Here is a 61,455-nt window from a genome sequence, read left to right as displayed (position 1 = left end):
AGAATTCGCAAGACTTGGAGACAAGCGGTAACACAAAAAGACTTCATCTATTAAATCTGCTTTTTGTAAAATAGAAAGCTCGGCTGTACATATAAGAGGTGCAGATGGTATTTTTTTCTCACCGAGCAAAAGCACATGTTTACCATTGGCCATAAAGGATAAGGAGTTGTGTTCATAACTAGTGTGCAATGTGTTTCCTAAACCACGCAGCCACTCCCGTCCTAAAACTACATCAGCACGGTCCATGTTCATAACTTGGAAGTCAAGGGTCATCATATGATCTTGAACAATAAGCTCAACCCCTTGAACTACCGTATCCCATACTTCTTTATCATTTCAAGACATCTGCTCCACCACATACTTGTGAGAGCAGGGAGTCTGTGTAAGCTTCAATGTCTTGACGAGCTTGTAGTTCAAGAAGTTATGAGTTGCACAATCATCCATTAAAATACGAACACATTGTCCGTTAGTAGTGCTATGCATGCGAATCAAACCATGGGGGCCAACAGTGGACTGCCAAATTGAAGCAGGCACACAACACTTGTGCTTTTCTTCCATATGAAGAACCTCTACAACACAATATTTAGGAGATGAATCTAATGTGAGGCGTTGCACCGTGTGCATGGCCTTTTCTTTGCCTTGCAAAAGAGGACAATCTTTCTTGTTATGTTGGTCCGAAAGACATTCAAAACACAAATTGTGTTTCTTCGTACGCTCAAAATCGGCAATGCTGAGAGACCTACGTGGAGTATCTCGTGATTGCTTAGGCTTCTTAGCCTCTTGCAAGCGTGGAGAGGTAGATTGTCTCTTATTTCTCTTGGAACGTGTGGGAGATCTACCTCGCCATTGGCTCTTAGCCACATTGCTCTTATCAAAATTATTCTTAGAGTAGGGAACGATTCCTTTCCTCTCTTGGTCATTATCATATGTTTGGGCATGATTGATGGCTTCTTCCAAAGTTTTTGATTGTTGGGTCTTCACATGAAGGCGATAGTCTTTGTCAAGATCCCTATTAAAACGTCGTATCTTTTGGAATTCATCTTGACCTTCTAATTTTAATATAATTTCTCGATACTTTGAAAGGTACCGTGTGAGAGAGAGTCCAGACATGTGGCATGCATCCCATGCTAACCAATCCTTATCTTCTTCATTGGAGTCCAAAAACTCTTTGGAGAAAGAAGCTTGAAACGCAGCCCAAGACGGAGGACGAGCATCTATTGGAAATGTCATCCACCACTTATAGGCCTTGCCTTTAAGAGAAAGACTTGTTTCCACAACCATCTTTATATCCGGGGTGTGTCTCAATCTATGAATATCACTCCATTTGTGTAAGAACGTATTGATCAATATTGAGCGGGGAGACGTCGCTGTCTGCGACACGTGGGAGAGAAGAAGCGTGCTGCATGCACATGCAACCCACTTTTCCCCTTCTCCCAAAAATAGCTTGGATACCAGTGAAAGAGCGGTGGTAATGCGTGTGCTAGTCTCCACCCAACTGTGCTATCTTATAACCTCCCCCTAGCGTACACACTGCCCGGCCGTGCCTGTGACCTTGCTCGTAAGACCCATGTCCTTACATCTTGGATGTGAGGGATTACCCCAATTATGATGCTAATTGATCTAGACTCTCGTATAAATACGAAGGTGTTGAAGAGGAGCCTGAAATCGAGCTCAATAACGATGAACCAATCTTCTTAAGAGGTCAAACAAGGTACTCCATTGATTTGCCACCTATCAAAATCGTAAGAAATCCAGATGATTCACTTCAAAGAGGTAAGTTTAATGGTCAAAGCAGCTGACGTGGAGTTATTTCACTCGCTCGTTTCGAGCTCAACTCTGGTCCATGACGATGCTTAAGAGTGGGTTAAGACGGAGGCCAAACAAGGTACTCCATTGATGCGTCACCTATCAAAATCTAGATGATTCACTTCACTTCACTTCACTTCAGAGAGGTAAGTTTAATGGTCAAAGCGGCTTACGTGGAGTTATTTCACTCGCTGGTTTCGAGCTCAACTCTGGTCCGTGACGATGCTTAAGAGTGGGTTAAGACGGAGGCACCGACAACCATCTCTCTGTGAACTACCTCGACCCTCCCGATTCACAAGAGGTGGCATAACTATGCAGAGAAGAGCTCACAAGACCTACAATAAACAACTGATAATCAGACACTGAAGAGGTAGGTGTTAGCTTGGAGGGGATTGCCCAATCCTAAGGTGGGTCCGGAAGCTCAGATTTGAGGGCACACCAATCTCTCCACGCCGACTTCGAACGCCTATCGCGTTTTGTCTGTGCATGCACCAGTGACCACGACAGGTGATTTTTATGTTACAGATCCCAACCATTTACAGGCATCTGTGATTCTGTAGCGCTCTGCTCGCATGCTCAAGATCCACCGTCGCGAGCTTTAAGGTTTACCCTGCTCTCTCACTCTATGCTGGAGAGTGTGTACCCAAGAGAGCAAGATACGCTCTCTCTCGCTCGTGCGAAGCCGAAGAGCTCTCTCTCGCTGTCCTCTTGAAGCTACGGGGCTGAAAACACAGCTCTTGTGTGGGTGTGTTGGCTGCTCAACCGACGGAACAGGCCTTATGAAATGGCGAGGAAAGGAGGAGGAGGCGATATCGCAAACTCGCAGCTGTCTAGCTTGATTGATTCCGCCACCACTTCGCCTGCCGACGCGCTGGAATTGGGCCTTCTAGCCTCCATCAAGCGCCTTGTTCGCGCCTCTGATGACAATGTTCGCCTTGCCTTCTGCTTGCTCATCGCAAAGCTCAGAAACAAGCACGCTCAGGTATTTTCTTCATCATTCACAATGCCTATGTGCGTAATCCAATGTGTGTGTGTGTGTGAGAGAGAGAGAGAGAGAGAGAGAGAGAGAGAGAGAGAGAGAGAGAGAGAGAGATTGACCTGGCCTCTTGAGATTTGGGGAGTGTCTCGTCGTTGTTATAGGTGACACAAAATAGGTGCCCCGATGCAAATTTTGTTAGGGAGTATAATGCGATCTTCAAGAGAAGGCCACTACAGAGATTGAGGATGTTATACTAGTTTTTGGTGCTAGTTGGGTGAGAGACACAGTTGGGCTAGAGGACTCATATTGATTGGGCCTCTTGAGAGTAGGGGAGTGCCTGCTCGCTGTTGTAGGTGACACGAAACTGATGCTTGGATGTGAATTTTGTTAGGTAGTATCTTTAAGAGATGGCCCTTGAAGAGATTGAGGATACTAGCTATAGGTGCTAATGTTAAAGTTATAGCCATCTCTAGTGAAGAGGGCACCGACATCTTATCATAATTTTTTGAAGTAGGAATCCACCATGATCCTTTGATTTGCAAGTGAAGGATTGGGACCAATACTCTTTGGGGTGGAATTTCGCCACTCCGTGTCGCGTTTCGTCTCTCTCTTTTAGTTCAGTTGTTATTGAGGTGCTCAAAGTTTGTTGTTTTCCATTGGCACGTGGTGCCCGTCTTGTGACAGTGGTATCAGAGCATCAGGCGTGTGTTTTTCTGAAAGCATACCGGTCCCACAAAAGAGCAGATAGAGCAAACCAGAGACTTTTGGAATTTAATCGAGGTGTCTTCGGCCTCTGACCCCGGACTTATTAGCCACTTCTACCCTTACTTCATCGCGCATCGGGCGCGCTCCCGTCTTCACCGCTCATGTCTTGCAAGGCATAAGCCAAAAAGATCACTTGCAAAGAAGGGTCCAAGATTTGTTTCGAGTTGCTGCTTTTTCTCAGAAGCAGTGCCATGCAGATATTGATGTCTATAGCTACCTAGCCGCACACTTCCAAGGACTTGGCAAACTTTTAAGAAAATTTTTGCCCGAAGTTGTATCGTTTCTGACATCTTCTTTCGGAGTGCAACTTCAGGCAGAGTGGGGTATCTTGAAATGCTTGTCATGGAAAGTCTAGCAGATTATAACTTGAAATTTCTCAACATCTCCCAGTAGATGTCTCTTCACGAGCAGATGACCTTGGAGATCCAATACGATTGCTATCTTAGGACTACCTCATGGAAGGAACCTAACCCTAATTTTTGGTGCGTGGGGAGCGTTTGGTTGTATGCTTGAACCTTGAAGCGACGTAGACTGCGGTCTGGGGAGCGTTTGGTTGTACAGTCCTTTGAGCTCATGGCTCGGACCTTTTTAGGTTATTTGCGGGGGGAGTGACGAGGTAGTCATTGAGTAGCTTCATATCGCATACTGTTTGTCTCGGGGGAGTGCTCCACGACGCTGTTTGTTGTGTCTTGTAACATGCATATGTAAGCATTTGTGCTGCATTGTGATGTGCCAACTACTGAATATTCCTAATTGGATGAGATTGGCTGGGTATGTAATTTTAGTGCATCAAGACACCCGTGGAAGATTGGTACGGTCTGGGTATGATGGCTAATTTTACTACGCCGGAATATCAAGAGTTTTGATCTGGACGAAAGGAGAAGCTAACTCCTTGATCAAAAGAGCCGAAAGGAGAAGCTAACTCTCTAACAGAAAAGCAAACTGATTGTCCCTTGGAATGTCCCTCGGAAATTTTTGAGCTAACTTGGTTGTTTTGCAGATATGCTGTAATCAAGGACGATTACTCTCTTTCAAGAAGGCGAGATGTCACAAACTGCTGACGTGTCAAAGCCCTGAAGAAGGGAGCCAACTTGTAGATGTGGGCCGAGGGGCCTAAACCCTAAGAAAAACAAGTAACATAAGAAGAAGTCCTACCAACTTATGGGGACCTTGTCCAATGGGGCCCCAAGTGCCAAAAGGAAATAAAGCAGGACCCACACACACATAAATTTCGTAGCTGTTGATGACGTGGCAGATTTTCAAAAAATACACTAGCTGTTGACGTGGCAGATTGTACGGAATCTGGATTTCTGCGTTTTGCACTGACTGCTGACGTGGCAGCTGTACGGATTTCCGTAAATTACGTTGGCAGCTTTTTGGCATTGCTTTTGGACCAGGAGCTTTTGAGTTTGAAGGCTTTTCATGTAAACTGCTTTTCATAGGCCAAGGTCCTTTATATATGTGCTAAGGGCTCATTCTCTGCCATGCTTCCTGGAGAAGGTGCAGCGTCTGGAGTACCAGCTTGTACTGTGTTGATGCAATATAAACAAATATTGAAAGGGGCGCCAAGGTTGGGCCAATACTCTCTGGGGTGAATTCCACAACTCCGTGTCGCGTGTCGTCTTTCTCTTTCAGTTCAGTTGTTATTGAAGTGTTGAAAGTCTGTTCAGTTTGTTCTTTTCTATTGGCACGTGGTGCCCGTCTTGTGACACCTCTCTTGCTCAATCGTGGGAAAAGAGAATGTGTTAGGTGCAGCGGAATGATTTTTATGTTACAGATCCCAACCATTTACAGGCATCTGTGATTCTGTAGCGCTTTGCTCGCATGCTCAAGATCCACCGTTGCGAGCTTTAAGGTTTACCCTGCTCTCTCACTCTATGCTGGAGAGTGTGTACCCAAGAGAGCAAGATACGCTCTCTCTCGCTCGTGCGAAGCCGAAGAGCTCTCTCTCGCTGTCCTCTTGATGCACTAAAATTACATACCCAGCCAATCTCATCCAATTAGGAATATTCAGTAGTTGGCACATCACAATGCAGCACAAATGCTTACATATGCATGTTACAAGACACAACAAACAGCGTCGTGGAGCACTCCCCCGAGACAAACAGTATGCGATATGAAGCTACTCAATGACTACCTCGTCACTCCCCCCGCAAATAACCTAAAAAGGTCCGAGCCATGAGCTCAAAGGACTGTACAACCAAACGCTCCCCAGACCGCAGTCTACGTCGCTTCAAGGTTCAAGCATACAACCAAACGCTCCCCACGCACCAAAAATTAGGGTTAGGTTCCTTCCATGAGGTAGTCCTAAGATAGCAATCGTATTGGATCTCCAAGGTCATCTGCTCGTGAAGAGATATCTACTGGGAGATGTTGAGAAATTTCAAGTTATAATCTGCTAGACTTTCCATGACAAGCATTTCAAGATACCCCACTCTGCCAGAAGTTGCACTCCGAAAGAAGATGTCAGAAACGATACAACTTCGGGCAAAAATTTTCTTAAAAGTTTGCCAAGTCCTTGGAAGTGTGCGGCTAGGTAGCTATAGACATCAATATCTGCATGGCACTGCTTCTGAGAAAAGCAGCAGCTCGAAACAAATCTTGGACCCTTCTTTGCAAGTGATCTTTTTGGCTTATGCCTTGCAAGACATGAGCGGTGAAGACGGGAGCGCGCCCGATGCGCGATGAAGTAAGGGTAGAAGTGGCTAATAAGTCCGGGGTCAGAGGCCGAAGACACCTCGATTAAATTCCAAAAGTCTCTGGTTTGCTCTATCTGCTCTTTTGTGGGACCGGTATGCTTTCAGAAAAACACACGCCTGATGCTCTGATACCACTGTCACAAGACGGGCACCACGTGCCAATGGAAAACAACAAACTTTGAGCACCTCAATAACAACTGAACTAAAAGAGAGAGACGAAATGCGACACGGAGTGGCGAAATTCCACCCCAAAGAGTATTGGTCCCAATCCTTCACTTGCAAATCAAAGGATCATGGTAGATTCCTACTTCAAAAAATTATGATAAGATGTCGGTGCCCTCTTCACTAGAGATGGCTATAACTTTAACATTAGCACCTATAGCTAGTATCCTCAATCTCTTCAAGGGCCATCTCTTAAAGATACTACCTAACAAAATTCACATCCAAGCATCAGTTTCGTGTCACCTACAACAGCGAGCAGGCACTCCCCTACTCTCAAGAGGCCCAATCAATATGAGTCCTCTAGCCCAACTGTGTCTCTCACCCAACTAGCACCAAAAACTAGTATAACATCCTCAATCTCTGTAGTGGCCTTCTCTTGAAGATCGCATTATACTCCCTAACAAAATTTGCATCGGGGCACCTATTTTGTGTCACCTATAACAACGACGAGACACTCCCCAAATCTCAAGAGGCCAGGTCAATCTCTCTCTCTCTCTCTCTCTCTCTCTCTCTCTCTCTATGGTACCGAACTGGTACCGAACTGTATGGCGTCGAGGGAGATCGCCAACAGCATCCGGAATCTTGGAAGAGACTCTTCGTCGGCCCACTCTGCTATGTGGGTCGAGCGGTACTTGAACTTCATAAAGGTCTGCAACGCTTGCTTCTTTGGGCCGCGCCGAAAGCGACAGTCTTCTGTGGCTCCTTCGATGCTTTAACTTCGTCTAGAGTCGTGCTTCTTTCGTCTTCACGAATCTCCATGGCTGAAAATTCCTGAAACCATCTCCAACACAAAACCATGAACATACCTATTCCATGTAAAGTGAAGGAAAAAAAATCTTGTCTTCTCTAAAGACTGTGTATGCAATATAGATGAACATAGAAACGGAGTTACAATCTGTTCATCAAATACATGCAAACAATGCGGTCGAATCTTTTCTGTTTGATCGAAATCAATCAACTGTGGCAAATCACAATGGAAATGCCCATGCTTGGTGCTCATACTATCATGTGCTCTTTTGGAAACTGTGTCATGCCAAGGAAGAGACATGGAATGCGACTTCCTTACATACAAACTTTTCAGCTTTTCATGAATAATCCGCATACATTCGTGCTCATCCATGAGAGAAACGTGCTCAACATACAATATGTCATGCCTAGGAAAAGGGATCACAGAACGATGATGACTAAAATACAGGAAACCATCACGAATGAAACACTCGAACAATGCGTGAGTATCAATCATGCGAACACATAATACTTCCTGTGAGGGTTCTTTGGACCAAGGCTCGAGAGCCAAGATCGGTCCGTCCTGAATGATCGAATCGTCCTGTGGGGGTTCTTTGGACCTCGACTCGAAAGCCAAGATCGGATCTTCGTGATTGATTGAATCTACAACGAGGTTAGCTTCGCTAGGAAAAGCATCCACTAACACATCATCCTTGTGAACAATCACATCATCTTCATGCAGCTCATCATGCTTGTGAGAAATCACATCTTGATCATGCAAATCATCATGCTGGTGAGAAATCACATCTTGATCATGCAATTCATCATGCTTGTCATTGTCATCCAAATCATTGTGCAAATCATTGGCATCCAAATCATCATGCTTATCATTGTCATTCAAATCATCATGCTTAGCAATATCATTCAAATCATCATCATGCTTCAAACAATCATGCAAATCCTGTGTATCCTGCTTTGGAGAAGAAGAGACTGAGAGAGTCTCTTTTTTCCGATTCTGTTGCATCTGTGCCTTAGCTTGAGAAAAGAGTCGCAATAACTCTTGCATTTGTGCTTTGTTCTCGCGATAAAATTCTGCTTCTATGGCTGTCCTTCTTTCTTGGTACTTACGCTCGATGGCTGCCATATCTTCTTTGTAGGCTTTTCTTTCTGCTTCTCTTTCTTGGTCCAACTCCTCTATAGGAGTTAGTGCAATCTTTGTCGTAGATTGGGAAGGGTCGGAAAAACCTCTTGGTGGGGAAAATTCTTCTTCGCCTCTCTCATGCTCATCACTTCCAAGCGAAGTATCCAATCCGCTTCGAGTGATGATCATTCTGCAATCATGGGTTCTTCTGGGTTCTTGGGGTCTTGGGTTCTTAAGTCCACGAGGAACTTGGGTTCTTGCGGGTCTTGGGTTCTTAAGTTCTTTGATTCGTGAAAATCTTGGCTTCTTGAGGTTCTTGAGTCTTGAGGGTCTTGGGTTCTTGGGGTTCTTGAGGTTTTCTTTCGCTTGCAAATCGCGTTGGAGAAGGATCTTCTCTTCACCCGAGTTCTACTCTTTTCTGCGGGCGCACCCCTTCGCGGCCTTGCGCTCACACCAAGGTTGCTTTTTCCCACCTCACGTCGATTGGCCGGCCGCTAAGTGCACGGTCCGCTCTCAATGAGTGAAAAGAGACACAAGGGGAGGTTGGACAAGCCCTTCTTTCTTGGGATTCCTGTCACTCTTCAACAAAACACGATTAGGAATCGCCACGCCCAAGTAAACTTGGGTTCGTGCGATCGCAACAAGCATAAAAATTCTTGTGGTTCTTTCCTTGAGTAATGTAGAACACTTCCAAAGCTCTGATACCAATGTTAGGTGCAGCGGAATGAATGTTGTATTTTCTCAAGATTAGTGATCTTTATTGCTCAAGGTTCCTTTTAGTCCTTAGGGAAAGAGAGAGCTTTCCGTCTTGTAGAGTGCTGTGGTCACGAACAAAGTGAGTGGATTGTGCGTGCAAGTGAATGAGACCGAGAGGAGAGAGAAGAGATACGACACCGAGAGGTTGTAAAACCCTCCTCCGAAGGCCCCACCACTCTACTTAATTGCACAAAGGTGTACAATGCATATGCAATGGACTATGCAACTTGGTCTATGCCGATGACGACGACCGTGACAACGGCGACGATGGCTGAAATCTGAGATCTTCTAATCGCTGAATTTCGAGACTGTTTCGGTGGTTGAAAATGACTGTTTTGGCTGCATTTTCTTGGCTGAAAAATGAGGTTTCTTAGGGCTGAAAACTGATGGTCTTTACGGGCTGAATCTGCTACACTTTAGGTGAATAATGCCGGTCTTAATTTGCTGCTGAAATCCAAAAACGCCAGGGGCTGAAATTGGTCCTTTTGTCGCCGGGTTTCTGCAAATGCAAAAACGCTAGGCTGATCTGCTGTGTCGTGATGACGTTGGGGCTATTCTGCTGTGCACAAATTGCCAAGGCTGATCTGATGCAAAATCGCTAGGTCTTCTGTGGAGAAAACGCTAGAGTAGTCGCGAGGGTTGGTCTTGCTGAGAAGTTGCCTGTTGAGCAAGGTGCTCCTGCTGCTTCTTCTGCCATTTAGTGCTAACTTGGGTTGGCTTATATAGAAACTTAGCAAAATTGCCCTACCTACTTTTGTAGGAAAGTCACTTAAAAATAATAAGTGAAAATTCCAATAAATAGGAAAATACGCTAAATGCACTGGAAAATTCCCTTAACTGATGCTAATGGATTCTGATGGGAATTCCGATGATCATGCTGTGTGCAACCGGAGGATATGCATCTATGCTAAGTGACTGGGCATGCACAATCTACGAATAGAATCACAAAGTGCCAGATCACTGCTAATCTAACTTGATCGGATTGACTGAACCCTGCTGTGGTGTAGCTTGTCCACGGACACATAGGGTTGGGATGTGTCACATGAGAGAGAGAGAGAGAGAGAGAGAGAGAGAGAGAGAGAGAAGAGAGATACGACACCAGAGACGCTGTAAAACCCTCCTCCGAAGGCCCCACTCTCGTCGGCGAGAGTGGTCTACTTATGATTGCACAAAGTGGTACAATGACGATGCAATCGGGACTATGCCGGTGACGACGACGACGACTTTAGGGCTGAAATCCGAGGTCTTCTAACTGCTGAAAATTTGCAAATCTTGGGCTGTTTTGGGGGGTTGAAAATGGGGTCCTGTGCTGGTACTTAGGGCTGAAACTGTTGCCGATCAAGCATGCTGAAAACGCTGCCTATTCTGCTGCATTTTGGCTAAAAATAAAAAACGCTGGACTGTTGGTTGAGCGTTAGTAAAAACGCAGGCAAATGGGGAAGCTTGGCTGAAAACAGGAAACGCTAGGGTTGCCTGTTGTTTTCAGCTTTTTCAGCTTTTCATGAACAATCCGCATACATTCGTGCTCATTCATGAGTGAAACGTGCTCAACGTACAATATGTCATGCCTAGGAAAAGGGATCACATAAAGACGCTGACTAAAATACAGGAAACGATCACGAATGAAACACTCGAACAATGCGTGCGTATCAATCATGTGAACACATAATACTTCCTGTGAGGGTTCTTTGGACCTAGGTTTGAGAGCCAAGATCGGTTCTTCCTGAATGATCAAATCGTCCTGTGGGGGTTCTTTGGACCTCGACTCGAAAGCCAAGATCGGTTCTTCGTGATTGATCGAATCTATAACGAGGTTAGCTTCGCTAGAAAAAGCATCAACTAACTCATCATCCTTGTGAACAATCACATCATCTTCATGCAAATCATCATGTTTGTGAGAAATCACATCTTGATCATGCAAATCATCATGCTTGTCATTGGCATCCAAATCATCATGCTTAGCAATATCATTCAAATCATCATGCAAATCATTGTCATTCAAATCATCATGTTTATCATTGTCATTCAAATCATCATCATGCTTCACACAATCATGCAAATCCTGTGTATCATGCTTTGGAGAAGAAGAGACTGAGAGAGTCTCCTTTTCTCGATTCTCTTGCATCTGTGCCTGAACTTGAGAAAAGAGTCGCAAGAACTCTTGCATTCTTGCTTTGTTCTCGCGATCAAATCTTGCTAGTCTTTCTTTGTTCTCGCGATCAAATTTTGCTTCTCTTGCTTTGGCTTCCAAGCGTGCGTGCTCGCTCTCACGCGCTATGGCTGCCATTCTTTCTTGGTATTTGCGCTCTATGGCTGCTATTCTTTCTTCGCTTTCTAACTTCCTGTCCATTATCCTCTTGTCGAAAGCCTCCATAGGAGTTAGTGCAATCCTTGTCGTAGATGGGAAAGGGGGAGGGTCGGAAAAACCTCCTGGTGGGGAAAATTCTTCTTCGCCTCTCTTATACTCATCACCTCCAAGCGAAGTATCCATTCCGCTTCGAGTGATGCCCATTCTGAAGTCGTTGGTTCTTGTGGGTTCTTGTTGTCTTGGGTTCTTAAGTTCACGAGGAACTTGGGTTCTTGCGGGTCATGAGTTCTTGAGGTTCTTGAGGTTTTCTGTCGCTTGCAAACCGTGTTTGAGAAGGATCTTCTCTTCACCCGAGTTCTACTCCTTTCTGCAGGCGCACCCCTTGGCGGCCTTGCGCTCACACCAAGGTTGCTTTTTCCCACCTCACGTCGATTGGCCGGCCGCTAAGTGCACGGTCCGCTCTCAATGAGTGAAAAGAGACAAGGGGAGGCTGGACAAGCCCTTCTTTCTTGGGATTCCTGTCACTCTTCAAAAAACACGATTAGGAATCGACACGCCCAAGCGAACTTGGATTCGTGCGACCGCAACAAGCAAAAAAAATTCTTGTGATTCTTGTGGTTCTTTCCTTGAGTGATACAGAACACTGCCAAAGCTCTGATACCAATGTTAGGTGCAACGGAATGATTGCTTGCGCTTTGCTCAAGATGAGTGCTCCGAACTGTGCTCAAGGTTCCTTTTAGTTCTCATGGAAGGGAGAGCCTTCCGTTCTTAATGGAAAATGCTATGATCACAAACAAAGTGAATGGACAATGTGCGTGCAAGTGTATGAGACTGAGAGATAGAGAGAGAAGAGAGATACGACACCAGAGACGTTGTAAAACCCTCCTCCGAAGACCCCACTCTCGTCGGCAAGAGTGGTCTACTTATGATTTGCACAAAGTGGTACAATGACGATGCAATGGACTGATGCAATCGGGACTATGCCGGTGACGACGACGGTGATGACGACGGCGACTTTAGGGCTGAAATCCGAGGTCTTCTAACTGCTGAAAATTTGCAAATCTTTGGGCTGTTTTGGGTGGCTGAAAATGACTGTTTTGGCTGCGTTTTCGAGGGCTGAAAATGGGGGTCCTCTGCGGGTACTTAGGGCTGAATCTGCTGCTGATCAAGCATGCTGAAAACGCTGCCTATTCTGCTGCATTTTGGCTGAAAATAAAAGACGCTGGACTGTTGGCTGAGCGTTAGTAAAAACGTTGGCAAACGGGGAAGCTTGGCTGAAAACAGGAAACGCTAGGGCTGCCTGCTGATGGCGATGATGCAAGGGATGCAAAACGCTGGGAATCTGGAGTTGTTGATGATGCGGGAACTGCTAGAAACAGAAAACGCTAGGGTTGCTTGAAGGTGTCGCGAGGATGGGGGAATCTGCACAGTGCAAATGCCAAGGGTTCTTGCGGGGTTCTGCTGAGAAGGTGCCTGTTGAGCATGTGCTCCTGCTGCCTCTTCTGCCATTTAGTGCTAACTTGGGTTTGCTTATATATTAACTTAGCAAAATTGCCCTACCTACTTTTGTTGGAAAGTCACTTACAAATAATAAGTGAAAATTACCAAAAATAGGGAAAATAGGCTAAATGCACTGGAAAATTCCCTTGACTGAATCTGATGGATTCTGAAGGGAATACTGATGATCATGCTGTGTGCAACCAGAGGATATGCACCTATGCTAAGTGACTGGGCATGCACGGTCTACGAATAGACTCACAAAAGTGCCAGATCACTTCTAATCTAGACTGACTGGACTGACTGAACCCTGATCATGCTGTAGCTTGTCCACGGACACATAGCTTGTCCACGGACACATAGGGTTGGATGTGTCACATGACAGAATGAGTACAACCACAAAGAAATCTAAGACAACCTGGAGTAAAACTGCTTTCTCTGTAACTGAATAGCAAAACTTGAATCTCATGAAACTCCAGACTCAAAGAGAATCACACCATCGGTAAACTCGGACTGCTAAGCATAGGAAGACCTGAAGGGTCGTCACCTGACGATCATCTTTGCCGAAGAATCCATCGAGGTCCAACAAAGAACCTAGCTACTCAAGCGAAACTCCCTGAGATCAAACCAAATGTCCATCACTTCTCTACATCTACAAAGATCAAACCTGTAGGTACAATCCAATACAATATGCCAAACTGCATACAGACTCAGAAAAGCACATAACTGGCTTCTTTAAAATCTTCACCAAAATTGTCCTTTGTACTTGTGCTGAAGAGAACATACCCACAACTGAACTGTGCAATCAATATCCAATACACTACATAACTCCAATACTTAAAGGGAGAGTAAAGGAACCGGCGTGGGGAACGAGCCCGTGAAGAATGTTGTCGCTGATCTGTAACCTGCCAGAAAGCTGGGCAAAAAAGTGCAAGAGAAGAACCTGCTACCATAGTTACCCGGAACGGGAAATCGAATCGGGGAACGGGGAACGACAACATGCATGAAATGCCATTCCCTGTTTCGGATACTCACGTTTGAAACACGGAACGGGGAGCCGAAACGGGAAATTGGGATGGGAACGGGGAACGGGGACTTGAAGGCTGAAAATGGCCATTTCTTGTAACTATGCCTGCTACACTAGCCATGCAACCCTCACTCCCTAGCACTTGTCCCTGGGAGAAATTGGGACAAGTGGACGAATCCAGAGAGATGCCTGCTAACCCCCATTGTATTATTATCCAATTCATTGCCCAATTGGTATACTTAATGCTAAGCTAGCTACAACACTTACGGGTTGATACGGGTAGCAATCTGGGGTATCTAATGCCATTCGCTACCTGCTTTCATCTCTTAGTGCCATTGTTGGCCCAGTAGAGTGTCTTTGCCAAATGTGTTTTTTTAGTTTTCTATGCATGAAAAGGGCAACATTGGTTCAGCAGTCTCTCTCTCTCTCTCTCTCTCTCTCTCTCTCTCCTGGCTGTACTCTTCTAGCATCGTCGACTTTGACAGCTAACTGTGCTAAAGAGGCCTTTAGAATCTAGATTCCTGATCACAAGGGTTTATGGGCCTTTTTGAGGCTGGTGACAGTCTCGACGTTGCTCGCTGTGGTTGTCACCATTGTCGATTGCACTTTAATGCCATTAGACGAGTTTGAGAGTATTAAGGGTCTAAGTGGACAAGTTATTTTTTTCAGTGGAATTCATGTTATCATTTTTTCTAAAAGCACGGATATATTTGTAGTCAGAAATGCTATTGCAAATTTTACATGTTAATGAAGAGTGGGCTGAGTTATTGCTGCTCTGTAATCAGGTCCGCTATCTTGCTTTATTGATTGTGGATGAGCTTTTCACCAGATCTAAGCTATTTCGAACACTCATAGTGGATGACTTTGAGACTTTTATGCTCTTCTCAGTTGGATATCGTACAGATTGTCCTCTACCCCCTCCTGTGAGCCGTGCGACTGTCTTGAGAGCTAAAAGCATGGAGGTTTTGGAAAAGTGGAACGATAGCTATGGGCCTCATTATAAGCCTCTAAGGTTGGGATATGAATACTTGAAAAACACTTTGCATTTACAGTTCCCTAACTTGCGGCAGGCTGCTGCTCAGGCAGAGCAACAAAGGAAGGAAAGGGAGGAAAGATCAAGAGCTTTAGCGCTAGAGAAGTTTGAGAATTTGAAGCATGAGTTTCCAGCTCTTTATTCAGACATTGAGCAGACTTTGAAGCAGTTAGATGAATGTTTTGAGATTCTCAATGCAGAAAATAAGAAAGAGGAGGTCTCTGCACAACTGAGCAATGAAAACCATGTTCAAGAGGATGACATTGAAGATTATAATACAAATTCTCTTCGACATGCTTTGGCTCAAGCAACATGCCAAGCTGCAGTCGCATGTGAGACACAAGACAACAGGCCTGTTTTTGATACGGTGCGCGATCTTTGCAGGCTCATTGCCAGCCAACATTTTCCTGCTGTTCAGAATTGGATGTCCATTTTGATGAGGGTCGACACCCGAGACAGAGAGTCACACGATTTTTTGTTCAAGCGTGTTATTGATATTCGAAATCAATTGTCATCAGCAAAAGCTAAGTGTATTGAGCTTGGGATAGATATCCAAGAACACAGCGAAGTCGATGAAGGAGACGATGGTATCATTTGGGAGGAAGGAGGGGTTGACATTGGCAAAGCTTTTGAATCACAAACTGTCGAGGTGTTGGAGGTGGAAAAGGAGGAGGCAGCTTTGGATTCTGAAGGAGAAGGAAAGCCTTCAGCGCCTCCACAATCTACTAGCGTTGATGAAAGCAGCAAACTTCCTAGGTCAACGCTCCTTGAGGAAGCCCCTGTGTTACCATGGGGATCATATTTAGATAGATGGGGATCAGAGCATGTTGTGCCCGTGAACCAAAGGGGCTTGCTTTTGGAAAGTCATTGGGGAAGAGTTGACTTTGATGCTCTACTACCGGCAGACAAGGTTGTTGAAATGAATATGAGGGCTTCTTATTACACATCTGCAAAAACAGAGATCCCACCCTGTCTCGCACCGCTTAAGAAAGGGGGTTTGTGTCAAAGACGAGATCTGCGAGTTTGTCCATTACATGGTCCAGTCGTACCACGTGATAGCACTGGCAATCCCTTGGCTTCCACTACTGCTGACCAAACTTCAATCTCACAGGTGCAGAGTAGCGCTCATGTTGGAAGCTCTGTTTCTTTACCTGTAGAAAGAGTGGGTTTTGTCAAGGAAATTGCAGCCAAGGCTGTGGCAAATGTCAGAGCTCAGGATGCCCTTGAGTTGAGCAAAAAGAAAGAAAAAAAGTTGCAGGCAAAGAGAAATAGAGAGCATAATGCTGCAGTTCTGCGAGAGGCATCTCTTGCAAACACGTTCCAGGGGCTTGGTGAAGCGATAGGGGAAGATTTGGAAAAATATGGAGAATTAAGCACAGGAAACTTCAAACAACAAAATAAACGGGCAAAGGCATCTTTAAAGGCCATGCTTCAACCAAAACCTACCGCCAAGGATCGCATTGCAGAGCGATTACTAAACAGCCGAGCTAACGAGTCAACTGTTCGGGAGCTTACTCGAGGTGAGGATGCTGCATATAAAGAAGCTTTTGCAAACCAGTGGTGAGAAATGCTGCATCAGTAATTGCAAAATCATGTGCGGTTCTTAGGAAAAGTGTATATAGTCATCTTGTAACATTCGGCTCTTGAGCATCAATTGTTGTTTGGCATCAGCAAAATGTCCCTACTTTCTATTCACTTTGTGATGGTCTATCAACGCATTGTGCTGTCCCAAACTTTTTTAAGTGGTCTTGAGCCCTTGTATACAGTCTAAATTTTGCATGTTAATTTTGACCAATTATGGTAAGAGTTTTTCAAATAAAGGATGGATACAAAGTGGCGGTTATAGAGCTCTTATATCATTCTAAAGCCTAACAGTCAAAAAAGATTTTTAAATAGGAAAACCCATAATTCATAGTCTGCATTTAAAATCAGGCAGCATGAAAACTAGATCCTTACCTGCTTACTAATAAAGTCATATGAGTATTAAAAGGTACTGGTATTGCACATGCCAAGAACCTGTGCAATTATTACAATGAGTAAAGAAGAGAGGTGTAGTTCCCCTCCAGAGAGTGTTGGACCCCAAGTTGAGCACTCCTGGAGTATTGATGAGACATAAAGGTGTATACCAATCACATAAGCCTACTGGCGATCCCATAAGCAATGCCATAGTGAATTAAGACCCCTACATTGGGTAGCAGAATTAGCACTAGCAGCCCAAGTTGTCACTAATAGCCCAAATATGAATACCCTTCACATTAGATTGGTATGTGTCGACTCACCTGAAGGCCCGAAAGGCATGACCAAAACTGGGAGAGGAGAGCATGGGAGAGCCCTCTATGAAACCAAAAGCTCACGAGTGAGTGGGCTGATGGGACTGCATGGCAAAGAAGAATCTGCCAGCCAATCTGAAAAAGACGAGGGAATCAAACATTTCGTGAGAGTTCCAACGTGTCTCCCTTGGGTCTCAATCCTTAGACAAGCAAAGTCTCGATGTTCATGAGGTGCTAAGTTAATTGCTCAGTTTAATTTCTGTGAAGACTAAAGTATGAAACACTATCAAATTATCAATCAATGTAGAAATTGGAATATGCCAACCAACAATACCAACAGCTAGTATGTAGAGGGTAGCACCTCCAACAATGCATTTGTCAAGAAATCCCTTCATAAAGTACTGAAGTCCCAATTCATTTGGTTATGTGCCTTCTCAAATCGAGGATGATGACGGCAAGAGGCTGTCTGGAATGTGTGGCCCACTCGGCTACATCATAGAAAAGAAAATGTTGTCCAAAATAAATTAATCCTGAACAGAACCTGTTTGTGAGGGATGGATTATATATGGCAGAAACGACATGAGCTTGACACCAATTATCTGTGTGAAAATCTTTTACATCCAAGACAATAGTGACATGCCTTCATTGTCTTAGCACAATATCCCTTTCATTTAACTAATATCAACTTGAAAACATGCAATCATGCATCTCCCTTGTGCAAGAAGTATGCTTTTCTTACATGTCCTCCAATCTTCTCGTTAATATGGAAAAGTCCAACATATCTCAACTTCAATTTTCCAAGTTTAGATTATACAAGAGCACTAAATCACCTTCATTACCTTGTCTTTGACATTTCTATTTATCTAGGCATGTTTCTTGTTTTGAATAATTTCCAATAAGCAGATAAATATTTTGTCTTGTTCTCAACTGCAACAAAGATTCTAATGTAGAATTCACAGATTCTTTGTGGAAAGTTTACTTTTCCACTACCACTCTTAAACTTGGGATAACAACCACTACCTCCATCCCATATCCTATCTTATAAGGTGTATACCTCATGGATACTTTTAAATTATCGTGAAAACCCACAAAGCTGGGTCTAACTTCGGAATCCAATCTATCCTATATTCATAGACAATCTTCTTTAGTATCCTCAACAAGACCGTGTTTGATTTTCAGCCTACCCATTAGCTTGAGGATAGTACACAATTGAATTCTTTTGTACTATCATATGCATAGTGGTCAACTGCTTTATCACCTTGTTGAGTAAATGCCCTCCTTGATTTAACAACTAATTAGATCAAATACCACATATGTGAACCTATAGCAATTGACATGCATGCATTGGACAACATGATTATAGGTACACTCTGCACTAAAAGCCCATTCTGCATCAACATTAGCATCGCAATCTCCTTTCATAGAAGACCCAACAATAGCTGCATTTATAGTGGAACCAGCATTTGCAGTGGAACCATCCTCTTTCTTCTTAGCCTCTTTGGCCTTTAACTTAGGACACTGCTCTTTTTTTTGCCATTATCACCAAAATTCTCAGACGAATTGCTGCCAGCAAAAGCTTTAGGAACATGTGATTTTCCACTTGCAAAAGAACCATGAGAAGTGGCTACATTGTTGTTACCGCATTTTCTTTGAGCACCAATAACGGCATGTTCTACTGCACACTGCCTAGTCCTGTTTTTTCTGGAAAGTGACTCTTGCAACAACAATGCGCATAATGCATCAAACTTGACAACTTCTGGATTTCCTTGGGTCATGGGTCTCTAAGTACTAGCAAAAGTATGGTAAGAATCTAGCAAAGCATCAAGGATAGTCTGCACAAGGGAATTGTAGAAATGACTTCGCCTGTATAAATAAGTTGCTCATTGATGTCCTTGACACTAGTAAGGAAAGTGTCCATGTCATCTTCCTCATGCATAATCTTCGACTCCAACTCTTTACGTTGTAATGCAATTTTTGCCTCATTGCGACTTTCATAAAGACCAGCCAGAATATCCCAAGCCCGTTTTGCAGATTTCGCTGAACGAATGTGAGGAATAATAGTGCACTTCACAAACAACGCAATCAATGCATGAGCTTGCGCATCTTTTACATCCCAACGAGCTTGCTCAATCGTAGGCAAAATAGCTTTGACAGCAACAATTTTGCCACCAAAACTTGCAACTTCCTCAACATCGTCTACATCCTCAAAACCAGGACGGACATCAATGTCCTGCACAATGTTCCAAACGCTCTTTGACACAAGGATATGTTGCATCATGTAAGCCCACATAGTGTAATTGTTTCCATCCAATCTGTCCTCAGTAGCAAACATCTTGAAGACATCTGTGTTGTTGTCGGCCATGGCGAATACCTGCACCTAATGTGAAAACTGTCCTAAAAGAGGAGAAACAAAGCGGGAACAATATGTGCGGTATAGCACAAACCGTAGAAGATTGTAAGGGACCTCTTATGCAGAAAACGACACTGACAAAAATTTTACACAAAATGACGAAATAGCTTGTGCAGTACTGCTTGTAGTGAAAACGGAGGCCGAAAAGAGCCCGAACCATAAATATGAGCAGATCATGCTCAACAAGCATGCCCAAAATAATTTTCGACCCGCTGACGCTCGCCAAAGCTCATGGAAATCGGAGAACAGTGAGCAAGCATGTGTTGGGAGTTGTTGGCGGCTAAGCCCAACAGGCCGCAACCTGCTATGATACCAATTGTTGGAATTAGGGTTGCAAGAAAACACACACAGCTTGGAGAAGACGAAGGAAGCTCAAGACACACATCAAAGAGTGTATTACTTAGTGTGCAATGGAAAGATAAGATAGCCCTAGAGTGATGGGCGTAGATACAATGCACGGGGAAAAAAACCTCCTAGTGAGGGAAAAAATGCCCCAGAGGTCCTAAGTGTGTTCACACACATCACTACCACATGTATATGGTAATTGTCTTCTCTAAACAACTCTAATTGCAATGTGTGAAGCATCCACACAATTAGGAAGGACAAGTTGCAAACTGGTGGTTGAAGGAATTTTGCGACAACTGACATTTTCTTCAGCAATTGAAAGGCATTCGATCCCCATATACAACATATATTTTTGCTTGTCAAATGTGAGAAAGTTGAACACACATGAGACAAACATCTCAAAAACCTAATTTTGAACTTTACCTAACCATCAGATCTTCTCAATTGGGTAAAAGTCTTTAGAGGTAAAGATTGTTCGATTGTTGCAACTTTCCTATCATCAATTTCAATCCCATCCTTTGAAACGACAAAGTAGAGTAAAAGCCCTCTAGTTACAACAAATGCATGCTTAGAGGGATTTAAGGATGACCCTAGCATTCTGCACTTATTAAAAGAAACTCTGAAATGATGTAGATGATCAACTACTTTTCCAAACACACTGAAAACATCTAAAAACACTATGAATAAAGTTTTTTGGTATGGTGCAAAACTTCCTGTACCAAATTTTTGAAGGGAAGGTCAAGCCAAAGGTCATCACATTGCTTTCAAACGAGTGACTAGAGTAGCCTTTGTGGCATGGCTTGTGTGACTAGAGTAGCGTGTGTGGCAGTGGTCTCTATGCAAATGGTCATTAGTCCAAATCCCATGACATAGCCATGATGTCACCCTCTTTGAAGCCCATGAAAGAGGCTTGTAGTTTCCCTTTTCAATATGCATAATTTAGAGTTCATTTTGAGTCTACAATGAATCTCTCTCTCTCTCTCTCTCTCTCTCTCTCTCTCTCTCTCTCTTTGAGTATACATACTCACACACATCGTGTGCTACAGTCACTAATCCACCCTCATCCCTATAAGACATATGCACATACACTAATTAATATATGCAATAACAAGTCCTTTGACTTTTAATTATTACCCTTCACTTTTGCATTCATTTTGTTTTGAAAAGGTTTTTTATTTTTTAGAAGTTGTGGGGACCTACTAGCAGAAGTTGAAAAAAACCTAGCAAAAGAAGTGAGCTTAATACCAAACCCTATCAAAATGCTGCATCCCCTTCCAAGGGTGCCAACATCTACAACAAAAAACACAAACCATAAGTGGAAAAAATTAGAAAAAACCAATTCCACAAGACCGCTTATAAGAAAAGGTAAGTATATAGATGGTAACTTAATTATATAACATATTAACAAAGAAGCCGCCACTAGTTCCTGTTGCAAGTGCATACACTTGATACAATCAACAATGATATGTTACATTAAAAAATCTCCTTTATAGGCTATATATTAGATGTAATAATTAATCATCTAATGATAAAAAATCCATAGTAAAAAATGTCAAAAGATACCTTAGATTATATCCTTTGGTTAGGGAACAAATCAAAAGGCATACCCAAAGGGTAAACTAGTAACATTCCAAGTAGCTAGAGGTTCAATGTCACAAACAAAATGCTGCAAAAGTACACATAGACAAGGTACATGTAATATTTTATTGAATTTGAAGCACAATACTAAGCAAGTATGTTAGATAGTTTGTTACCGATGATTACTCTTGAAACAGGCTGGCATGAATGCTAGAAAAAACAAAAAAAGCAACGAGAATGGATAAAAACAAGTGTTTTGTCATGGCAGCAATCGCTTGATGCGTTTTGGTGCAGACACGACAATGACCTCATGATGCTCAAAAGTCAAGCTACTACAACGACTTCCTATACACATTAGCAAACAATACAATATACCTCCAGGGAGGCACATTAATGGGAGGAGGCACCAACCAATTATTGAAAAAAATAAAAGTAAATATATAATCCTAACCTATCAATCTTCAGCACACTCTAAAATCAAGGTAAGAAGGTATAGATTGGTTGGTAGTCCTAAGCATCTATCCTCATCCATCAAGATAAACAAATTCATCCTAAAAAACAGTAACAGTAAAGTTGTGACTCTTGCCGATACAAGTAAGGTGCGCTCGCTGTTGTTGTTTCTCCTTGCTCGCCATCACCTCCCTCACTTGGCCGCCAGCCCCCCCTCCCCTCCTTGTGCTGCTTTCAGTAGCACGCCACCCCACCTCTCTTGCCTTGCGCTGCCCTCTGCAGCCCGCTAGCCCCTTTCCCGCCTTGCGCTCCCTCGACTTGCTCATTCGTCTCCTTTGTTGTGGACCGATTTGCAGTCTGTTGGCGACGAAGTCAAAAAATTTGCCCCCTCCTCGATAGAAGTAGACACAGAATGGAACCCTTGCTCCACCACAGAGGGACTCCTCGAAAGCCCCCTCGCTCAACCCCATGGAGACGACCCTTTGACTTGCTCTTTCTCGAGAAGAGCAAGCGAGCTTGATGGCAGACTTACAACCCTCCTCAATTATCTGCAAGATTATTGGCACTCGAACTAGCCGAGGCGAGGTTCCGGATTTACTTTAGGCCCGACTCCTCTCTGATGTGGGTTGGATCATCGATGTCCAAATCCTCAAGAGAGGGTATTACTAGATAGAGTTTGAGTCTCCAGAGATGACGGCCAAGGTGATATTGATGAGCCTTCTCGGTATCCAAGCACCTCAAGCTTACTTCAGATGCTGGCATCATGGTTTTGACCCTACTACAGATGTTCTTGAGGAGGAGTCCGACTTGCCTTTCTCGATACGCTTCCCAAGCATGAGAAGAGAGTACCTCCCTCTTCTTCCAATGATTGGTTCCATGTTTGATACAATTCTGGAGTCACCGCACACTATAGCTTTAGTTGTGTCCAAGGCCGTAGGTTGACCTACTGTGCGGGCTCTTGTTCAAGACACACACTCCCTCCCAAAGGTGATACTGTTGCCTCCTGTGAGTGGGGGTTGGATTAGACAGAGTGTGGAGTATTTGAGTCTTCTAAATCACTGCTTCATTTGCAGGTAGATGGGCCACTTAGCAAAGGCCTATCCTTATAGGAGATCCCAACCCACAGCGCATGCGCAACGTCCCAAGGCTGACCATGCCCAATAGACAGATACCTAGGACACACAGGCTGGTACCTTGATAGAGGCCAACGATCAGATAGTTGACGATTGGTAGCAGGTGCTTGATAGCTGCTGACAGGGATGGGCTTGCCACCTTTCTCCCCATGGTGGCTGACCTCCTATAACTTAGTAGCATTGGGTTCCTACAAGGAACCGTTTTGACCCCCTTCAGTAGGACCCCCTAAGAAGGCTCCTTCCACCTTAGCTCCGTCGCCTCCACCACCTCCCCCCCCTCCACCCTCAGACACCTCCGTTTTGCCTCCTCCGCCCCCCCTCCTTCACATTCACCCCCACCTCCCGCTCCTCCTCTCTCCTCGGTGGGGCCCTGAGCCTCATCTCCCGACCCATCCCACACTCCTCAAACACAGAGGATTTGACATACATCTGTAGCAAGATGATCGGTTGGTGGTTCTTTTGCTATGAGTCGCATGGCTCGGGAGGGACATTCCCATCTGAGGCTGCCTCTTCTAGTTTAGACCTCTCCTTTTGCAGCAGTCCCTTGGGGTTTGACCAACTTTGACATTCTCAGACGATGGGGATTCTTTGATTATAGCTTCACTTGCTTCCTAGGTGATTCTTCTCCCGACTTGGAGGAGGCTTGCTTTCGAGTCCACGTCCTCTTTCTAGTAGCCCAAGGCACTCTAGATACAACATTAGGTTTCTTCTTCTTCTGTACGGCAGGGATCCTACAGAGTGGACCCTGCACACAGTTCTTGAATGGCTCTAGGTCCAAGCCAGTGAGTTCTCACACCACAGAGGGGACCTAGGGGTGACATACCTAGTACAGACACTTTGGCCTTTAGCCAAGATCAGTGCAATGCCGTTGGATGCAGCAAGTTGCAGGAACATTGTGGTGCATTTTTTTGCTGATACTTAGAGCCCCCCTTGCTATGTATTTGTACAGGAGGATTCTTGGACAGAGGATGTAGCCTTACGGGTTGCACTCTCGACCTGGTCTTGGGTGGTACATTCACTTCAGACGCGCTTGTCTAGAGGTCGGTTGGATGCAAATTACTACCCATACAAATCGGCCTCAAAGATAGCAAGGTTGGTTGCTATTGCAGCATCTATTTTTTCTCACTGACTCCATGAGGATTGTCCCATGGAATGTGCAAGGATTAGGAGGGTGTTGTCGAGCAGATACACTGCTCACAGTTGCTAGTAAAGTGAGAAACAAGCTAGCAAACAAAATGTCAACCAAGGACGGAGCTTGACCCATAGGCGCATGGAAACAAATAGATGGATGTCAATCACCTACTCGACCTTCTAGAGGCAATCACTACCAAGGGAAATCAACTCAAAGCACACTATGTGTACACAACCGCTACCCTACCTACAATGCTTATGCTCATTGGAACACAACCTAATGTTGTCGAATCATCACAAAACTCAAGGGGTAACCTCTACACACCTAGAGGACACTACTTAAAGTCTCTAACCCAATCCACTACCAACAAACACTTGGTGTAGAAATTGCGTATGAAGATAGACATGGAATTACAGGTCACCGATTCTTAGCATACTTAGGCCTAAAGTGTAGTTAAGCTCGATGTAAACGCAAAAACATAAAGAAATCACAAAACAGATACAAGGGTAGAGAGAAAACTCACTCCAAATCTTGTAGGAGAGCTCTTCATGAGGAGACCAGAATTGTGCAAGCTTGGTGTCAAAGCGTAGCTCTCACTGTTGCTAACACAATGGTGTAGTCATCTCTAGAATGTAGCTTCCGTAGTACGCGTAGAAAGGAGAAGAAGACCTCGCTCACTCTCTCACACAGCATGCAATCACGGTACACTTAGCAGAGCTCCAAAAGATGATTCATAAAATGTCCCCATTTAGCGTTACAAAAGTTGGCTTATATACCTCAACCTTAAAGGTATTAACTCATAAAAAATAACTCCTACTTTCTACCATGGGTTCTGCTTATCCGCATATTTAATGTTACAATCTGGAAACTCAATTGAGTCTCGAAAAATAATCACAATTGATCTATCACATTAAATAATACAAGAATGGGCTTTTCAATTATGGGCTTTTTAGTTGTGGAGTGTCTTCCGTTTAACACTCCCCCCTCCAAGTTCATGTCGTCCTTGACATGATCTTTCCATGTGTTGAAGCCTTGTCTTTGTAGTGCTTCTGGCCCTTGTCTTCTGAGTTTGTAGCAGTCTCTTGTTGTCTCCTTCAATGGAAACCTACTTTATCAGCTTTAGATAAGACTCATATCTGATGTTGCCCATGGGGACTGTACAACCAAAGATTCTGTTGTCGTATGTAAAAAAGCCGGTGTAGAAGGCTTCCTTGAACGCTTGCATGTGGTAGCTTGGAAATAACATTAATCTTTGATAACAAATAAAAAAAGTTCAGCACGTCCGAGGATGGCTGCTTTGACAGATCATAGGTCATTTTGGTGTCAGTGTCGCCTGTTGATAATAATGTTGACTACATTGCTTTGGACTGCACAAACACCTTGATGCAAGCCAGAAGAGTCTTTCATATCTTCCTGATCATCACACACCTCAGGTCAGGAAAGCTAGTGAAAACCTTAATGGTGACCTTTAGGGTTTTCACCATATAAGAGACATTCTCTCTCTCTCCCTCTTTAGGTGGTGGCATTGATGGGTAATTCAACCAGGTCGGATGCCTCTTCAAGAGCTTGGCGTGGTTTTCCCATGAGCATACACGAGGTATTGGATAAGATAAACTGTCGTCCCTTATGTGTTTGGGGGCATCCACTAAACATTTCAAAAATCCTGGATACTTGATGAGCCACCCTTTTCTCCATTTTGACTGGGAATCCACTATCCTTCTTGTAGCTTCTGGATCTTGGATATCACCTTCATACACATGCACCATTCGTTCAACTTCAATTCTCTTCTTTATTGAAAAGACTTCATACTTCAAAAGAGGGTAAGGGAGTGATGGCTACATCCACTCTTCCCTGAGCACATTTGTGGGCCAGCCCTTGGACTCCAATTGAGTGTATCATCCACTTTTCCCATTCCAAGGCTGCCTTGTGGTCTTGCACCATGGTCTGTTCAATTAATTCTTGGAGGCATGCCTCCTCTTCCACCATCAGGGATTGTTCCTTCTCTTCTTGGGTTTGTGATGGCTCCTCTAGGTGTTGTGGATCTTCGTACCTTCAGGAATTTCCATGGGCTCAGTCTGTGCACTGATGCCAAGGTCACTAGGCTCTGGCTCTGTTTCTTGTGACCTAGCTTCCTTCACTTTTGCTCTGAGAGCTACTAGTTGCTGCTATACAAGCACATCTCCTTTTGTGGCTTCCTCTACCTGATTGCTCTTGCAGCTTTTCTAATTGGAGCTTTAGCTGGTCATTCTCTTTTTGAAGATCTTGCTACTGTGCCATTAATCTTTCTTAAGCTGCTAAGGATCCTTCTGCCATATGTACTCTCTATCTTTGTTCTAGCCTCAATTCTTTTTGCAATGCCGTGATCTAGGATTGCAAGGCTTGTACATCATGGTTGTTTGCTCCTGCACTTGCTCTTGGAGCCCTTGGGGTTGCTTTGAGCCTTTGTATGGTCTCTATCTCTTTCTCCCCATGGATATCTCTATTTCTCTCTCTCTCTCTCTCTCTCTCTCTCTCTCTCTCTCTCTCTCTATCTCTATCTCTCTCCCTCCCCCCCCCCTCTCTCTCTCTCTATCTCTCTCCCTCCCTCTTTATCTCTCTCTCTCTCTCTCTCTCTCCCCCCCTCTCTCTCTCTCTCTCTCTCTCTCTCTCTCTCTCTCTCTCTCTCTCTCTCTCTCTCTCTCTCTCTCTCTCTCTCTCTCTGTGCATCATCCGACGTGACTCCCTGTGGGTGTAGCAAAAATAGTAGCCTGGCGCCCTGCGGGTACAATAGTTACACAGCAGCCCTGCGTTTTCTCTGCTTCATCTACTCATTGCCAGTAGCACCTACGTTTGCTTCTGCTTTGTCAGCTCATCGCCAGTCACTTCTCGTCGCCAGCCATCAAATGTTTACCTTATTTACCTTAAACCTTCAAAGTAATTTTTCACTAAGCTTAATAACCTGTTCACGCCCCGACGCAATGTCCTCCTTTGGTACTCCGACTTCCAACACCCGCAAGAGTTTTCTTGCGGTGGCAGCTGCGCCAAGGAAAGACCCCAGCACTCGATAAGAAGCAAGGATTATAGATTTGGAGGCCAAAGTTCAAGAGCTCATTGAGGAGAATGAAAAACTAAAGGAGTGCCTGCGCAAACTTGAAGATGGGAAGGAATGGGAGAGTCGGGCTATGCTCGGTGAAGTAGACAAAGCCAAGTTCTCCCTCACTGAGACTGTCATGGCCATTGAGAAAGGATCCCATGAGGTAGCACATCAAAAGATTAACACTGAGATACAAGCATCCACACAATAATGCCGACTTCAAGAGTCTTTTGGGCTCAAAGTCAGGATTGGGGGGCTTGACCCACCATGGTGCACTGAGGAGGACAGTTTAGAAGAAGCAATAATCAAGCTTAATGACATTCTTCAACCAATTAACATTAAGCCCAAAACTATGTCCTAGATGAAACAACAAACACAAGCAGGTGCCACCCAAGCAATGTATCCTCACTTTCAAGGATAAAGAAGAACAGACGAAGTTGCTACGCCAATCCCAACTCTTGAAGAGCACACAACTTTGGATTGCCGAGGAATTGACCATGGCTCAACTCAAGATCAAATCAAGCGAACTGAAGAAGATGCATGAAGCTCGCAAGCAAGGGAAATGGGCAGTCTATCGCAGCAGGAAAGCCATCATCCAAGAATTTTGAAATCCCAAACTAGCCCTCTCTGCACTTGATCCCCCTTAGGTTTTCTTTTCTCTTTGTTTACCTTCTCCATGGACTCTCAGTCCTAAACTGATATGTATCTGATGCATTCACGTAGAAGAAGCCATTGTAATGTTTTGTTTTTGGTCCCATGGGTCATATCTGAACTTCGTGGATGATAATTCAATCTATCTCTCTCTCTCTCTCTCTCTCTATCCCTCTCTATATCTATCTCTTACTCTATCTATCTCCCTCTTTATCTTATAATCCATTGCCTAACAAATCTACCATGCACATTCATTTTCAAACAAAGCTTACATATTACAAGAACAAGCAAAAAGATTGCTTCAACGTCACTAAAAAACCTACAACAAATGAATGAGGTATCTCTCTCTCTCTCTCTCTCTCTCTCTCTCTCTCTCTCTCTCTCTCGCTCTATTTCTTCATTTATGCATGTAAATGTGTGTGTGTGTGCGCGCGCACGCAACAAAGTAGAAGCCATTAGGGAAAGGGGGGGGGGGGGATGTGTGGTCGATTAGTGATTAACTTGGGTTGTAGAAAGGTTGCCCGCTAGGTTGAGCTTCCAAATGTGTGTGTGTGTGTGTGTGTGAGAGAGAGAGAGAGAGAGAGAGAGAGAGAGGTGTAGGAGGGGGGGGGGGGGGGGGGGGGGGGGGGGGGGGGGGGGGGAGAGAGAGAGAGAGAGAGAGAGAGAGAGAGTGAGCGAGGGTGTGGGAGGTGTAGGAGGGGGAAAGGAGCTTGAATTAGGTGCAATGTGGTGGAGAGGAAAAAGGCAGGGTATGCCGCATTTTTGCAGAATACTCTACCCTTCTTCTTTTTCTAGACACCAGACAGAGGACAGATTGATGGTAAGTGCCCAAACACCTCTTTACAACGGTGCACAGTACTTGGTGCTCCGGGCATCATTGGAAGTCCTCAACTTGCAAGCAAAATTTGGTTGGAGCAATGCAAGTGTCGATGCACTCCTTGGGTAAGTTTGAAATATGACTTTTTATACATCTCTTTTGCTTTATGGTATTGCCTTCTTGCAATTGTATTAATTCTCCTGTTTGTTGTAGTTTGATGGGAAAAATGTTGCCAAAAGATCACCATATGCCTTCAGATCGGCGATGAGCTAGATTGTATGTCATTGCACTTGGAATGGAGTATGAGCGCATCCATGCGTGCATCAATGATTGCATGCTATACCACAATGAGCATGCACATGCTACCTCATGTCCCGTGTGCAAGGAAGCACGATACAAGACTGGAGTGAGGGGGTGCACCTATCCTGCAAGGTATTGAGACATTTTCCTTTAATTCCTCGCATTCAACACATGTTTAAAAGCAGGTCTATTGTGGAGCTTCTCACATGGCACGCCAACCACCGCTCAAATGATGTAATGATGCGTGTCCCTTCCAATTCACCTGTATGGAGGCACATTGAAACTCAATGGCCAGAGTTTGGGTTGGAGCCTCGAAACTTGAGGCTTAGGTTAGCAAGTGATGGTGTCAACCCCTTCGGCACTAAGTCTACTTCATGGAGCACTTGGCCTGTGGTGATCGTCAACTACAATATTCCACCATGGCAGACAACCAAGAAGGGCAATATACTTCTCTCTTTGCTTGTGCCACGTAAGTACAAAGTGTCAAATATTGACGTCTATCTCGAACTCCTCATTGAGGAGTTGGAGGAGTTATGGAGAGGCATTCCTGTTGTAGATGTCTCACTTGCAAAGGGGGGGAAAGACCCGAGGGGTTCACCTTACATAGTATGTAACCTATCACGTGAGTTCAATAGAAGGGTATTTAAATCCCTTAAAACGTACAGAAATAAATTTACATAAGGATATGTTTTTTATAAATTTCAAAAAAATTACAGAATTTAAAAGAAAAGGGCTCATTATATTTCCTAGAAAATTCACAGAATAGGGATTTTAGAAAAAGAGCCTAAACACACGTGATACAGTAGTCTTAAATATAGTGAACCCCCCGGGGGGAAAGAAACCATTGTGGGGAGAATCTTTATGTGAACTATGCACGACTATCCTGGGATTGGAGAGATTTTTGGTATATCCTTTTTGTCTCTCCCTCTATCTCTATCTCTCTCCCCCTCTAGCCCTCTATCTCTCTAACACTATGATATGTATGCAGGGTTGTCCACATCGGGTCACAATGCATGTCCTACTTGCGGGCCATCGTTGGTGACAAAGAGGCCCGATGCCTTGATCAAGGTAACCTATCCAAACAACCATCATTTCTTACCCCAAGGTCATAGCAAGCACAAGGCTCCAACAAATGGGAAGAAACCTCTGAAGCTCACGATGGAAAATTGGGCAACCATTTGGGAAGAGCACTACAACAACAATCCGGCTCCGCGTACTCCACTAAAAGGTATGTCAAGGTATTCCATATTTTTAAGGCTTCCATATTGGAAGGACTTAAAAATACAACTCTTGGATCCATGTACATAATCAAGAATGTAGCCCAAACACTATGGGACCACATTATTGGCAAGAAGAACTCATTGGATGCGAGGGAGGATTTGAGGCTTTTGAAACGTCTCCCACCTCTACTACTCCATGCCATGCCCCCAATAGAAAGATTGTGCTTCCTAAAGCACCATGGATGTTAGCCAAAGAATAATTAGACAAAGTGAAGGGTACCATTGCTTCTATTTGAACACCAACAAGATACATGAGGTCGCTAAAGGGAGATTTCAGAAAAGCGAAGAAGGGTGGAAGCGTTCAATTGTATGGGTTGAAGTCCCATGATTGGCACAGGATGATTCAAGTAATGTCCCTCTCCCTATTCTATCTATGGTTTGTGTGTATGAATTTTCCTTCCCCTAATTTACATTGTAGTTCATTTTGCTGGTGAGTATGTGTATATATCGAGACAAGAAAGTCAGGGATGTTATTTTCAAACTTGGAGAGCTAGTAAGGTACACCACAAGACTCCACTCAACTACACTTTTTTTAATGTATACAATAATCTCAACTAGCATTTAGTGTATCCTTGTGTGTTTTCTTGCAGATTTGTGAGCTCTAAGGAACTTGAAATAGATGATATCCCTGCTGCTCAAACACTTGCAACAGAAACTCTGTTTTGCCATTGAGGATGTATTTCCTTGATCGGTTCTTCTTAGTCAAATCCATCTCTTGGTTCACGTGGTGTAAAGACTCTCAAAGATTTTGTGCGGCTATGGTCTCAACCAGAGGCATGTATGGCCAAAGGGTGGGAATCTGCAAGAGGCATTTTTTTACATCTCATACATGCAAGGATGACTTCACACTTGCCGAGTGGAAAGGGAAAACTACTTAACATGGATATGAATCTATCCCAAGTGGTCAATAACTTTTGTATTCTCAATGCAAAGGTTATGACCAAGTGGGTGGACTTGTGGACAGTGGCAAAGGCAAGGCGTTTGCAAGAGAGAGAAGTATGGAAACAAGCACATGGAGGAAGGAGGGCACCCCCAATGCCTAGACACCTTGCATGTTTCACAGATCTCATTAGTACGGAGTGGATTCATGAGAGAATGATCAAAGCAAAAGCGCGCAGAGAAGACATCACCAGCAAAGAATGGTAGTATGCACGAGGCTACGTATTAAAGGTAGAGTACTCATATACCTAAACCATATTGTAATTTTTTTTCTTGATTTTATCTTTGTATTTGATAAAGATATTTTCCTATTTTGTAGTGCCTTTCCTTTAACTCTATGTGGTCAAAGGGTCGTCACTTTCATACACGCCACATTGATGAGAGTAGAACCACCATAGATTGTGTCACCATGGGAAAATTTGACACAGACGATGATGGAGCCAGGTACTGTGGAACTATTGAAAGGATACTAAAGGTTAATTTTAGAACCTCTCATACCTTCATCTTTGAGTTCAAGTGGTTTGTCAATGTCTCTAGACATGAAACTGGCCTCTACATGGTGGAATCTAGTGTGCATCACACAGGGAGGTATGCCAATTTACTTTTACCACGTAATGATTAGCAGGTGAGTGACTACCTTTTTTATTCTTATTTGCTTGTAGCATTAATTATACCAATGTTACTCACTTTGAGCTTCTCTTCTATAGGTCATCTATATCCCAGCAATCCACCAACCAAAACCCTTGTTCGTAATTCCCGTAACACCTCGGGGGAGAATCATTTTTTCCACTAATGAAGTGGAGACCATCTTTGACCCTCTTCCACCTCCTGCTTTGGATGAGGTGGAGACAGAGGAGAGGGAGGTCGATGAATCAAGTCCGGCGGCGGCAAGTCTTAGCGAGGATGATTGTCATGATGATGAAGATGATGGGATGGAGGATGACAAATTCAAAGATGATGAAGCCAACGCATCCATAAACGACAATTTTGTTTCTCTCTTTATTGTTTTAGGAGCCATGGGCTTAGAATTGGATGATGCTTCATGTAGGGATCTTTTGGAAGATGGTCCATAAACATTTTGCATACTTTAAGTTATGAAGATTTTTGGTCGTGTAATCCATTCATCTCTCTCTCCCTCCTCTTCGTCTCTCTAATTTTGTGAACATGCTCAATTATGTTAATTAAGTGAATTGATTAGTTTAGTTGTAACCAAGTGTAATCTTAAATAGCTAACTATTGTTACATGTTTTCATATCGTTTATTTTTTAAATCTGAAAATTTCATATAAGATTCTTTAATTTTTATTGAGAGGAGGGAAACACCAAAGTTTGGGAGGGGGGGGGGGGATGTTTAAGCCAGAATTTCAAAGTCTAGGTGCTAAAACTCCTCTCGAAAATAAACTGGTAATAATAGCTGTAATAATTGAGCTGATAAACACGATAATAATAGCAAAAATAATCGTGATAATAGTTTAAATACAAAATTTGGACCTTCTCTCTACAAAACACGGTAAAAGACCGTGGTAAACAATTAGAGATTTTCATAGTGGCTAGTTCTAACAACCTCACATTCTCTAGCCATGCCCAATTCCCGCACACCTCAGTCTAGAGATGCACGAAGATCAAAACCACTAGGTAATCGTCTTTATTGGTCAATGCCTATATATTAAGGTTTGACATATGTCTTTTTTGAAATTTGTTTGCATTTTTGAAGTTTGTGTGCCCTAAGTGACTAAATAACAAAACTAGCCGAGCCGCGTGTAGGACTAAGTGGGCTCGGTTAAATGATTCAATATGTAAGCAGCTAGGCGCTCTAATTAAGCAACTAACCTTCAACGATCTAAATGTGGACCAGTCTAAGCGATGAAACCACTTATTACTTAAATGGTTAGTGTTAAAGGACTAAACCTAATTAAGCAAATAGCCTACGATAAAACACAATTATAAAACTAATAATTAATTTTTTAATTTCTAAATTTATTTACAAATTAAACAAAAAAACTAATTATAGAATAACATAAATCAAAATAAATCTTTCTTTTAATGATAAAATTTCGCGATCTTTCTTAGTTAATGATGATTTTTAATTAATATTATTTATAAAATAACTTAAAATAAAAATAAAAAATGTGTGTGTGCGTCGTATATAGTGTGTTTATATTGTTTCATGTGCATTTTTATTTACTTGCGTGTATGTTTATGTGAATGTGTGTGTGTATGTGTGTATGCAACAAAAAAGAATGTTAGAGCACTCACATGCATGCGGCCTATTTGAGCAAGAAACAATTGAAAAAATATCCTCAAACCTGCAAAAACACACACACACACACACACACACACACACACACACACACACACAAAAGTCCACAAATCTACAAGGAAACTTGAAAAGAAGCTCACCTTGTTACTGGGGAGCAGCCTACATCAACTCCGGCAAGTCGTGGGGCAGCAAATCTGCAACAAGTGAGGAGAGGAGAGAGAAAGAGAAGAAAGGAGCAAAATACATAGGAAAAACCTGCGGTTTTGTTTTTTCAAGCTTTGCAGGTACAAGTATCGATATGTGCGTTGGTACAGCCGTCAATATGTGCACCTGTATACACATCGATATACCCGTGGAAAATTTAAAAATTAATCTTTTTAAAACTTGATCTCCCTCCAGATTTATCTACACATATATCAACGCCCGTCATTGACGTCGATAATTTGACATCGGAATTTAAGGGTGAAAGCATGTTAACATGTCGTGCTTTTTGTGCTAGTTAACATATGCCAACAAGCACATCTTGTAAGCATAACACATGGATAAGACACTCATGTTTTTTCAAGTGTGTGGGCCACCATCATGAACTATACAAAGTGTATACTTGGACTTCAAAAACATGAATCGTAATATTTTTAAAATCTCTAACAATTAAGCTCAGTCGTTACATTGAGGTAGTGGTGTAGTCATGAAGCATGGAGGGAAGCACGGCATAGGGGCCACATGTCAGAGAGAGGGAGGAAAGTGATTGTGAGCTGCAAGCAGGTCTACAGTCAAAGGTCAGCAGTCAGCCCAAGTGGAGGATAGCTCACCACCACTGGAGCCAGCCACCTCCGACAACAATCTTGACAGTACTCCACCGAGAAGGAAGTCGAGGGACAAAGGTTCTGTTGCTTCTCCTCCACCTTGCAAAAGATTGAAGGCTTCTAAGTCCCAAGGATCCCCAATGTCAAAGTACATGCATGCAGGGAAAAGGAAGCAGGACTCAGGTACTCTCTCTCTCTTTTCAATGAGGGGGCCACATTTTGAAGTTGTAAATCAAGCAAAGCATGACACATTTCTCTAGCATGCCCCAACTACTAATCTGTTAGTGAATCCTCTCACCCATGAGAAAATTGTGTTGCTAAGAATATGCTACAATCAATATGCATTTAGCTTATATGCTTGTTTTTGCAGTATCCCTTGGCTACAGTCTAGTTGTGGATTCTCTCACACTGATAAGGTTCTTGTGCATTGCCTTAGGCATTCAAGGTGCATGCTTAGATGATTGCATCTAAGGAGAGCCCGCGCAATTGCCTATGTAGAAATTACTTGACAGCCCTATTCTAGTCGGGTTCTAAAAGGTTTTAATCTGATAATCCTGTGTGGTCTGCAGGCCGATGGAAAGCTCCCAAGCTGAACATCCCACTACAGGAAAAGTTATGTGTAATAGCAGAAGAGTTTAATGTTGTCCATGGCCTCTCCATGGACGGTGTCGACCCCAAATTGGTGAAGTGGGAGCAGATTATTGGAGTGGTTTAGTGTATTGTTCAGAGAGGCAAAGGATCACAACAAATATCGCTTCAAATGCAGTAGCAGTCGGAGCGACATGTACGACCAAGTACTTCAACTACACTACAGGGTGTACCAAAGGCACCCGCCAACATGGAAATTAATTCAGCTTTTGCAAAGGGTTTTGTAAAACAATTCAGTCCAATGGCAATTGCAAGTGGCTCAATCATGCAGTTCAATTGGACTGAGTTTGCTCTCCAGCATTTGTAGGACCTTCGAGAAAAGGATACCATGATTCCCATGTTGAAAAGTGGAGGGTGTGTAATACCCACCCCTCAAGTCAAAAAACAGAGGAGGGCTCCGTGGAAACAAAGGACGATTGCACTTGCCAAGTAGCTCCGAACGTTGTTTCTGCTGCCATGGCAACACCCCTCTCTATTAACAGCTCTCACAAAGTGATATCAAGCCTATCATATTTCGGGCTCTCTGATTTGCAACACATCATGAGTGCAAGTGACCATCTCAGAAATTGACTGCAGGATGCTAAATAGAAGCTCAAGAATGCAGGTCAGGAGCTTGAAGGTGCGAGGGTTCTGAAAGCAAGCCATGATATGGTCAGCCCTGTAGTACTTGCTATGAGAGAGAAGCTTCACGATGCTGAGAAAGCATTACGGTGTTCAGGCCTCACTGGCAGTGTGGATGCAAGAAGAAAAATAGAGCTCAAGGTAAAGATTGAGACACTGAAAGAGACACTAGATGGTTTGGGGTTTCCTCACAGTGAGGACACCCCCACTACTGTTGATATTGACATAACCTGTCTTCGTGTAAGTGACGATGGTTTTTGTGATTGAACCTTATGTTTTGAGTATGTGCACAACTATCCTATGTACTTACCATGCCTCTGTTTTGATTGATTTGTAGATTAATGTGGAGGTGCAGGAAGCAAAAAAATGCACACCTGTGATAGTGAATTGCAACTGTTCATGCAGATAAGTAGGATGATACAAGGCTCCTTCATCCCCACTGCCCTATGCAAGATAGCTATGGACACTTTTACAGAATGTATAGGAGGGGTATGCGATGGGACAACAAGCAACGTGTGTATTGGCTGTGGTCTGCTACTAGAAGTACATGAAGTTAGTGCAATGGTCAAAATACCATGTGAGAATGCCTATCACCTAATCTGCTTTGTTGTTGCATGCTCCCTGGGGACAGAATGTAGAGCTTCCACTTGTCAGTAGAGGATACCAGCCGCAACTGTGTGGCAAGGTCACATGGCAAGGACCTCCAATCACATAGAGTTTTGGTAAGATAATATTAGTTAAGGAACAATTATCTAGCCTTGATTCCTACACTAGCCGTGTGTATGCTAGTTAGCTTAGTGGGTATGGTGGCTAGCATATTGTGTATGGTAGTTGGTAAACCTAGTTATGCTAGTTAGCATACTATGAGATATAGCTAGCATACATTGTCATGGTGGTAAGCATACTGTGTATGCTAGTTAGCACAATTAAATATCCTAGCTAACATATTGTGAATACTAGTTGGCATTTTTTGTATGTTAGTTAGCATACTGTGTATGCTAATAAGCATACCTTCTATGCTAGTTAACAAAATATGCATGCTAACTAGCATAGAGAGTTTCCCAATTAGAAACAAAGTATGCTAATCAGCATCTTAAATATGCTAATTAGTGCACATTGTGCTAACTAGCAAACAAGGTATCCTAATTAGCATAAAAAGTATGCTAATTAGCATATTAAATATGATAATCAACATACCCTGTATGTTAGTTAGCACACTGTGTGCTAACTAACATACAAGGTATGCTAATTAGCATACTTTTTATGCTAATTAGAATTGTGTATGATGACTAGCATGTAGGTATGCTAATTAGCATGCATAAGCATACCTTTTTTTATAGTTATCATACTTGCACGCTAGCCATCATACACAATGTTCTAATTAGCATAAAAATTATGCTAATTAGCATAATAAATATGCTAATTAACATACCCTACTTGCTAGTTAGCACACAGAGTGTGCTAACTAGCTAACAAGGTATGCTAATTACCATACTTTTTATGCTAACTATAACATTGTGTATGATGGCTAGCATGCAAGTATGATAACTAGAAAACAAGATATGATAATTAGCATACTCAGTATGCTAACTAGCATACCTTGTATGCTAGCTAGTATTTGGTGCATGCTAACAAGCATTCAAAGTTTAGTTAGCATATCTTCTTTGCTAGCTAGCATAATGTGTATGCTTGTTAGCATACCTCTATGCTAGTTAGCATACATTCTGAGCTAGCTAGCATAATGTGTATGCTAGTTTGCATACCTCTTTGCTAGTTATCATAATGTGTATTTTAGTTAGCATGCACGGTATGCTAACCAGCAAAGATGGTATGCTAATTAGTAGAGATGTTATGTTAATTAGCATAACTTATCCTCTAGTTAGCATACCATCTATGCTAGCATACATGGTACGCTAATTAGCATACAACTGTGTATGCTAATTAGCATACCATGTATGATAATTAACATAGCATGTATGCTAATTAGCACACCAACAATAATAAGCATACCATTAGCATACACACAATTTTGCCTATTAACATTTTATGTATGCTAATTAGCATACATTCTCTGCTAGATAGGATACACACTATGTTCACACTTCCTTGTTAGAATATTTTGTATGCTAGTTAGCATATTGATCATGGTGGTTAGCACACTTTGTATACTAGTTAGCATAGACATTATGAATGTCTACAGGGTATAAATGCCTGCCATACATGGAATGCTACTTGTCACACTATGCATACAAGCAATCATAATGGTATCGATGAAAATTAACGGGTGAATGTAATACACAGGTATCAATGATGCAGGATGCGAACCTGACAAGACACCTGTCAATCAAAGGAAAGAAGGAGAAGCTCTGTAATGGTGAATGTGATGAGTTGGATAGATAGCATGAAAGGACAGATGTAATGCCACAACATGCGACAGTGCACGAGGCCGCTGTAGATGGTAAAGAAACAGATGATGATGATGAAGATTTCATCATGGTTACTCCTCCCAAAGCCAAGCCCCCTACAAAATATGATCAAACAAGCGTCTCAGAGGAAACAGTTAGGAGTGTGCAAGAGGAAGTAGGAGTTCTCAAGAGGAAGGTTTCAGGACTAGCAGTGGGCTGACTGAGCAAGACGCCGGTGATGACAGCCACCTGCAGGGTTTTGTAAACAAAGTGAAATTAAAGAGAAAAGGGGGCTTGGAACAGATTCTGGAAGAACCTGGGGATGATAAATTTGTTGCCCCTCCGAGCACCTTGGATGCTATAAACAAACGCAGCAGAGGTGAAAAGAAATCCATTTGCTCACGTGCTTGCAAGAAATTATGCTGAATTTGTTCCTTGCTCTGTCCAAGTTATGCAGTGTTAGCAAGCTCCACACCCTGCGGCATGTATCTCTCTAGATATTTATAATGGAAAAACTCTTTTCAATATTATTTTATCATGCGACAATTCAGTAGTTTTTGCTTGTCCTTTATGATGTCTTTATTCGATACCATTTCTATGTTAAGAGAAACTGCGGTTAGTTGCCTTGCATGATTTGAATTATGCCATTGCGTGCAAAACCATACGAAAGCAGCATACTGCCAAGGCTAGACAACTACAAAAAGAAAAAGCCGAGATTGAGAAGCACCTGGCTAGCTATCTTAAACGCTTAATGAAAATTAATGTTATGTTCATCCCTCGAGAGAAGTTATTTTTGCTGAGTGGTATGCACTGCCAGACCCAATATGCGTGCCAAAGCCGTTGCCAAACGAGGGGCGCGCTTTGGTTCTTGATGTTAATGGCTTGCTTGTTCAAGTTGTATAGCCTATGCATGGTGACATTCCCCCTAAACATGAAGGGAAGATGAAAAAGTACAATGTGCAAGATAGGAGATATGTATTTTGTTGCAGAGACAGCCACAAATTTTTGGATTGGTGCCTTCGATTTTTCCATGTGTATATATGGAGCACTAGCATGGCACATAAAGTGAATGAAATATTAGAAGCAATGTTCAAAGAGCACAGGGCTAAGCTGAGAGGTGTTTTTTACAGATTCATTGTAGTGGCCAGCCATGACACATATATAATAGGCCTGTATTCTTGAAGGATTTGAAATTGTTTTGGAAGAACTGCAACTTTGCGCCCCAAAACAGTCTAATTATTGACGAAGTATGTACAAAAGTGTACTAGAACCCTGAAGGAAGTTGGCTTGTTACTCCTAAGATAGAGGACCATACGAAAGAACATCAGCAAAACTTCCTGATAGATACTTTGAGCACCTGACTGTTCCTATGGCTGCAGTTAGAGGATCGTGCAGCGTATACAACTAAATATGTGTTTGATACTGCCCCAGGTTTGTTTTCACAACAAGTGATCAGGAAGCTGGAATAAAAAATGCATCGACGCAATGAGGCCCAGCGTAATGAAGCCATGCGTAGGAGACAAAGGGAGACTGATGAAGAAGTTGAAAGACATAAGAGAGAGAGGCTACAGAGGGAAAAATTAGAGAAGCAAGAAGAAGAAGAAGAAGAAGAAAGAGAGTTGCAAGAACCAAAAGCTCAGCAAACGAAGAAGCAAATGAACACTGGGCAAAAGCGAATTACAAGCGCGCAAAACCACAATCTTATCCAGAGTAGGAGGCTCTCTGTAGTTTTGTAACATTATGAGAGAAATTTGTAAATTGCCTTTCCAATGTTTGTAACTATTCTGACATTCACTTCAGATAGTAATGATCAGATCCTGTACTATTCTTTTTTTGAAGACAATACTATGTCTACTATTGGCATTCTTTTTTGTCTTGTAAACATTGAATTTGTCTTGTAAACATTCTTTTTTGTCTTGTAAACATTGAATTTGTATACATTCTCGTTGGAAATCAACAAAGATATGCTAATTAGCATAATGTTTATGCTAGTTAGCAGACTGTTTATGCTAACATAACCAAAAACAGTATGCTAATTAGCATACCATGTATGCTAATTAGCATACCCATAATTGCTAATTAGAATACATTCTAATTAGCATATTGCACATTTTTGTTTGTGCTAACTTTCACTCACAGCATACCATAGTATGCTAATTAGCATATACAGTATATAGGAGGCTGCCATGTTTTCTCCTTGAAACCAACAATGGTATGCTAATCAGCATACTGTCTATGCCAACTAGCATAAACAATATGCTAATTAGCATACATGGTATGCTAATTAGCATTCCTTCAATTAGCGTATTGTGGATTTTTGTTTTTACTAACTTCCACTCAGAGCATAGTATGCTACTTAGCATACATGATATGCTTATTAGCATACACAATGTACAGAGAGCTGTTATCTCTTCTCCTTAAAACTAGCAAAGGTATGCTAATTAGCATACTGTCTTAGCCTACTGGCATAGACAGTATGCTAATTAGCATACCTTCAATTGGAATACTGTACATTTCTGTTTGTGCTAACTTCCACTCAGTATACTATGGTAATAAGCATACACAGTATACAGGAAGCTGCCATCCCTTCTCCTTGAAACCAGCAAAACTATGCTAATTAGCATACTGTTTATGCCAGTTAACTATGCTAATTAACATACCCACAGAATGCCAACTGGCATAAACAATATGCTAATTAGCATACACAGGATGCAGAGACCCGTCATCTCTTCTCATTGAAACCAACAAAGATATGCTTATTAGCATACTATTAATATACCAACTGGCAAAAACAATATGCTTAGCATACATAGTATGCTAATTAGCTTACCTTCAATTAGCATACTGTCCATTTTTGTTTGTGCTAATTTTCACTCACATCATAGTATGCTAATTAGAACACACAGTATACAGAAAGCTGTCATCTCTTCTCCTTAAAACCAGCAGAGGTATGCTAATTAGCATATTGTTTATGCCAACTGGCATAAATAGTATGCTAATTAGTAACACAGTGAACTGAAAGCTGCCATCTCTTCTCCTTGAAACCGGCAAAGGTATGCTAATTAGCATACACAATATAGAGAAAGTTTCCATCTCTTCTCCCTTAAACCAACAAGATTATGCTAATTAGCATATTGGTTATGCCAGTTGGCATAAACAATAAGTTGGCATAAACAATATGCTAATTAGCATTCCACTCACAACAAAGTATACTAATCAGCATACACAGTATACAGAAAGCTGCCATCTCTTCTTCTTAAAAACCAACAAAATTATGCTAATTGGCATATTGTTTATGCTAATTGGCATATCGTTTATGCTAATTGGCATATATAAGTTTATGCTCATCATCATAAACAGTATGCTAATTAGCATTAGCATACACACAGTATATAGGAAGCCACCATCTCTTCTCCTTGAAAACCAGCAAAAGGTACGCTAATCAGAACATTGTTTATGCTAACTAGCATAAACAGTATGCTATTTAGCATACCATTTATGCTAACCACTAGCATACCCACATAACACAATTAGCATACCTTCTTATTATCATACTGTGCAAGCCACTAACCTTCTTTGTACACATATTTCCAAACCTTGATGACTTTCTTATAAGCTAGGTGTGCCTTCTTCTACAGTTTCCATTTATATTTGTGGGCTACCTGCCCAAACCATATGGAGTCCTGCTATAAAAAGCGTAAATTGTAAGACACCAAAGGAGGCAGACTTTGAGCTTGTTTAATCACCTCTCTAGAGTTCTACATTTTCTTGATGAGCTCAGATCCTCTATGTTTAATGAGACAGGTGGTACAGATGATCTCTCTTAAACTGAGACCCCTCTGTGATAGACACCAAAGCCATGTATACACAAAGCACACAAGAGACAAAAGATACCCAAGCCTTTTGATAAAACTGCATTATCTTTGAGCAAGAAGTATATTGAAGATGCAGTGACTACAAATTAAAAGATGAAGGGTATGCTATTATAGATTCCTTCATAGATTTCTGGGTTGATTGTGTACACCTGCCGTCTCCTTGGGATGTGCTCCATGGGTATTTTGATACATCGTACAAAATGTGAAAGTACGTGGACAATGGGCTGCTTGTGGTAGCTTGAAGGTGTATGCATCCAATTGCTCGTAATACAGACCTTGCACAACATATGAGCCTCAATCAATTGCATTGCCCCACTCATCGAGGTACCCCTTCTCCACCTTCTCCTTTGCTGCAACACACTTGACCAGGTAGAAATCCACATCCTTGACATTGGTCAAAGCATCTGGATTTACAACAAATGTGTCGCCAGCACATAGAGTGCTACTCAACACATCATGATGACCTTTGTACGTGAAGTCATTGTAGGTGGCTGCTTCATCTTCCAGCTCAAGAACTGACACAACCTCATCAGGTAATGGCAGTAGAGTATGATAATCCCAAGGCTGCACGTGAGCTTTATTGACGCAACAATTACATCTTCTGTGCATGCAAGCATCGTAGAAGCATGCCAAGGTTCTTGTTGCAAGGACGGTTGGATCCCCAGAGTTGTGACCATGAAAAGCATGCAGAGAGCGAGTTTTTGCCACAGTGGCACAATTCCACTTCACCTCTCTGTTCACTTCCCCCTCTTTAACCTCCCTGAACGCACGGGCACATTCCCTTTCTTTTGAAGGATATTGTGAACGTGCTCCCTGCAATAGGTTGGCTTGGCAATAAGCAACCACATTAGTTGCACACCGCAAAATAGCTCCATTAGGTTTTAGATGTTCATGGGTCAAGGTTCTTTTCACAACTGCGCCTGTACCATCATGCTCTCCCTTGCCGTGCCCTGATCCAAAGAAGAACTACCTCATCCCCATCACTATGAGTCCACCATATCTTGCAGCGAAGTAAAAAGGCCTGGCTCCCTTGAACTGTGAGGCCGCACCATTAGACCACACCCAATGTTGCTTAGGAGTGACACCCTCTTGTTGTAACCAGTCACGATGTAGCATGAAGCACTGTTGCATGAACAATGTGTCATGCACCTTATCATCTGATATGAAGAAGTGGATGGTTTTGACTACCTCCCGTGCCCTACGGTAGTACATTATGTGTACAAAAATGGTTACTTGACTAGAGTGCCAATTCATTGACCGAATCTCATTTTGTTCCTTGAAGGCATAATTTTATGCAAAATCAACAATTGACATGACGACATCCTCCGTAAACTGAAGAAGACAATCCTTGAATTGTTGTCCTTGCCATCGAGCCACATAGTTATGAGTGATAAAGATCTCCAACTTGGTCTTCAAGAGTTGAAGAAACTCCTAGAACTGCATTTCTTTGTGCAAAAATCCTTTTTTTTGTTACTATTTCCCTGCTTGTCTTGAGCTTGTACATATGCATATCCTTTCACATTAATACTATTACCTGACTTTGCTATCTCCAAGTAGCATAATTCCAACCTATTCACTCCATATGTCAAACACTCTCCACCAGGCATTCCCTTCAATGGAAAACTGCATCTGCGGGCTTTGGACAGAGAACAGACTCCCACATAGGTGTGACACCTTTGAACGTGTGATGTGAAGCCAAGCAACCCTTGCTAATGTTCTCACCTGGGGCACATATATTACATATACAGTCACAACCTGCTCTATGCAGCCCAAAAGCATGAGAGTGCATGTGGTTCAGTGTGTCCTTCAAAAAGGACATTTGCACATGGTATTTGCAACAGCATGTGTATCTATCCTTCAGTCACCTACAAAAGAATGGCTTCAACATCTCAAACGTTCTCATGCCAATCTTGCAATCTAGATGTTTTTCCTTGAATCTACAAAAGAACTCAACCTGCAACATCCAATTGAAGATTAGTATTCAGATTTCTAACTAGGACATCCAACATTTTCATGAAAACAAATCATGGTGTTAAATAGCACAATCAACATCCTAATGTGCATGCAACAACGTATGTTAACTAGCATAAAAAGTGTTAGTTAGCATATATCTTGTGTTTACCACGTAACTCTGTATGCTAGGTAGAGCACAAGGCATGCTAACTAGCACAGACCACATGCTAACTAGCATACTCATTAGGACACCCATCATGCTTTGTTGAGCATACTAGGTGTTAACTAGCAAAAATTATGTTAATTAGCATACATCTTGTGCTGACTAGCTAAATCTGTATGCTAGGTAGAACACAAGGCATGCTAACTAGCATACTCCATATGCTAACCAGCATACTCCATATGCTAACTAGCATATCCAGCCCAGTTGCTAGTTCTAACGAGCATAACCCTTGTCTTAAATAGCATACCCATCATGCTAGTGAGCATACTAGTTGTTAACTAGCATAAGTGGTGATAACTTGCATGTTTTTTGTGTTGACCAACTAACTCTGTATGCTATTTAGAACTCAAGGCTTGGTAACTAGCATACTCCATATGCTATCTAGCAAACTCCATGTGTTAACTAGCATAATCACTTTCTGTTAGACAACGTACTTATCATGCAATTGAGCATACTAGGTCTGTAGCTAGCATACCAGGTATGTTAATTAGCATACATATTGTGTTAACCAACTAGCTCTGTATGCTATTTAGGACCCAAGGCATGCTAACTAGCATACTCCATATGCCAACTAGTACAATCGATATGCTAACTAGCACTGTCCATATGCTAACTAGCACTATCCATATGCTAACTAGCACAGTCTATATGCTAGCTAGCATACTCCATACGCTCACTATCATAATCACTATGCTAACTAGTATACGCATTAGGACACCCATCATGCTATTGAGCATTCTAGGTGCTAACTAGCATAAATGATGTTAATTAGTATACGTCTTGTGCTGACTAGCTAACTTTTATGCTAGGTAGAACACAAGGCATGCTAACTAGCATACCCATCATGCTAGTGAGCATACTAGGTGTTAACTAGCATAAGTGGTGTTAACTTGCATACTTTTTGTGTTGACCAACTAACTTTGTATGCTATTTAGAACTCAAGGCCTGCTAACTAGCATACTCCGTATGCTACCTAGAAAACTCCATATGCTAACTAGCATAATCACTTTCTGTTAGACAACGTACTTATCATGCAATGGAGCATTCTAGGTATGTAACTAGCATACCAGGTATGTTGATTACCATTATTATTGTGTTAACCAACTAGCTATGTATGCTATTTAGAACCCAAGACATGCTAACTAGCATACTCCATATACTAACTAGCACAGTCAATATGCTAACTAGCACAATCCATATGCTGACTAGCACAATCCATATGCTGACTAGCAAAAGTCTACAGATTAGTATGCTATTGATCAGCATATACAAGTTACTATGCACTAGAGATGCAATGCATAAAATTCATAAGTTATGGTACAAGTATTTGATTGATCACCTAAGGATCGTTTAGGAGGTGCACAACGTGTTCTATATACCTTTTCCTCCCCATCCTCTTTCGACAAACATCCTTCTTGTTCGGTGAAATGCGAGTCTTACACTTTCCAAAATGTGTATACCAATTCCTTAATTTCATATGTGATAGGGCTATGATAGTGTTGCTTATGACATGCAACCAATGAAAACAATCGACCATCAACATCAGGCTTTGCTTATCGTGATCTCGCCTTGTGCAAGGTGCAACGATTGACATTTAGGACCCTGGAAATTTTTGCAATAGGCATGTTTTCCTTTGAATTCAACATCATCTGCGATGCTACATTCTTCAAAAAAACTTCCTCATTGGAACCTAGCTACTTGACGGTAGCCAGTGTGCTGTGGACATTGGAGAGAATTGCGGTCTGTACAACAACCTCCTCCTCAAAAGACTCATCATGGATCGCACGAACATGCGGATGTTGAGCAACAAGGTTCCAGATTTCCCACTTTTCTTCTGTACTAAAACATCCAGTCCTACTCTTGAAAGCTCTCACAATCTCGGAGGAGATTTTCTTTTTCTCCTCATCGTTGAGGGCATGATGTTGTGGTTCAAATTTCATTTGTTTCTGCTCCCGCTGTTTCCTCTTTCTTACTCTCTCATATTCCTTGATTATAGAAAGAGATGGATCTTGGAAGTTTTAATTCATTGCCTGTAGTGGCTCTCTTCTTCTTTTTTTTCCTGAGAATTGTAGACGTCATAATATGTTACTTACTTAAAATCACTTAAATGTATAACTGTCAACACTTGATGCTGTAATACACACATACTATGAACAAATGCCATAACAAAACTATAGATGTGACGAAAAAAACCAATGACTTCATTTGGAGTGGGTAAGCTACACATAAGATTTGCTTACCATCACATTACAGTACGGCTCCATTTCCAACATTGGAGCTAGTGGCAATAATGTTGGCTATTGGTTCTCCATTTATGTAGGTTGTGTCGAAATGAGAGAAAGAGCTCAACATTGACAACTCATCTCTAAGGCAGGATGCCTGGTGCAAGGAACGAACGAACGAGAGAGAGAGAGAGAGAGAGAGAGAGAGAGAGAGAGAGAGAGAGAGAGAGAGAGAGAGAGAGTCCCCATGTCGCCTTCAATAACTGAAAACAGAAGCACATGAGGAGGGAAAATAAATTTTTAATGGAACATTTGTAATTCAAAGGACTTGCCCATCCGTTTTTAGTATATGCTAACAAGCATAAGTAGCTAGCACTGTCTGAGACAACATATTCAGTGACACATTTACATGCTTCTACCCTTAAGCGATCTCTTGTAGTGTAGCCCTACCTAAGTAACGAACCGAGTAGGCCTAAACATTTTGGCAAAGAGGTTGTTAACCTAAGCAACTAGCCCTAAGTGGCAAGACCTAAGCAATTAGTCTTAAGCGGTCTGAATATCGATTCGCCGTAAGCCACTAGCCCTAGTTAAATGGCTAAACGCTAAATAATGAAGTAGGTAGACCATTAGCGATGCGGCTAAGCAACTGGTCCTAAGCGGCCAACCCTAACTAATCGATGTGAATACCGATCAGCCTATGTGACTAGTCCTAAACGGCTAAGCGGCTAAATAAAGAAGGGGGTAGGACTAAGCGGCACGACTAAGCCACTGAATACCTAAGTCGCTAGCCATAAACGGCTAGCCGGAGGCGGCTAACACTAAGCAGCTAGCCCTAAGCGTGTAGCCTTCAATGGACTAAATACGGAGTAGTCCTGAGCAGCCATGCTACTAAATACCTAAGCAAATAACTGTTAGCGACAAGCCCTAATAAGTCATCCGAATATTGATTAGACCTAAACGACTAGCCATAAGCGGCTAAGTGGCTAAAAATAACGAAGCTATCCAAGCCGCGGGTAGGACTAAGTGGGCTCGGCTAAGCGACTGAATATCTAAGCAGCTAGCCTTCACCGACCTAAATATGGACCAGTCCTAAGCGGTGAAACGACCTATTACTTAAACGGTTAGCCTTAAGAGGCTAACCCTACTTAACAATGCCGATCAATGATTCGCAAAATGAATAAAGGTAATCAAAGGTACTTAGAACTTAACAGTGTAAAGTTTCTAATTTACAGTTATAACACCTACAATAAGTCACAATTTAAAAAACAACCGAATTTTTTAATTTTTTAATTTATTTATATAAGAATAAAAAATCTAATTATAAAATGACATAAATCAAAATAACTCTTTCTTTTAATGATCAAATGTCGTTATCTTTCTTTGATAATGATGATTTTTAATTATTATAATCTATAAAATAACAAAAGTTATAATTTTTTTATTTTTGCTTGTTTGAATTAAAATTATGTGTGTGTGCCGTATATATTGCGTTTATATTGTTTAGTGTGTATTTTGTTTATTTGCGTGCATGTATATGTGAATGTGTGTGTATATATGTGTATACAAGAAAAGAGAATGATAGAACACTCACATGCGGCCTATTTGAGCAAGAAACACTTAAAGAAATATCCAAACACACACACACACACACACACACACACACACACACTATGTTACTCACATACACACAAAAGTGAACAAATCTACTACGAATCTTGAAAAGAAGCTCACCTTAATGATGGTGAGGAGTGTATGAATGGAAATCTCAAGTCCGGAAAGCCCTATGGCAGCAGATCTGTAGCAAGTGAGGAGGAGGAGGGCAAGAGAGGAAGAAAAAAACGAGCGAAATGTGCAGGAGAAACTCGTGGGTTCTGTTTTTGCAAAATCTATCGGTGCAAGCACCAATATATGCATCAAAATACATGTCAAAATGGGCGCCAATGTGCGCATCGGTATGGGTGCTGGTATAGACCTCAAAAATTTAAAATTTAAGTTTTTTAAGAATTTGGAATCCCTCCAAATTTACCCACACATATACCGATGCCCGCCATTGAGGTCGATAATCTGACGTCAAAATTTTATCGATCTTTTGTAGTGAATTTTTCTTTTTTAGCTAAATATATGCTTTTATAAGAATGCCTTATGAGGCTAGGATAACCCTAATACTACAAATGCAAGATTCCTACATGCAATATGTATAATGGCATACATGAATTAATAAGAGCTTAAGTGGGAGCTCCCACAAGTGGGATAGGCCATAACCCAAGTGCCCAAACAGAGGTCAACATACCCCTTCAATCTTTCACCATTCTTATTTTACATTCTTAAGAAGACAAATACTATCTTTTGAGAGAATGGAATATGAAGACTTGAAATTCCCTAATCTTAAAACCCTTCAACTTGAAAATAAAGTTGCAAAATAATTGAAGTGGCTATGCCATCTTTGAGGCTCAAAATTTTGTCGTTTAGGAACACTACAAGAGCTCGCTTAAATTTCAATGTCAAATTAATGGCGTCAATGGCAGGCATCGGTATATGTGGGTAAATCTGGAGAGAGATCAAGTTTTTAAAGAATTTAATTTTTGAATTTTTGGCTACCGGCATCTTTATCGATGCCTATATCAAGGATTATACCAGCGCGTATAATGATGCTCATACTGGCGCCTATACCGGCACCTGTACTAACGGACCCTGCAAAAAACAAAATCGCTGGTCAATCCCTATGCATTTCCCTCATTTTTTACCTCTTCTCTTGCCGTCCTCTTGCTCACCTGTTGCAGATCTGCTGCTCAACGACTTGTCGGAGGTGAGATTCTCGCTCGTGGACTACTCCTCAACATCAAGGTAAGACTCTTTTCGAGTTTGTTGTAGGTTTGTGCAATTTAGTGTATGTGTGTGTAACATAGCATCTGTGTGTGCGTTTTTGCAGGTTTGAAGACGTTTTTAAGACTCTTTCTTCCTCAAATAGGCCGCATTTGAGTGCCTTAAAGTTTAATGCAATTTTATTTTAAAATTATATTGTATTGACAAAATAAAACTTCATGAATGAAGCTTTCAATGCTTTGAATTTTTATGCAATTTTATTCTGAAATTATGCTTTGGGGAACAGTTTCGCTACCATCTCATCATCATCATGCGATTGAGGTTTATGTTATAGGTTTAAGTTATGTTTATATTTAAGTTATCAACTAGGTTAGGTTATAGATTAGATTAGGTTCGGTTATATGTTAGGTTTAAGTTATAGGTTAGGTAAGAGCTAGAGTTAGTGACAAATAGTAGAAAAAATGCAAACGAACTTTGAAAATGACTCGTGTACTTCAAAAAACGCAAACGGACTTCCATTAGGTTAGGTTGTAGGTTAGATTAGGTTATAAGTTGGATAAGAGCTAACGACGACAAACATTAGAGCTAGGTTATAGGTTAGGTTAGGTTGGTTATAAGTTGGATTAGAGCTAGCGAGGACAAATAGTAGAAAAAACGCAAACGGACTTAAAAAATGATGTGTACTTTGAAAAATGCAAACGGACTTCGGTTAGGTTAGGTTATAGGTTAAGTTTAGGTTATAGGTTAGGTTACATTAAGTTATAGGGTTATATGTTAGGTTAGGTTATAGGTTAGGTTTAGGTTATAGACTACGTTATGTTATAAATTAGGTTAGGTTTAGGTTAGAGGTTAGGTTAGGTTAGGTTAGGTTATAGGTTATGTTAGAGCTAGTGACTGATAGTAAAAAATGCAAATGAACTTCAAAAATGACTCGTGTACTTCAAAAAATGCAAACGGACTTCTGTTAAGTTAGGTTAGGTTAGGTTATAAGTTATGTTTATGTTATAGGTTACGTTAGGTTATAGGTTGGGTTAGAGCTAGCGATAAATAAAAGAAAAAATGCAAACGGACTTTGAAATGACTCGTGTACTTCAAAAAAGGCAAACGGACCTCGGTTAGGTTAGGTTATGTTAAGTTATAGGTTAGGTTATATGTTATGTTAGATTAGGTTTAGGTTATAGGTTATAGGTTATAGGTTACGTTAGGTTTTAGGTTAGGTTAGGTTTACGTTATAGATTAGGTTAAAGCTAGGTGGCAAAAAAAGAAAAAAACGCAAACGAACTTCAAAACTGACTCGTGTACTTCAAAAACCACAAACGGACTTTGGTTAGGTTAGGTTTAGGTTATATGTTAGGTTATAGATTAGGTTAGGTTAGGTTATAGGTTAGGTTAGGTTAGATAAGGTTATAGGTTAGGTTTATGTTATAGGTTGGGTTATGTTATAGATTAGGTTAGAGCTAGCGGCAAATAGAAAAAGAAACACAAACAAACTTCGAAATTGACTCATGTACTACAAAAAACGCAAACGGAATTCGGTTAGGTTAGGTTATATTTAGGTTTAGGTTATAGGTTAGGTTAGGTTATAGTTTAGGTTAGAGCTAGTGGCAAATAGTAAGAAAATTGCAAACGGACTTTTGAAATGACTCATGTACTTCAAAAACGCAAATGAATTTTGATCAATGAAGTAAAATAACACAATGGGACTTTAAAAGCGCACACAAACTTCAAAAACCCTAATATATAGTCATTGACCAATAAAGATGAGATTAATACCATGTGGTCCCAATCTCCGTGCACCTCTAGACCGAGGTGTGCGGGGATCGGGCATGGCTAGAGAATGTAAGGTTATTAGAGCTAGCGGCAAATAGTTGAAAAAACGTAAATAAACTTCGAAAATGACTTGTGTATTTCAAAACGCAAACGGACTTTTATAAACGAATTTAAATAACGCAATCGAACTTCAAAAGAGCACACAGACTTCAAAAATCTTAATATATAGTTATTAAGATGAGATTATTACCCTGTGGTCCTAATCTCCGTGCACCTCTAGATTGAGGTGTGCGAGGATCGGACATGGCTAGAAAATGTGAGGTTGTCATGTAGTTAGTAGTGTGTAGTTATAATGTGTGCGTATGTTGCACGTGTCAATGCAAGGAACTTACCAATACACTCTATGCGAGCCACAAATGGCTCCAAGCACGCAACTAGCCTAAACTAGTAAGCTCAAAGATGACGATGGTGTGTCACTTACCGCTCTACACTTGTTGTTGTGGAGCCTCGCCGCGAAGAAGAAGGAGCCGCCGTTGCGCTGTGCTCAACTGCTTCGCCGCCGCCGTGCCGTCGTCGCAATGCTCGATCGCATACACTCTCTCTCTCTCTCTAACGCACACACACACACACACACACACACACACACACACACACACACACACACACACACACACACACACACACACAAAGAGGTGAAGAAGAAGAAGATGGAGATGGAGAAAGAGCACTCTTCAATTGCAAAAATGAAATAATAAGTGAATTTTAGGTTTAGTTGACTTTTATATGAGCTCGTCCCATTCACACTTGGACACCCATCCTTAGCCAACTAATCCTTTGAATGTTCCAGTTAGAGTGCACCTCTCATCGGCGATCACTCTTACCCTTTTCCTATTGGACCGACAAGCTTGGTACCTGACTCTACCAAATAAATAATACGACGTCCATCTTAGGTGATAGGAATGTGCGTGAGGGTTAACATGCCCCACTTCCTAATGTAGATTCTTTCCTCGGAAGCTATTGAGTTGAAGCTCGTTCATCGAGGTGGAAGAGCATTTGAGATGAATGTCCTTAGCCTCCTTCAGTCACTGCAAAATCAAACAACATTGGCACAATATCTGCATTCTCATAAACAATTAAAAAGCATATGCATTTGTAGGCAGGCAATTTGATTGGTAATAGAATTTTAAACCATTTATCAACAATAAATATTAAATTGCAATATAATCAAACGCATAAACAGTTGTAAAGGTAAAAAATTAAACAAGTCTGGGGTCACTAATTTAACGGTCGAAAGGCACTAAAGATTGACTATTAATACCATGGGCAAGCTTCTCAATTTTTAAGTTGTTTAATCGCGAGAGCCAAGTATTTCATGTCCGAGGGTTGACTAGAGGCTATACCTAGAAGACCTTGTAGTTAAGAGACGATAAAAAGAATTGCTTATGTGACTTATTTCCTTTTCTTTGACCCCCCAAAGTCTTTTCACATTGTTTCAATTTAAATGTGTATGTTTATTTTGTATGCCTTGGGTTTTTTTCTTTTCAAGAAAAATCACCCACACTGGGAACCTGTAGGGCTCTAGTACCATAGGCGATACATGTGAGTGAAGTACCCAATCAAGCTGAGATTTCTCTTCCAGGGGCTTTCACTTTTTACTCTCTTCATTGCTCCGCCTTGCTTAAGCTCTCGATTTCCTTTTCCCTTGTTGCAAGGATATACTCCTCAACCTCTTGCACTTCGGCAAGGCTTCTACCATCAGGTAATATAACCGCAGAGGAGAATAGTTCTGAAGAGTCGGGGGGTGCAGTGAATGGAGTATTCACGTGCACATTCTCTAAGGGCATAGGGTCTATGTTGGTCATGAATGGAGAATTTACTTCCCACCCCCCTCATTTATATCATTAGCTCCATGTTCGGAGCGAGTGGCACTACTAAAGGTTTCCTTCAAGCGGCTAAGCACGCTCGGCCCGAACCGCGGGCCCATGGATGCATGTTTTGGTTTGAGCTATTGGAATTAGGCATTGAAATACCCTCGATGACGTTGTAGTCAGAGGAAGAGTCACTAGCCGCTATGTTTGGGTCTTGGTTGGTACTAGTAACCTTGGGTCCCCGCCGAGGGCCCGGAACCTAAGGTAGGTGGATAATGAGAACTCGCGTAAGTCAAAATTCTCTCTAGTTGCTCTGTCCCTAGCACACAACCAGAGCACAAATGCATGTGTCTTTGACACTCTACAAGCGTCGGCGAATAACCTCGAAGATTAACCGCTTACTTTTTTAGGCGTCTGTTTTCACTGGTTTTTTTATGTTTTAATGATCGGTTTTTTGATTAAAGTGTGTGATAGCTCAAAACAAGCATATCACTTAGAGGGCCGCGGTGTGCTTTACAGCACAATGTTCGATCAGTTGAAGCTCCGTTGGTCCTCAAAAAAGTTAATATTTAGCTACATGTGAAGCTAAAATACATAATTTTAAAGGGCGACTGAGGCCCGAGTCTGAGCGTGAGTTTGGGATTGGGTCTGGGAGATATTTTCGATCCCGGTCCTACCTTTAAATTTTTTAAAGTTTTTTTAAAGTTTTTTTTTTTTTTTGGGATAAGGTTGCTACGGCCTGCGCGTGAGCACACACACTCTCTACCTACCTACTTACAACTAATACACGTATTGTTACACACTAACACACTTCATTAGCTCTAATAGATCTACTTCCTACTTACTGTACTTTACATTACACAGAACTAACAACCTTAATACTAACACCTTATCACAGAGAAAACACAGTACCTTTCAAAACTTCATTAACAAAGAAATACACAGTAGAAAAACAAAATCCTTCTTCTCAACACACACACCTTCCTTCTCTACCTTCCTACAATTGAAATTACACCACAAAGAAGCACAGAGTGCCACTCAAGCTTAGTGTATGGCATTCCCCGACAGCGGCGCCAAAAATATGCGCTTATGTCGCACGTGTCAATGCAAGGAACTTGCCAATACACTGTGTGTGAGCCACAAATGGCTCCAAGCACGTGACTAGCCTAAACTAGTAAGCTCAAAGATGACGATGGTGTGTCACTCACCGCTTTACGCTTACTGTCGTGGAGGATTCCTCGTCGCGAAGAAGAAGGAGCCGCTGTTGCGCCACGCTCAACCGCTCCGCCGCCGGGCCGTCGTTGCAATGCTCAATCGCACACACACACTCTCTCTCTCTCTCATGTATACACACACACACACACACACACACACACACACACACACACACAGAGGTGAAGAAGAAGAAGATGGAGATGGAGCAAGAGCACTCTTCAATTGCACAAATGAAAGAATAAGTGAATTTTAGGTTTAGTTGATTTTTATATGAGCTTGCCCCATTCACACTTGGGCACCCATCCTTAGCCAACTAATCCTTTGAATGTTCCAGTTAGAGTGCGCCTCTCATCAGCGATCACTCTTACCCTTTTCCTATTGGATCGACAAGCCCGATACCTGACTCTACCAAATAAATAATACGACGTCCGTCTTAGGTGATAGGAATGTACGTGAGGGTTAACATATAACAAGAGTGATTTAATTATTTTTTGCATCATTGATAGATAAAGTACGGACGATAGGATGGAGTTTCCTTGTGCGCATTCCAAGCATCAGATCTTTCGAAAACAAAAAATCTGGGACCAACACATACGCAATAACGGTTTCTTTCCCATAGAGCAACTACGTACAAGACCTACGTTATGGATCTCATGGTCCAGAGACAATAGATTAATTTCCGCAAGTAGATATTGGTCCAACTTCATCCTAGAGAAGATAATTTTCAAACGAATAGCCATCAACTGAGTCCTTCCAACCAATACCTGATGTGGCATTTCAAGAAGTAGAGATGGACCAAAAGTTAGATGCATTCTTTGACATGGATCCCATCATTGAAAACATAGAAGAAGACAACATTCAAGGCAATACTACGAACCAACCTCAGTCATCCCGTCCATATATATCGACGTCATGATAGCAATGATAAAGAGGGCGAGATGATGCAAACTCTTGCACGTATGCCACTGTACAATGGTGAGAAAATCTCAGTTCTTTGTACCGCTCTGGCAATGCTTAATTTACAGTCTATCAATGGGTGGTCTGACGCCTTCGTCACAGAGCTTGTCAGGTAAATAAATTGTATCTTAAACATGATAAAGTGCAAATTACAGTTCAATAATGTGATCAAGGGGTTGACTTGTTCATGTAACGACATGTTGCTCAACGAGCAAATCTTGCCAGAAGGGAATCACATGCCCCCTACCCATCCAGCCACCAAAAAGCTTCTCACTAATTTGGGCTTGGATTATCACAAAATACATGCATGTCCTAATGATTGTTTACTTTTTTGCAATGAGTATGAAAATTTGAAACATTGTCCCAATTGTGGATCAAACAAGAATAGAGAGGACACATTTATCCCTGCAAAGGTCCCTCAATACTTTCCTATCATTCCAAGAATAAAGAGCATGTTCAGATGTAAGTCTATAGCCGCTTTGATGACATGGCACTCAGATACTAGATCGATAGATGATGTGATGCGGGTATCTATTGACTCTCGTGCATGGAAGCACATAGAGGTAAGTTGGCCTACATTTAAGAATGAGCCTTCATGTATCCACTTTGGTCTGGCAATGGACGGAGTAAACCCATTTGGATTACAGAGTTTGTCATGGAGCACGTGGCCTATTTTTTTGGTTAATTATAATCTTCCACCATGGCTAGCTATCAAGAAGGGCCATCTGTTGTTATCACTGATTGTCCCAGGAAAGTACAAAGCAAAGAACATGGATGTCTATCTAGGACCACTTATAGAAGAGCTCCAAAGCTTGTGGATAGGAATCGATGTGCTTGATAGTCCCAACCAATCGAATGACAAAATGTACATGTGCAAGGCATTCTCATGTGGACCATGCACTATTGGCCAGGCTTTGGTGAGTGTTTAGGTAAGTGCCTTTGAAACCCTCACATACATGTTATTACTGGCTATGCCAGCGCTTTTATATTTTAATTTTGTGATTTTTCAAGCTTGAGTTACTCGGGCAATCATGCATGTCCGAAATGTAGTCCTCGTCTTGGCTTCCGCCACTCTAATCATTTGAGTAAGACAGTTTACAAGGATCATGGTAGATTTTTGTTTGAAGGACATGAGCTACGTGGACCAAACATTTGCAAACACAACATGCATCCATTGAAAGCGAGCGATTGGAAAAACATGTGGTTGGAGAGGGGAGATTTCATGCCACGTGGAATGAAAAGACTTTCTATTTTCCATGAACTCTCGTACTGGAGTGACCTGCTGATTAATCATCTGCTCGACCCAATGTACATCTTCAAGAATGTGGGGGAGATCATATGGAAAACCATCACTGGAAAAAGGGAGAGCAAGGCCCAAAGAGATGACCTACAGGCTGTGGGTCGAATGCCAAAGATGTGGCCTTGACTTAAACCCAATGGAAAGTTTGCTATACCAAAAGGTCCATGGGTTTTGAGTCATGCAGAAGAGCAACAAGTGAAGAAGACTATATCTTTGTTCAAGACTCCCATTGGGTGCATGCGACGTTTTAAAACGGTCTTTACGAGAGATGAAAAATAGTGGCCTTAAGTCCCACGATTTCCACAAATTTTACAGTTTATCTTACCAATTGCCATAAAGGATTGTTTGACAAATGACATTAGAAGAACAATGTACAAAATCAGTGAGTTGGTACGTTGGATCAATTCAAAAGAGAAAAGAGAAGACAACATTGATGCAGCATGCTTAAATGCTATTGAAGCAGTGTGTATGGTGGAGAAGTACGTTCCAACAAACATTTTTACCATGCACTTGTACATGTGATCGATGAAGTTGCAGTTGCTGGGGTAGTCCATAGTAGGTGGATGTTCTTCCTGGAGAAATTTATGAAGACTTTAAAGGGGTTCATTCGTCAAAGGGCTCGCTCCACAGGTAGCATGCCAGAAGGATGTCTTGTACAATAGTCTCTTGTCCTCATCAGTGAATTTTTGGGCTCAATCCAGAGATGCCCCGAATGTGGACTACTGAGATCAACGTCAAGGTGACAGGGGATGAGCCGCAGGGACAAGGCATCATTAGGAAGATGGACATCACAATGCGAGAAAGGGTTATGAGATTTTTCCTTCTCAACTCAGACATCATGCAAAAGTGGCTAGAGAGGTACAGAGGGAAAAAGCAACAACTCTTGACGGATCACCTGCAATTCAAGTGCATTCGTGCCACTAGAAACCTTCCTTTTCTAGATCATCTTTAGAAATTGCGTGACTTTCCAACTGGGCGGTGGTTAGATGCGAAAATCTCAGAGGCAAAGGGGAATGGAGTGTTGATTACTCAAGAGGAAGAGGAGATGTCAAGGGGTTGCGATTGGCAGGTAAATTTTCACAACTTCTTTTTCAAGCTCCACATGATGACATTACTTTAATAACTTTAAGTCTGTTTCAATTTTGTGGCTATAGTATCACAAATATGGAGCTTTGCGGTCGCATGGAAAACACTTTAGAGTGCAACGGATAGACGAACAAAGGGTCATCTTCGACAATGGTGTTAGGGCAAGCTACGTCCAAGAAAGTAGGAGTAGTGCCAGGGATGAGGACACAGAGGCTAGCCAGCTTAAATACTTTGGCTACATCCAAGACATCTTGAAGATTAGCTTTTGAAAGTTTGATAAATTTATCTTTGATGTCAAGTGGTTCAAAGCTATGACCAACGGCTCTAATGCAATTGTGCGCAAAGACAAGAGTGGATTGATTCAAGTGAACTCTAGGCGGGTGTGGACAGATGCACAGGATACATTCGTACTTCCGCAGCATTGTGAACAAGTTGTGTTCACACTAGATCCACTATGGAGAGAAATGATGAAAATGATCTGTCTAAACCGCGCTGGCTCTATGCTCTTCAAGTTGCTCTAAGGAGCAAGCAAGTGTGTGAAGGATTGGAAGTTGAGGTTGAAGAACTAATTCATGAACAAAGTGTAGGGCCAACGGATGAATAAGTTTGGATTTTGAGCTGGAGGTCAGTGGTGAGCATATGCCTGAACCTAGAGATGAGCTTTCAAATACTAAAACTTATGCAGAGAGCGACGAAGAAGTGGAGTTTGATGACAAAGATGCAAAAGTACAGATTGAGATAGACATCTTTGGTGCATCAGATCTCATAGAAGATGAGAGATTAACTACTGATTTTTGCAAGGAACTCTTTTGTAAAACTCTATTTATTAGTCTACAATACTAGATAGATTCATTGAGTTGTGTTGCAGCTTTGTTTTTTTGTTATTTGTATTGATTAAGCGTTTCTTTTGTAAACTAACGTATTTTATCTGTGTTATTTGTGTATCTATAGCCATAGCCGATGACGATGATACATACTCTCCTACTTTTAGTTTTCCTATCACTCCGGCTGGTATGTCACCCAAGCAGATGGGCTTCTTTTGACACAGTTCTTACTAGAGCAGACTAGATATGCAAAGAACCTTTGGGCAGGTTGTTCCTCTAGACCTACTACAGCCGCCCCTACGCCTAGGACTAGTATGCCCCCTATACCGACCATCCCCACACCTCGGTCGAGTGTGTCCCCTACACCGACGGGTGGTTTATCCTTGAGACGAGGTAGACATCGTTGTGGAGGTGGTGGTTGTTGTGGTAGCGGTTCTATTGATGCATCCACACCATCGAGAGAGCGTCCACCACTCTCTTTAGTAGATAGTTCACCGATTGGCACACCACGTACACCTTGGGGATCACACGAGTATGATCCTAACAAGATGTACAAGAGCAAGGATGGGACTATTGTGACAGATACGATCGGAAAGGCCATGTGACAGAGGATTCGACAGCTCTGTATAGTTCAGTTTAGCCACTTTGTGATGGAGATTTGGGATAATCAAGATGATGAAAGAAAGAGTTACATCATCGAGGCCATTCCCAGAGAGTACAGGCCAGCAGAGGGGTACGATGCAGGTTCAAATGACTGGATTTTAGGCGTGACAAAGGCCACAATGTTGCACCGTCGGTCAGAGGCAAGAGAGATAGGTACAATTCCGGCAGTCCAAAGCTGGCATGGTTGGACGCAGAGGAATAGACGGGGATTGCACGAGAGACACAAGACAATCCTGATATATTTCAACAGCAGAGAGATGTAGCCAGAGCATGTTTGGAGTCTGTTGGAGCGTCACATCTTGGGAATGGAGGCTAATGACACACTTCGACATGAGTTTGTAAGTATATACGTATGCTTTAAATTGTTAAAAATGTATATGTTATTTGAAGATTTATCTCATGATTAAACCATAATTTTGAAGGAAGTTGCCGTGAAGCGCCCTCTGAGAGGAGAAGTATGGCCCTTTGATCCAGCTGCAAGAGGAGGGAGAGGCCGTCGACTAGGAGGCATTACCATGAGGGTCTTCTTGACACAGTTTTACTCAGTCATCTTGATACAATCTTTTTTGTAGCTGTAATCTTCTTGATATAGTTTTACTCAGTGATTGTATGCATGTACAGTTTCACGCTTATGTTTATGGTTTTGCATTCCGTTTGCGATTATGATTGTGGTATGACAATTAGGTTATGGTTATGGTTTCACAATTATGCTATGGCACAGAGGTTATGGTTATGGTTTGGCAATCAATTTATGGTTATGGTTTTGCAATGATGGTATGGAAATCATGGTATGGTTAGGGTTTGGCAATCAAGTTATGATTATGGTTTTGCAATGATGGTATGGCAATCATGGGATGGTTATGGTTTGGCAATCAGATTATGGTTATGGTTATGATTTTGCAATGATGGTATGGCTGTTATGGTTATGGTATGACAAGCAAGTTATGGTTATGGTTATGGTATAGCAAGTGGGTTATATTTATGGTTTTGCAGTTTTCGAATCATGTTTTGAATTATGTCTATAAAATCTTTATGTCGTTATGTCTATGGTTTGATAGTCGACATTATGGTTATGCTTTTGAGAACTTGTCATGATTAAACTTTTGATTTTGTGATTTTGTTCTTCTTAAAATTTTGCTAATCTGTATACACTCGCTCTTTAGCGTCAAGTTGTAGGTGGAGTGTGGTTGCTTGTGCACTCTTCCTTTGGGCAAAGAGGACTGTTTTCTGTTGCTGCAGTACATGCAACATCAGTTCCCAGTCCTCTTTGCCCAAAAAAAAAATGCAGGTTCTGCCTTTTTTGGTACAGTATTTGGTATATATGCTGGTATAGGCCTCAGAACAGGCGTCAGTATTTTAAAATATCATACCGACGCTTATTTCAACGTTTATTCCGGCTCCCTTTTCATAGCTTATTCCGACGACTAAAAGACTGGTGCATATACCGACGACACCGTAACGACGTCTATTCCGATGATTATCCCAATGTATTTTACTTTTAAAACAAGCTTTGAGTCGTCGATATCCACGTCGATTTTTGTGCGGTGTGTTGTAGTGGAATAGCCTTGCATAAAATGAGTGGAAATTTTGGTTTGGAAGATAAAGTACGTAATACTAAGATTGGTAGCTATAGTGGAGGTGAAATTTGGTGTGAAGGATCAAAGCCATGCTTCAAAGCTTGCCACCAATGCATAGAATTTGATAACACATCGCATTAAGAATAGACACAATAGAGTTGCAGAGGACCAAGACAGATTTAGCATGAGCCTAAGTTCACCATCTCTTCCCACAAAAAAAGATTGACTAGGATGATTTGAAGCCTTAGTCCCTCAATTTATTATTCTTGGGACCATATATTTGAGCAACTTTCATATTGTAATTTGAGGAGAATTTGAGTGTTTTTTAGAAAATCCTAGGCCATTTTTATCCCTGATCTTATCATTTTGAAAACTTTGCCTTCAAGTATAAGTTTCTCTCGATCTTAGATTTTGCTATTCTAGGATATTTCTAGGTCATGTCAAAACTTATTGGAGTCCCTCAGGAAAATGGATCAGTCCCTAAACAATTCCCTAGCATCCTTTGGATTGGTTTCTTAATCTTTGGCAATCTAGAAGCTAGACTTGCTATTCACAGTAGGTTCTTTGCTAGTCAATGACACTTTCGAGAATTTGATCTCTCTCCCTATTATATCAGGAAAAGAAAATCGCTTTAAGCATCAATTATAAACATTATTACACAAAGATAAGGATGAATTTTGATGGATCAAAAGGTTCTTACCAAACTTCTACTTTGGAAGGCCAACACGTGCACAAGATGTTAGTTGAGCAATGGTTTCATGAATCTACAATTGGACTGACACCGAGATAACTTGCATTATCTCTTACTTATGAGGTAGTTAACTTATTTCTAATAAAAGTGTCCATGAGTACATATATTTCTAACAAAGGTAAAAACAAACTCTTCTTAAGACCATGTATTGCTTAGAATAGTTTTTGGGTCTTTTAGCAACCTTACTATTGTGACCATGGAGATATTATTAGAGTCTTTCACTCCTATACATGCTTTGGCTAGCAATGCTACTCCTAGGATTTCTTCTGCTA

At 41.8% G+C, this 61,455-nt stretch overlaps 2 protein-coding genes across 5 annotated transcripts in view; one reads left to right on the top strand and one right to left on the bottom strand.

Moving 5' to 3' along the window:
* Positions 1-2,006: 2,006 nt before the first annotated feature.
* LOC147429145 (ENTH/VHS protein) lies at positions 2,007-16,657 on the top strand. 4 transcript variants are annotated; one of them, XM_086495252.1, is made up of 2 exons: positions 2,007-2,313; positions 14,815-16,657. In XM_086495252.1, exon 2 carries the CDS (start codon positions 14,883-14,885, stop codon positions 16,521-16,523), a length of 1,641 nt encoding a protein of 546 aa, XP_086351378.1. In that variant the 5' UTR covers positions 2,007-2,313; positions 14,815-14,882; the 3' UTR covers positions 16,524-16,657. The 4 variants fall into 4 exon arrangements, with proteins under 4 accessions (XP_086351378.1, XP_086351376.1, XP_086351375.1 ...); XM_086495250.1 differs by having other exon boundaries at positions 14,712-16,657; XM_086495249.1 differs by having other exon boundaries at positions 2,007-2,788; positions 14,712-16,657.
* A 44,606-nt stretch (positions 16,658-61,263) lies between these two features.
* The window catches only part of LOC147429144 (uncharacterized), a 1,887-nt gene continuing 1,695 nt past the window's right edge, over positions 61,264-61,455 (bottom strand). The window contains exon 2 of the mRNA XM_086495719.1: positions 61,264-61,455. This exon is cut by the window's right edge and continues 278 nt beyond it. Within this exon, the coding sequence (XP_086351845.1) occupies positions 61,319-61,455 (137 nt within the window). The 3' untranslated portion in view covers positions 61,264-61,318.

This window comes from Adiantum capillus-veneris, chromosome 22, assembly GCF_014529385.1.
Source record: "Adiantum capillus-veneris isolate H3 chromosome 22, ASM1452938v2, whole genome shotgun sequence".
Lineage (NCBI taxonomy): Eukaryota > Viridiplantae > Streptophyta > Polypodiopsida > Polypodiales > Pteridaceae > Adiantum > Adiantum capillus-veneris.
This window is presented reverse-complemented; position numbering and strand designations above follow the sequence as displayed.

Excerpts from the sequence above, each read along its gene's own strand:
- LOC147429145 (XM_086495249.1), top strand. The coding sequence starts at position 2,591 with ATGGCGAGGAAAGGAGGAGGAGGCGATATCGCAAACTCGCAGCTGTCT. Across the intron at positions 2,789-14,711 it reads TCAGAAACAAGCACGCTCAG|GTCCGCTATCTTGCTTTATT; the intron begins GTATTTTCTTCA and ends CTCTGTAATCAG.